This window comes from Phyllobates terribilis, unplaced genomic scaffold (genome assembly GCF_046119375.1).
Source record: "Phyllobates terribilis strain yellow unplaced genomic scaffold, ASM4611937v1 Scaffold_13__5_contigs__length_258822181, whole genome shotgun sequence".
In the NCBI taxonomy this organism is placed as follows: Eukaryota; Metazoa; Chordata; class Amphibia; order Anura; family Dendrobatidae; genus Phyllobates; species Phyllobates terribilis.
The window spans coordinates 130,765,342-130,837,157 of record NW_027362773.1 but is presented as its reverse complement, the minus strand read 5'-3'; the positions used below and the strand labels follow the sequence as shown (position 1 = coordinate 130,837,157).

Sequence of the window (71,816 nt, the reverse complement as noted above, 5' to 3'; positions counted from 1 at the left end):
ATTTTTCATACTCCGAATTATTGCATGGTCAAGGTGATGCCAATAAAGTCTTGTGCACACGGCAATATTTGGCAGTCCTATCAGCTTTGGGACAATCCTGCAGGGAGGAGATGTAATATAACCAATTTTAGGGTTTATCTTTATATGAAGACACAGAGTATGCTTAATAGGTCAAACTACAGCACCCAAACACCAATGATGGACGAAATCCAACATATTCTGTCCATGTCTCAACCATACTTTATTTGTACATGGAGGTTAAAAGATACAGATTTAGTTGCCTCCATCTATATAAAAAACTCCCCAACCACATTTTACAGAAGAAATACAATACTCACCTTTCCCTGCCCAGCACAGCATGGCGCGATGAAGTGATGTCATCACGTCTGCTGGCAGAGAAGTCAGACCGAGGGAGCGGACGGCTTCCCTCCTCCATCATTGCTTTGGGGTGTGCCCGGAGACTGCGCTACCACTGGCCCACCCCCCTTTCCGAATCACAGGCCCCATAGCGTCCCTGTGGTTTGCTGCCAATAGCGACACGCCACTGGGGGCCCCTGGAAAGTAGGGGGGGGGGGGGGGGGGCGACTTGGGCAACTACCCAGTTTGCCTCCCCATAAAGCAAGCCCTGAGTACGTAGGAGAATGGATGCTTTGAATGTGAAAGGCGGTCACACAAATATTGATCTGATTTAAATTTCTCACTTTTGTTCATTCACTTTACATTTTGTTAATTTATAAACTATTAAAACTTCTATTTCTGGAAACATCCTTACTTGGCAGCATTGCACCCCCCTGTAACCCTATACACCAGTCTAAAACTTTTGCACTGTGCATTAAACTTTTTTGTTGTAATTGCACACTATCAGTATCGGTCACATAAGGCAGACATTCCGCAGGAGGAAAAAATAATAATCCATACACATCTATATCTATCTATCTTTTGCCCAATGCAGATGACTAGGATGAGAAGTAATCCTATATGGAGCAGACTATTCTGCACAATGCATGCTGCAGTCAGTCGGCAGCAGGGCTCAGTTGTTATATACGGTAGCTCCCAGCCTAAGCGCTTTAGGGAGGTAATGCAGGGAGGTGAAGAGAGTTCAATAACTTGTAGTGACTTTCCATATAGATAAGACAGCAGGGCCCCAGTCTATGCACACAAACACCACATTGACCTCACACAGCCTGAAAAACAAGCCAGCATTGCTCGCTCAGAGCAGCCAGGTAGAAGAACATTAACATTCAAGTGTCAGATGCTATATAGGGGTTAACAAACGTATTTGCATTTACAGGAATCCAGGTGGGAAGTTTTTAGGCAGTGGTTTTTCCATGAAGCAGGTTTTTTTTGTTAAATACTTCCTCTATAGTCTTTTCATATGGATAAAGAAAAAAGAAAAAAATCCTTATATGAGCAGATCTACTCCAAATATCTGTCTGAACATAGCCTAATAATTCAGGGCCTTATCATGCAAATTCTAAAACTAGTCATCTGTAGCAATGGGCACATGCCCATCCTGTCCGGAATCGGCACAGACTGATGAGAGGTCGGTAATGAGAGTAGACTATCTTTATGCTAAATTAGTTATGAAGGAAAAACAAAACAAAAAATCCACACCTCAAAAGGTGGCAACTCCAGTAAGGCCTCTTTCACATGTCAGTGTTTAGAGGACGTGTGGTGTACGTTTCCACACGTACTGGAGACACTGACAGACCCATTCAAATGAAGTGTGTTTGCACGGACCGTGTGTAAAACAGGATGACATGTCAGCTGTCTCCCCCCCACCTGCAGCACGGGCTGCAAAACGTCCCGCATATTGATGACATCTGTGTATCAGTGTGACACATACTGGTGCAATACACACTGTTCCCAAGTGCTGAAGGCATCTCATTGTCACCTGCTAGAGCTGCGGTCAGCGTAATCAAGGGACAATGTTGAGAGTAGTATTCTGCCCACACCGTGTCCAGCAAGTGTAAAACAAAAATAAAATATATTATACTCCCTTAATTCCCTGAAGCAGTTGTCCCCTGTAAAAACACACACACACACACACACCTCACCTGTCCGACAATTCTGCATCAGCGTCTGCAGTGTCGAGGCAACCGCACACGCTGAAAAGCAGAGGAGAATAACTCACTGCATTGAGCGGGCCCCTGAACTACACTGAAGACGTTTCAGCCCATCCCAAGCTTTTATCAATTGATAAAAGCTCGGAATGGGCTGAAACGTCTTCTGTGGTTGTTCATTAAAAGAAGAATTGAAAACCTATGTGAGCGCCAGGATTTTACTCTATTGATGCAAATTCTGAATTTCTACGTGTACCGCCTTTCCCAGAACAGAGTGCAGACCATTTCTACTGGTTTTGTCCTCAACTACGCTGAGCTCACTGAGTGACAGGACACTGCTCAGCGCAGGTCAGGGGCCTGCTCGCTGGAGCAAGTCAATCTCCTCAGCATGTGTGGTCAGATGAATTACAACGAGGGACACTTATTTCATCTTCGGATAGGTGAGGGAGTAAGACTTTTTGTAATCTTATTTTTACACTTGGACACAGCAGGAGCAGACTACTACTCTCAACATTGTCCCCTGCTGGTGCTGATCGCAGAGCCGGCAGGGAACAATGATGAGGGCAGCGTTCAGCATCCAACGCTTGGGAACAGCGCCAACTGTCAAGCTGATTCCCGATGCAGATACATGCGATACTGATGAGGCACACCGTTATACACAAGGACACCAATATAGTCGGTACTGGTTTCCAGTACTGGAAATATCCAGCCATGTGAGCCCTAAAGCAGCGAGAGTTTGAGCTCAATAATATCACACACACAAGGTTTAGTTCTATGGTTCCATAGACCTGACACATCTGGGATGTTACAGTTCTGACACCCAGATTGGGACCCCTGTCAGTCCTGAAATTACAGGACAGTTGGCAACCATGTAGTTCTATGGTATACTTTAAAAAGGCATGCGATACTGATGAACCATCAATATCAGATTGTGAGGGTCCAGCACCCGGCGGCACCACCACCGATCAGTGGAATGGATAAAACGCAGGCACTGTAGTAGCTGCTGCCATGTACTGCAGATCAGCCATTTAGAAGGGATCTGCAGGACCCAGGAGAGGCCACTACACACTGCACCTGCATTCATTCTGGCCTCCAGAGATAATCAAAGCTTCTTGGACCCCACAAGACCATAAAACCCTTTTAAAAGGTAATATCTTTACCCTTCGTGTATTGCAATAGGTAACAAAAGCCCCAGATTTGTATCTTGCAGATTATATGGATTTAATCATTCAAAGCCAATCCGTTACATGTGGACACGGCCTAATGGATCCGCAGCTCGCTCTGCTTCCATGCCAAGATTTGAAGAGTCAGATGATTGTGGCAGGGAAGTGGTAAAGAAGAACATGTTGTGCTCTGTGTACGGTACTTTTCCTTCCGCTTTCTGAAACCGACAAAGAACAAAACCCCAAACGATGGGAAATACTTGCAACTTCACAAATCTTGCAAGGAGTTGAAATGGGCAAGAGGGACTGCAAGTCAGTCCACCAATGGAACTAAAAAAAAAAAAAAAAAAAAAAAAAAAAACACTATCAAAGTGCAAGAATCGGTGCAATTTTCACACTGATTGTTAATGGCCGCACGATTTCTCAGCCTTACACTTCACCCCCTTTTCTGGATGCCTGGGGGTAAGGAGCTATGCAAACACCTCCTGGTAGAGGACGGCTTTGTGTGTTTTGCAGCAATTAATCCACCAGTCAAGGCCCCGTAATGCAAATCTGAGGTCACGTTGTTGTCAGAAGACGTTTTTTTCCGCACTTGTCACCTGGTTCCTAGGAAGAGGCAGGTGTAGGGTTACAGGCAGGTGACAGCCAAGATTACAGAGGTGTCTGGTCACCACCTGTCCCTCCTCTTGTCGACCATCAAAGCCTGCAGGTTACTGGTGCACAACACAGATCCCCGGCAGTAATGGATGCTGCATTAACCCATCTGGTGCCGGGTGGTTATGTGCCACACTTCATAGATATAGGAGACTTATTCCTGTACTTTGTACCAGGTCCTAGTCCATTCCTGCGTTGTAAAGTCTGCAGGTGCATGTCCTCGCCTACCATGGTGAATCAGCAGATAATATACAGTGGCTAGGGAGCTATAAAAAGATAAAGGCCGAACACTACAGATTATAGTCACCCTGTATCTGCGTCACGCTCCGGATGTTTCAATACTCGGAGCGTCTTCTGCACGGGTCCTGCAGGGGACTTTAATGTGAAGCAGATTTTATGCAACTTGAAAATAGCCCCATACTCTGCACCTAAAGTTATGTGCACATGACGTCTTTTAAAGGGACAATTCAGCAAGACTGCGGTTTTCTGCACCAGTGTTGATGCACTGCTGAGAGCGAGTACTGCCCCCTCTGGGGCACATTATTGTAAAGTTACACTTCTTTCCCTCCTGGTACGCCACACTCTGCTCTCTTCTTCATGGCAACCATAATGTTCTGGCTTCTTCTGAACTCTGAGATCATACACGTCACCCAGCCACAATGTCCCATTAGTCATAATGAAGCGCAATTACCTTGCAGCATACCTCAGCTCCCTGCGCCCTAAGAGGTACCGACTCATTTTATGATCATTGTACCATATTTAAAGGACTCAAGATACATTTTATTACCCATCACATGGTCAACGGCAAGGACACCAACAAGAGGACAATCAGCTCCATGCAGAAAGAGCCAGAACCTTGCAAACCTCCTCCTCCCTGCTGGGCATTGCTGGCACCTCTTCTGCTTAGCAAGCCCGGTAGAAGGAGTTACGGCAGCCATGGACCACCACCTATCAGGGTCCCGCAAAACTTCTTACTCAACTATTGGCTGTAGCTGAATAATACTGCAGAGTATGTGACTGCTAACTACACTGCTCAAAAAAATAAAGGGAACACTAAAAGACCAGATCCTAGATATCACTAAATTAAATATTCCAGATGCAAATCTTTATTGATTACATAGTGGAATGCGTTGAGAACAATAAAACATAAAAATGATCAAATGTAAATCAAAATGAATATCCCATGGAGGTCTGGATTTGGAATGATACTCAAAATCAAAGTGATACGTTGGATCAGTCTGTAATTTGATTTAAGTGGAAATGCACCAAGACAATGAAATGATGTTCAGTATTGTGTGTGGCCCCCACATGCCTGTATGACCTCCCTACAACGCCTGGGCATGCTCCTGATGAGGTTGCGGATGGTCTCCTGTGGGATCTCTTCCCAGACCTGGACTAAAGCATCCGCCAACTCCTGGACAGTCTGGTTGTGTTGGTGGATGAGATGAGACATGATGTCCCAGATGTTACCGATTTGATTCAGGTCTGGGGAACGGGCAGGAAAGTCCAAAGCTTCAATGCCTTCATCATGCAGGAACTGCTGACACTTCTGCCACATGGGGGGCCTAGCATTGTCATGCATCAGAAGGATCTCCGGGCCCACTGCACCTGCATATGGTCTCACAATGGGTTTGATGATCTCAAGGTACCTCTGGCTAGCACATTGAGGGCTATGCAGCCCCTCAGAGAAATGCCTCCCCACACCATTACTGACCCATTGCCAAACCGGTTGGGACTCTGCCTCATGCTACTGTACCTCTAGGGATGAGAGCAATGACAGAATGCAAAAGTGACCAAAACAGCCAAAAAGGATCAGAATAGAGAAGTGGTCTGTGGTCACCACCTGCAGAACCACTCCTTTATAGGGGGTGTCTTGCTAATTGCCTATCATTTCTACCTGTTGTCTGTTCCATTTGCACAACAGCAGGAGACATTGATTCACAATCAGCATTGCCTCATAGCTGCACAGGTTGATTTCACAGAAGTGTCATTGATTTGGAGTTACATTGTGTTTAAGTGTTCCCTTTATTGTTTTTTTAGCAGTGTATAATATGACAATTCTGGCTTGAATTCAGACCCACTCCTGGAGAACGTGCAATGTGACACATTTATTAAAGTTATAGGTCCTTCCTATGACCGTGAGCACATTCCCCCATTTACTTTAATTCTGTTTCCAACACGATGTGGATCCTTTTACTGGACGGCAAGCTGCACTATTTAGTTCGTCCTTTTACAGAGAAAAAAAAAACAAAAAAAACAAAAGCTAAAAACCAGCAAGTGTATCTAATGAATGGAGATGCTGGGTAGCCTCGACTCACTCTGGGTACATGTTAGAAGACCCCACAAAATTACTATACTAAATGCAGATTTACAAGGCCGATTCTCTAGCAGCATATTTGCACAGCAACTAGGATAAGATTTAACAAACTCAATATACAAGTTGCAGATATGCTCCAAACATCCATTACCACACGATTAGCATAATATATATATATATATATATATATATATATATATATATATATATATATATATATATATATATATATATATATATATATATATATATATATATATATATATATATACACACACACACATATATACACTCTTTAAAAGGGTTCACTATATGTCAGTTGATTTTTTTGCTCAATGTATAGGGTAATTTCTGTGGCTGTAAATAAAAAAAGAAGAAGAACTGCTGCACGTTGCAGTTGACGAATGACAAAAGCAATTCCCAACAAACCCGTCAAATTTTATTGAACTTGATAGACGTCTCGTTCTGACTCCCACCTAGGACTGTAATAAAGCCCTGACTCAGCCCTTGCCATGTATGAGCACAATACTGGGGTGATGCACATTGTGACACTGGCGGGGGGGGCTCGAGGAGTATGACATGTAAAAGGACGGTATGTGCGGCCAGTATATAGATAGCTCTGCTTAGGCAGCAGGATGGACGGTCACATGCTTAATAGGGATCAATGCAAACACAGAGCAGGCAGCGTAAACAGACGGCTCCTATATATACACTGCACAGGAAAACTAAGGCTGTGTGCCCACGATGAGTTTTTTTAAGCGTTTCCGCAGCGGCAAAAACGCTGCAGAAATGCTTAAAAAACGCATGGTAGAAGGCCCGCCATGTTCCCCAATGATAATCTGCACCTCCTGACAAACGGTGGACACTGTGTCCGGCTACCACATACCTACAGCTAACAGAACCTAACAGGCTACTGCCTTAATATACCCACTTCCGCATACTGTACACCGATGAAGGTCTAATGTGACCGAAACGTCTGTTTATTTGCTGCACTACCTTATGACTAAATGACGTCACCGCCGGTCCTTTCAGACCACCGCGACCGATGCAACAGACCGGACGCATCGCTATGGAGACTGAGGACCATAAGAAGGTAAGTATAATCTTTATTTTAAATTCTTTTTTTTTTTTTTTTTTTTTTTACAGGTTCTATGGTACCCGGGTCTGGAAGAGAGTCTCCTCTTCTACCATCCGCACATTGAACCGTCTGATATCCGAATGGGCACATGTGTTCACACGGATAATATGCAATTCAATGGCGGAAATTACGCTGCATGTCCGCAAAATTAATGGACATACTGTGTATTTTTCTGCAATGATAATCTGCACAGCACATGCGGATTATCATTGGGGACCATGGGGCACGGATTACCAAGCGTTTTCAATGCGGAAATTCTGCGGCAAAAACGCTTGAAAAACGCATAGTGGGCACACAGCCTTAGTGTTTGGTCAGTATTTTTACATCAGTATTTGTAAGCCAAAACCGGGAGAGGAACAATCAGAGGAAAAGTATAATAGAAACACGTCACCACTTCTGTATTTATCACCCACTCCTGGTTTTAGCTTACAAATACTTGTGGTAAAATACTGACCAAATACTGAACACAGCCTTAGCTCTAGAATAACACAGGGCATCCTTTTGCTATAATCTATAGAAAAACCTGCAGAAAATGTATCAGTCCCACTGTATTGTCACTACACAATTATCATTGAAGCCAATAGGTTGCCTATTGAGGTGCCCAAGAGACTGGGAGACCCTGTGCAAGTCAATACCGAGGTTCTCTACAAAATATAGATTTATTTATTTTAACAATCTTCAGCTCAAATCATGGCACCAGGATGGATGATCGCTACTTACATTTATTAAATGAGGTGTAAGTAGCGCCGTTCAGTAGTGGGCACCATATTCCCTAACAGGGTCCGGTATATATGTGGTGCGTAACCACCCAGAAAATCCCAACTGGTGCCCCCCACATGCCCCATTGGCTTCAGTTATATTTTCCACTGATGAACGGCATTTAAAAAAAAAAAAAAAAAAAAGGAAAAAGAAAAAAATCCCCCATTCCAGGTCTAAACATGGTGTTTTTTTGCACGTAGTCGTGCAGCTGAGGACAACGTCTGAACTCGGCTCACCGCTGAGACGACCTTTGATTTTGCTAAAGTTGCAAAAACTTGTTATAAGAACTCAACAATAAGGGAACAAAAAAAAAAAAAAAGTGCAGAAAGATCAAAGTTACATTTTCATCATGCCCATAGGTTGCTGAAGATCTTCATCCAGCCAGGGACATTAATAATACATTTCTTCTGAGAACTGTATAATAAATTATTCATTTATATATTATATAGTAGATTTATTAAAATATTAAAAAAATAATCTCAGAAAAAAAACAAATATTTTTTTAAATGGAGCACTGCATAATTTGAGACTTTGGAGCGTTCCCCACTCATGTCATTGTCTGATAAGTGGGTAGAGTTTAGCAGTCAGCAGAGGGCCGGACCATTGACTATATGGTGCCTTATCACCTGCACCTATAGGATGGATTTTCTGCTGCAAACAAAAATAAATATCAAAACTACATAATCGAAAGCCTGCCCTTAAGGCCCACAGCAGCCAATCAGAGAGCAGCTTTTATTCTTTTAAATAGCTCTGGAGAAATAAAAGCTGCTCTGTGATTGGTTGCTTTCCTGCAGACAGTGTGGCCGGGCACTGAGCGGCCGGTGCCGGCAGACATCACGGAGGACGGTGCCGGACTTTGTCTTCCTCCCGCGGTGCAGTGATGCCTGCACCGTACACACCGCCGCGCACTCACCCAGGCAGGCTCCGCTCACCAGCGCGGTGGCGGTCAGGGCACCGGCGGACGCTCCATAGATGTTCTTGGCGTTCTCCACCAGGAATGGTGCGTGCTCCTTCAGACAACTGGCGACTCCGATGTGGTAAATCCCCAGGAACCCGCAGCCCGCAAAGGAGATGTTCCAGGGGGAGTCCAGGGGGAACATGTCCGACCGTCAGCTATCCGCTATACTGCACAGGAAGACAAGCCACAGATCAGGCACCGTCCGCTGCGCCCTTCCGCCAGCTCTGCGCCATTTACCTCTGTCAGTCTCCGTCCTGTCCGTCCCAGACACTTTATCTTCCGTCCTATTCCTGCTATTATATTATTATAGGCGGCAGCTCTGACGTCACATCGCTCAGCGACCAATCACCGCTCACTCCTGGTGGAAATGTCACGGCACCTAGAGCGCGGCCTGACCAATAAGCGGCGGAGATAGAGCTACACCCTCTTGTGTGGGTGGAGCCTCCTGATCTGCCGCTTGGGGCCGCACTGTCCTCCCTCTGCTGTCACTGAGCGGACAGTTCTGCACGGCGGGCGCCAGGGGGCGCGCACTATTCTCCAGTGCAGCTGACTGTATGGTGATGCGGCTAGCAATGAGCACGATCGTACGACGGATCCAGACGATATCCAAACAATTAATCTCACTGGTTCCTGGACGTATCCGTTTGAATCAGAAATAAACTTATAGAAACAGCTATAAATTGTTTACATAGAATATAATGGGTGCGACCTATGGCAGATGGGTCTGTCTCCGGGTTTGTTCCTGCATTATTCCAGTTAGATCTCAGATTAGTGTAATCCGCTGCACATTTTTTTTCTTTTATATTTTATTGTAATTTTTTTGCATTGGTACATGCATCTACTGACCAATAAGCAGAGGCAGAGAGAGAACATTATTACTGAAAGGTGCTCAGGAAGGGGCCAGGACAAGGGACATTATTACAAATGTCTTTTTTAGGATCTACAATGCTACAAGGTCCCATACATGCGGCCAACATGGAGGTGGGGGCTCAGGTCCAAATTTTGCACTGGGGCAACTGGACTCTAGACACAGCACTGGGTGCACTGTTTATTTTACTCGCTTATATAGCTCCATTCTATGGAGGCAAAGTATTACCCTGCACATCACAGAACTGCTAAAGTGGCCCCAATATAATCTAAAAACATTACACTCATCTTCCAGGCCGCTGCTGTTCCAGCGTTGATGACAGTTTATCCCGGCAGTTATACGATTGAAGGGAAAATAAAAAAATGTATTTGCAATGTGTGAACGCAGCGTTACAGGTGTGTCCCAATACTTTTGTCCATATGGTATATGAGCAAGTGGCTGTGCTGGGTGCATTGTCCCTGAGGGTAGAAGCAGATAACAGAGGTACCGGACACCGCAGAAGACTGGGAAGCAGGTAGCAGAGGTACTGGAGGCCGCAGAAGACTGAAGAAGGTAGCAGAGGTACTGGAGGCCGCAGGAGACTGGGAAGCAGGTAGCAGAGGTACTGGAGGCCGCAGAAGACTGAAGAAGGTAGCAGAGGTACTGGAGGCCGCAGGAGACTGGGAAGCAGGTAGCAGAGATACTGGAGGCCGCAGGCAGACAGAAGGCTAAGAAGCAGGTAGCAGAGGTACTGGAGGCCGCAGGTAGACAGGAGGCTAGGAAGCAGGTAGCAGAGGTACTGGAGGCCGCAGGTAGACAGGAGGCTAGGAAGCAGGTAGCAGAGGTGCTGGGGGCTGCAGGCAGGCAGGAGGCTAGAAAGCAGGTAGCAGAGGTGCTGGGGGCAGCAGGCAGGCAGGAGGCTAGAAAGCAGAGGTACTGGAGGCCACAGGCAGACAGGAGACTAGGAAGAAGGTATCAGAGTTACTGGAGGCCGCAGGTAGACAGGAGGCTAGGAAGCAGATAGCAGAGGTTCTGTAGGCCACAGGTAGACAGGAGGCTAGGAAGCAGATAGCAGAGGTACTGGAGGCCGCAGGCAGACAGAAGGCTAGGAAGCAGAGGTACTGGAGGCCACAGGTAGACAGGAGATTAGGAAGCAGGTAGCAGAGGTGCTGGGTGCTGCAGGCAGACAGGAGGCTAGGAAGCAGGTAGCAGAGGTACTGGAGGCCACAGGCAGACAGGAGACTAGGAAGCAGGTAGCAGAGGTACTGGAGGCCGCAGACATACAGGAGACTAGGAAGTATGTAGCAGAGGTACTGGAGGCCACAGACTAGGAAGCAGGTAGCAGAGGTACTGGAGGCCGCAGGTGGACAGGAGACTGGGAAGTAGGTACTGGAGGCCACAGGTAGACAGGAGACTAGGAAGTATGTAGCAGAGGTACTGGAGGCCACAGACTAGGAAGCAGGTAGCAGAGGTACTGGAGGCCGCAGGTGGACAGGAGACTGGGAAGTAGGTAGCAGAGGTACTGGAGGCCACAGGTAGACAGGAGACTAGGAAGTAGGTAGCAGAGGTACTGGAGGCCACAGGTAGACAGGAGACTAGGAAGCAGGTAGCAGAGGTACTGGAGGCCACAGGTAGAGATGACTCAAGAACACTAAAAGTCTTAATATCAAGACACAGGTGTGTGTCTTGGTAGGCCTCATACAAGACCGGGCAGATGATCATATGGAAGCATGCCGGGCCACCTGCAAAGCCTAACGTCGAGCACAATAGAGTTAAATGGGTAAAATTGCAAAAACAAAGCAACATTGCAATTTACCACTTATTAAAACTCCTCTCCTTTATCAAGAACTAGTTCTATAGTTTACTGCTCATTGCCCGGGTTACCGAGCACCTCAGAGCTGGAAAGGAGCATGCGCTCTGAAGCTGGCCAGATTACTGATCCTTCAGTGTCCTTGCGCTTCCCTCATGCTGCCTTGCAGCATCATGGAGCAGGCAGTTGTCAATCTTCACCACCCTGCGGCAAGCAGGAGTTCCAGGGAACGCTGTGCTCCTGATGATAGCGACTTCAGAACCTGAGACAACCTCTTTAATTGTTGCCCTCGATCAGCCCCCATTCACACTAAGTTGAAGTCCGAGATATCAGCACATTCTGCCCCTACAGGTGATGTCAGAGGAGCTAAGTCGGGCTGCTAGAATCCAAACGGGCGATGCTCTTATTGTCCAAGCAGACAGGTTCCAGATAGATGAGAAGAAATGCACACTAAGCCAAGCAGTGAGGGAGTTAGGAGACATAATGGAAAGAGGGTAGTGATCTTCCATAGGGCAAAATTCAGCAGCGTGATGAGATATATTTAGCTCATCCACGAGGCTGGTAATCAGCAGACTCTCACCCTATGTGGGAGTCTCCTGGTTGCCTGCAGCCTCCAGTACCTCTACTACCTGCGTCCCAGTCTCCTGCAGCATTCCGTACCTCTGATACCTCCTTCCCAGTCTCCTGCAGCATTCCGTACCTCTGATACCTCCTTCCCAGTCTCCTGCAGCATTCCGTACCTCTGATACCTCCTTCCCAGTCTCCTGCAGCATTCCGTACCTCTGCTTCCCAGTCTCCTGCAGCCTCCAGTACCTCTGCTACCTGCTTCCCAGTCTCCTGCAGCCTCCAGTACCTCTGCTACCTGCTTCCCAGTCTCCTGCTGCCTCCAGTACCTCTGCTACCTGCTTCCCAGTCTCCTGCAGCCTCCAGTACCTCTGCTACCTGCTTCCCAGTCTCCTGCAGCCTCCAGTACCTCTGCTACCTGCTTCCCAGTCTCCTGCAGCCTCCAGTACCTCTGCTACCTGCTTCCCAGTCTCCTGCAGCCTCCAGTACCTCTGCTACCTGCTTCCCAGTCTTCTGAGGCTTCCAGTACCTCTGCTACCTGCTTCCCAGTCTTCTGAGGCTTCCAGTACTTCAGCTCCCTGCGGTCTCTAGTGTTTCTAGTACCAGCGGTCTCTTGCTGCACCGACGCTTGTGGCCTGTGTGCCTGCCTGGATCTTGGAGGATCCACCTCATCAGGTGATCCAAAACAGAAATATTACAGTGTTGGGATTTGGTAAGATGCAGTGTTTGCTGAAAATTTGCACTGGGCAGAACTACCCCTTTAAATATCAGTTAACACTAAATTTCTTAATATAGCCAATTAATAATTTTGTTTTTTTTTTCCAGCTCCATGAACATGCTGACCATGCAGTCTTAGCCCATTTGCTTACAGAATTGAATGGCCCACACTGACAATGTACGACAGACGGGCGGTGGATGCAGTGCACAGAACATGTTTGTCAGCGTGACGCTGTTTACTTGGTCATGGGGTTTGTGTCAACCAAGTGGCCTGAAGTGTGTAATAGATAATAGTTATTCTGAATTATATTCGATCACTCTTGTACAGCAGGCATTAATGTAACCAAGATGACCAGATTGTACCTGGACAGGTGTGTGCTGATAATCGCCCCATAAACCTGCTAGGAGCCATCTGCTGATAGTTTATACCTAGTTTTATGCTTGATCAGCCGCTGCTGAGATACAGAACGCAGTCTCATATCCCAGGACTTGGAAAAGCCGACCATGATGTTAAATTTCACTTTGGAATAATGACTGCACGGCGGATTACTGGAATCAGCTAGGAAAGTAATAAACAGTCAGCAATGTAATGGATAAGCTGATAATTATATGGTTATAGTTATTGTTTCCCTATGCATTACCACAACCATGACCTCAATGTTAACCTGTGACAGTGTGTACTTGGCCTTACTTTGTCCGCTCCTTTATTGCTAACATTTTAAGCTCTGACCCTTTTTTGTACCAGTGATGATCAGCAGTGACCTTGATGCTATGAAGGATCCATTAAATCACTAAAAAATGTTTGCTGAAAAAAGATCCTAGTTACTTACCGGTAATGGGATTTTACAGAGCCCATGACAGCACCACCTGAGAGAGGGTATCCGCCCACCAAGGACAGGAACCTACTGAATAAAAAGGCGGTACCTCTCCTCCGCATCAGTTTTTTGTTTCAGAGCATGAGAGGGCCTCCGAAGACAGGTTAATACATAACCACCACCTCAACATATGTACTAAACACCTTAAAAAAAGTGCACACCACAGTGATAAAGGGGAGGGAATTAATAGGGTGCTGTCATGGGCTCTGTAAAATCCCGTTACCGGTAAGTAACTAGGATCTTTTCCCCTTCTCCCATGACAGCACCACCTGAGAGATTTATAGAGATTAAATACCAGAGGGAGGGATCACCGCTTGCAACACCCTTCTACCAAAGGACAGATCAGTAGAAGAGGAAAGGTCAAGACAGTAATGTTTGTAAAATGTAGCAGGGGATGACCAAGTTGCCGCCTTACATATAATGTCGATGGGCACATCCGCCTTCTCAGCCCAGGAAGCAGCTACCGCTCTGGTGGAATGGGCCTTCAGGTTCTCAGGAACCGGCAGATTGCTAGAAGAGTAGGCTAAGGTAATAGTATCCCTGACCCATCTAGCTATGGTCCCCCTTGTAACCTTAAGTCCTTTCCTAGCCCCCTGAAAGGATATAAATAAAGCGTCACTCTTTCTCCAGGCTTTTGTCACTTCCAAATACTGGACTAACACCCTCCTAACATCTAAGGTGTGAAGCTTATGTTCCTCAGAATCCCTAGGATTAGGATAGAAGGAAGGGAGAGTGATTACTTGCGTCCTATGGAACTTGGAGGCTACCTTTGGAAGATAGGCCGGGTCTGGTCTTAAGATTACTCTATCCATACATACTTGAGTGAATGGATGGTTAACGGATAGTGCGTGTAAGTCACTGACTCTACGAGCTGATGTCAGGGCCACCAATAGCGCAGTCTTTAAAGTTAAGATTTTTTCTGAAACCTTCTCTAAGGGCTCGAAGGGAGGTTTGGTTAATGCTTCCAGAACTAAATTAAGGTCCCAAGGAGGCATTCTTGGAACAGGAATAGGTCTGGATCTATGACAGGCTTTAATAAATCTAATGATCCATCTATTTGCTGCCAAGTCATAATTATACAGTGCCCCCAGAGCAGATACCTGTACCTTAAGAGTACTGGTGGCTAGTCCCATGTTTAACCCCTTCTGGAGGAATTCTAGTATGGCCTCAATAGGAACCCTCCCTTTGGCAGACTGACCCGAGGTAGACAAGAACTTAGCCCAGGTTCTACCATAGATTCTAGTTGTTATGGGCTTTCTACTTGCTAGAAGGGTAGTAACAAGATCTGGAGAAAACCCCCTTTGCGTCAATAGCGACCTCTCAAAATCCAAGCCGTCAAATGCAGGCTCGCTCTTTGGGGATGACAGACTGGGCCCTGCCTGAGGAGATCCGGGATGTCCGGAAGAACCCATGGATCTGCTTGGGACATTCTCTTCATCCAAGTGAACCATGGTCTCTTGGGCCAGAACGGGGCGATCAATATAACCCTCGCCCGTTCCTCTCGGATCTTCCTCAGGATAGTAGGGATCAGTACTAAAGGGGGAAAGGCATAAGCTAGAGTGAAATCCCACTGAATCTGCAGCGCGTCCACCGCAAACGCCCCCTCTTTTGGATTCAGGGAGCAAAAGGTTTCGGTCTTCCGATTGTGTCTGTTTGCAAACAGATCTATCTGGGGCTGTCCCCACCGATCCACAATCTGCTGAAAAACGGCTGGATTCAACTCCCAGTCTCCTTGTTTCAAGATGTGACGACTCAAGAAATCGGCCTTTATGTTCTCTTCCCCTTTTATATGCAGTGCCGAGAGCGTAACCAGCCGACTCTCGGCAAAACTGAAGATCTGATCCGCTATTAACATCAGAGGGAGAGACCTGGTACCCCCCTGATGCCTACATCAACCGACTGTTGATCTGTTGTCTGACATTATCCTGACGTGAGGACCCTGAAGAACAGAACTGAATTCTTTTAGCGCGTTTCTGGCTGCCAACAGCTCTTTCATGTTGGAAGAGAGGCTTGTCTCGCTGTCCGACCAGAAGCCTTGTACAGAACGATCCCTTAGGTGAGCTCCCCAACCTTCCGCACTTGCGTCTGTTGTAATTGTATCCGACACCTGGAAGGTCCAAGGAACCCCCAAAGATAGGTTGACCGGAGATGTCCACCAGTCCAGGGAGTTGATCACAACATCTGGAAGAGATATTTTCCCATTCAGGCGACCTTTGAGCCACCTGTCCGCTGCCAGAATCTCCTGTTGAAGACACCTGGAATGGTGCTGGGCCCACTGAACCGCCGGAATGCAAGACGTCATTGTACCCAACAGAGACATTGCACTCCTCAGGGTGATGGTCGGATTGCTGACAATCTGAGATGTTAGGGATCTGATCTTCAGTTTCTTTTCCTCTGGCAGAAGACAGGTTTGGTTTTCCGAGTCCAGAATGAGACCCAGGAAAGACTGAACCCTCTTTGGTTCCAGCCTTGACTTCTCCAGATTTAACAGCCAACCTAGGCGTCTTAGACTGGCCATGACGTCCGCCAGGGCTAGAGCACAGAGTTGACTTGATCTGCCCACTACTAAGAAGTCGTCCAGATAAGGGATGACTAAAATATCTCTTTCCCTCAAGTGCGCTGTGACCTCCAGAATGATTTTTGTGAAGACTCTCGGCGCCATGGAAATGCCAAAGGGAAGAGCTGCGAACTGAAAATGCCTTACGTGCCTGCCGAATTGTACAGCTACTCTTAGAAACTGTTGATGATCTGGCAAAATCGGGACGTGGTAGTAGGCGTCCTTCAGATCGAGGACGCACATAAAACAGTCCGGAAATAACATCTTTATGGCTGATTTTATTGTTTCCATCTTGAAAGGCCTGTAGATTAAATGGTCGTTCAGTCTTTTTAAGTTCGCAATGGTCCTGAAGGAGCCGTCCGGCTTCTTTATTAGGAAGAGGGTCGAATAGAATCCTCTTCCTTGCTCGGGTACATGTGTTTCCACCAGAACTCCTTTCCTGAGCAGAGAGAGAACTTCCTGCTGTAAGGCTATCTGTTCCACTAAACCTCTGGGGGCTGATATTTTGACAGTGTTCTTGGGCCTGCTCTTGAACTCTAGTGTGAGCCCCCTCCTGATTATCCCTAAGATCCAAGAATTGGATGAAATTTCCTTCCAGGCAGGCAGGAAGTGGGACAATCTTCCTCCCACCTGGGGGGAACTGTCACTTAGGGGCTTTCTTATTCTCGGAGGAGGGACCCCCAAACATGAAGCCTCTGCTATACGGCTTTCGGTCTTTCCAGCTACCTTGGTCTCTGGGAGCTTTACTGCGGCTGTATTTTCTCTTCCGAAAGGAACTGTTAAATCGGGAACCAGACACCGTGGGAAATCCATGTTTTTTGTCTGCGGCTTTATCTAGGATGTCATCTAGACCTTTGCCGAACAAGAAGTCCCCTTCACAAGGGATTGAGCACAGTTTAGACTTTGACTGCACATCTCCTGGCCAGCTCTTGAGCCATAGCGCCCTACGGGCTGCATTAGAGAGGTTTGCAGACCGGGCAGCCAGCCTAACTGAATCTGCCGATGCATCTGCCAGGAATGCAGCCGCTCCCTGCACAAGAGGAAGGTCTGATAGAATTTTCTCCCTGGACACATTCCCCCTGATCTGGTCTTCCAATTGTTGAAGCCAGATCATCATAGATCTAGCAGTGCAGGTCGCTGCTACTGCCGGTTTAAGGGCCCCTGCTGACGACTCCCAGGTTTGCTTAAGGAAGGACTCCGCTTTTTTATCCAGCGGGTCTTTTAAGGCTCCTAAATCCTCAAAGGGCAGAGTGGATTTTTTTGAAGATTTTGAAATGGCCACGTCAATCTTAGGGGTTTTGTCCCATTTAGCCGCATCCTCATCCTCAAAGGGGTACCTCCGCTTGGAGGATGACGGCAGCTGACCCTTCCTCTCCGGTTTCTTCCATTCCCTTTCTATCAGAGATTTAATCCTGTCATTGACCGGGAATGAGCGTCTCCTCCTTTGGTCTAAGCCCCCGAACATAACATCCTGGACTGTTCTGGGCACTTTGGTATCGGTAATACCCATAGTCCCTCTGACGGCTTTAACTAGTCTCTCAGTATTATCAACCGAAAAACAAGGTCTGCCCCCCCCCATTATCATCCGAAGACTCCGATGACGATGAGGAGTGATTAGAGGAGGAAGGCAGTTCTCTCGTAAAACGGGACTCCACTGATTCCTCTGATTCTGAAGAAACTAGTTTCCGCTTCTTCTTTTTGAGTGAGGTTAAGCCTCTTAAAGACTCTCTGACCTCTGTCTGGATTAGATCCTTTAATTCTAAAGAAAACCTGGGGGACTCCTCTGCAATGGTTTTCTGAATACAGTCTGAGCATAGGTTTTTGGCATAGGAGGTGGGAAGACCGATTTTGCATAAAGCACACTCCCTGTTTTTATTTTTAGCACTACACTTCTTCGCCTCCTGCCCCAAGAATTAAAAGGAGAAGAAGGAGGAAAAGAGAGAGAGAGAGAGAGAAGAGCACATTATTCAAGGTGAGACTTTCACGAAGATCACTCACCACACTGCCGTTCAGACTAGGGTACCGGAGGCGGTGGTTGCCGTTCACATGAGGGCTCCCATCTGGCGGAGGTGGACTGACGAAGTCTTTTCTGACCAGTCTTGCCGGAACTCGTACGCCCCTCACTGCTGTGACTTTGTCGATGGGAAGATTCCCGTTCCATTTGTTTGAGCTGCTTGCGCTGCTTTGATGGCTGTGGCTGCTGCTGTACTTCCTGTGGCGGTGACAGCTGCTGCCCAGGTGACTGCGGTTCCTCATTCATCATGGCGGGGATGCAGACACCACCATCCTGATTGCTCCCCATCCTTAAAAGCAGTAGGGCTCCACCTCCTTTAGGCTCCTCCCCTTCCGGCAGCGTGCTCATCTCTCTTTTTCCTTTCTTTTTTTTTTTTTTTTTTTTTAAATTTTAGCCAGCTGGCGCGCTACCCGCAGATCCACCTGCCTCTGCGCGTGCGCAGCCCAGCGGCACCCGGCGCGCTTGCAGCGGGATGACAGCTTCCCACCCGCGCATGCGCAGACCCGGTTTCCGGCGCACTCCGTGATAGGGCGCGTCAGCACCCCGCGCGTGCGCAGTCCGGACTTCCGGCGCGCTCCGTCACAGGGTGCGACGCGACCCCCACGTGCGCAGCCCGGAAGACCTGCCGGCGCGCTCAGTTCATCTTTGCGAGGCGCAGACCCGGCCGCAGGCCCCGGCGCACGCGGGGAGGCATCCGAAGGAAAACAGCACCTCCTCCCCACACGCAGACCCGGGCAGCAGCCAGACGGGCTGGGAACAGGGACCATCTGCTGCTTCCACGGCCTCCAGGCCGCACCGTCCATAATCCAGGTACGTGAGGTACCACCTGGTGAGGCTCCCATCAGGGACAGGAACCAAAAACTGATGCGGAGGAGAGGTACCGCCTTTTTATTCAGTAGGTTCCTGTCCTTGGTGGGCGGATACCCTCTCTCAGGTGGTGCTGTCATGGGAGAAGGGGAAAATCTGCCACAACGCTTTTGTTATGTAATATGAAAGCAGCATGATGTAGGGGCCAAGAGCTTGCCTCCAGTGATATCACTTACTGAGCTGCTTGCTGCAGTTTTGATAAAATCTGTTTTCTCTGCTGCAGATCTAGCAGTGCTCTGAATGCTGTGCCGTGTATAAGCCTGCCCACATCACTGATTCTGCCTATGCACAGTAAGTTGTCAATCGGTGAAGGCAGTGCTACACAGAGCAGGACTCGATGGCATGAGACAACTAGTCTTCTACTGATCATCTGCTTATAAAACACAAAATATTCACACAGTAACAGCTGCTATTGGAATTTAACTCCATTTATACAAAGGTGAATGTTCCTACGGCATGTGCATGGATTGCTACAAGCTCCATTCACATGAATGTCAACATTTCTAGGTATTAATAGATCTCAGCATTCACCTTTGATTGACCTAATCACTAAGAATAAATCTCAGTCCAGTGTCTTCAATTACACAAACTTCTAGAACATTAGATCAGATGATATTTGTTTCTGTAGACCCTTCTACAAGCCGAAGTCTTCCGTGGGTGCTACAGTGGCTCAGTGGGTAACCGTGTTGCTCTGCATACCCCACCATAACATCTGCATGATGTTTGCACATATTTCCTCCCACACCCCAAAGACATATTGAAAGGGAATATCATAATGGGGACAGTGATAACTATGTAGATATGTAAAGTGAGGTGGAATATTTTGGTGCTGTATTAGCAAAGCATAAATAGAGGTAAAGGACCTTCAGTAAATTGTACTAGAAATTAGTATGAAAAAGCAAATTGAGGACATTAGACCTGAATAGTTGTCTAGTATTACTGTGTAATGCAAAGGTATGTTTAGCACCAATCGAGTCACAAGACTTGGTCCATCAGCCACAACAGTGGTCTGTAGCCGCTAGATGGGAGCCCTGAATGACGCCTCCTGCCTGATGGTATCTGCAGCTCTTCTTTTGATTAGCCGGACTGACGTAAAGTCACATGTGCGTTACGCTTCAACAATGATGTCACGTCAGGCCTGTTAATCAAAAGATGAGCCACAAACCGCTCCTGGCCCATGGCCACAGAGTACTCACGTGCCCGACGGACCAAGTCCTGCAAATCCATTCAGACCAGCTCTAGTCTCTACCTATACTATAATAGGAAATATAGTATGATTCACCAACCAAACTGGTCAAGGCCGAGTACAACCAAGTAAAAGAAGAATGTATTTACTATCTGGGCACAAGATTGTTTCTTACCCAGATCACATATTAAAAGACCCATCACTTTCTTCGGCCATGTCAAAACCAGATTCCAGAAAACCAGCACAGCTTAAATAAAGATATTTTTATTTAATCTGCCATGAATTCTAATCAAAGAGGCCGAATCCCATGTCCTCGTCAGACTCCTCGGACTCTTCCTTCTTTTCTTCCTTCTTCTCTTCAGCTGAAAAACAGTGGTCACATTAAGACATTGGGTAATCACATGTGTAACTCATCTCTCCAGTCTCCTCCGGCCCATAATGACTTGACAGATGTACGACAACTGTTACCATTTATGCAATCGAAAACAAGGTCAAGAGTGCCAGTCACTGCCATGGAAGCCCTCGTATAATACTGATGAAAGAGGGAGCAAGCTATATACAAGTTTGGCACAAGACAAAGCTGGTTTACGCCCGAGCCCCTTTATCACCTCTGCACAGGATAGCTGTGCCCTTATAGACTAAAGCTCCAGGAGAACAGAAAGTAAAAGCCATCCAAATCACATTAGATATCTGCCCACTTAGAATTACAGGAAAATGAAGCTACGCAGAATGACAATTTTGAGCATAAAAGTGCTACTTTCCATGGTGGTGGCTTCCAGCAGTTTTATTTCTACCCACTGGTAACTTATTTCTCAGTACAAGATGACGCTGGTCCATACTGCATATTTCTCAAATAAGTCACAAAATTAATTTTCTTTTCCATCATCTAGAACTTTGCTTCCAAGTTCCCATTGTTTGGTGACCTGTCATGTTCAATCTATATTCAGCGAGCACTTTTCATAGGGTGTCAAGACACTGCGAGTCTTGGTTCACCATTTTTCCAATGGGGACCTTCATTAAAAATTTGGCAAATCTCTATAGACTTGGTGAAAAAAAACACGAGCAGCACCATTTCTCTACTGAGGTGTGGACGAGTAGATACATGCATTTGTTAACTGTATTTCTGGATCAGAACCTTTTTAGGTCCACAAGCAGATTTTGCTGTGGATAAGTCATGGATTGCACAAAAATACATTCTGGCTTGGCTGTTATCCTAAGTCATGTGACAAGACTCGTTAGAGGGTCGATATTGACCATTAGGATTGCTACTTCCAATAGGTGGCAGTAGAGTTCTAGTCCTCCACTGAACAGGCAATTTGCATATTTAATTTCCTAGAACATGCATGGCCTATGAGTCTCCTTACTCTGACATGCCAGGCCTGGCTTGTATCTCTCCACAAGGAGAAACATTAATCCTTTGACCAAAATACACTGAAAGTGGTAAAATTATGCATCAGAAACTAACAAGCTTCAGATGTTAAAATACGCTCTTCATGGCCATTTCCACAGTGCGTGGATTAGACTTATAAAACTGATCACTTGCCCACCACTGTAGATTTTACCTGTACAAACTTGCAGGCAAAACCTTCAGCAATGTTTTTTTACCCCGTGTTCGCATTCAGACATCTGTTTTTTCACAGATATCCCACAATAAGTATGTTTTTTGGAAAGGTTCACATGTCTGTTTTTATTAGCAGACTGCAAAAATATCAGTCATGACTATTTTTGATCCGAGTCGCACATCAAAATTATGGTTCTGAAAAAATCACTGACAGGACACGCAGGGCATCCGTGTGCAATCCGTATACTGGTTTTAAGATCGCAAAAAAAAATTTTTATTATTATTTCTGTCTACGAGAAAAGTCACTGATGGTAAAAACTGACATCAGCAGACTGAAAAAAAATAAAAATCGGTTTAATTTATTTTCTTAAGCAGAAGAAAAAATAAATGGACGACTGAATGAGGCCTAAGGCTGAGTTCACACACTGACTTTTTCTGTTGCTGATCTTGTCACAACTCTGCAAATTCACAGCAAACCACCACTGCTACAATAAAAGTTGTGAAATTCACAGAATTTCCTTAACAGTTTTAAATTCTGCGGAACGCGCTTTTTATTCCGCACAATAAGAAAACATTTTTTACAATATTTTCCTTTTTTGGTGTTATATTTGGCTATGAATTTTTCCCACTTGGTAATAGTTACCTGGTGCAGCAGATCCTCCGGCAGCAGGGGCGGCTGATCCAGAGGCAGCAACAGCAACAGCTCCTCCGGTGGGCATACTTGCCAATTTGGTGTTCCCTACAAGAAAGAAAAAAACAAAAACCATGAACACTGAATATCATAATGACATGTCCTATCGATAAGAACAAATCTTTTTTTTTTTTACTGAACAGTACATAAAGACTGGCATCTAAAGCTCCGAGAACAGAGATCCCCAGAGAGCCTTCTCAGAAAACTCCGTTCCTTAGGAACATTATCAAGGCGTGAGCTGAAAAGCTTTGTATCCTTGACCTAGAAATGATGTGAAAGGTTAAATCAGTAACTGTAAAAGCAGCTATATCCAGTGAGGGCTTACAGCAGGCATTATGTAAGCAAGGTAAACTTTACTCAATACGGAAAAATGATGAGCTGCAAAAAAAATAAGATTTTCCTTATCAATTCTATTCTTGGAAAGTCACTAAAATGTTGATACTACAACATGAACCCAGGTAAGTCCTGAGATCGATGCGCTCTCTAACCTAGCACCTGCAGAAAATAGATGGGAACAATTAGAAAAAAATATATATATATTATTAATAATAGATAATACACACACCAAATTGTGATCCATTTTGCTCACTTTTAATAGTATTAGCTGTAGACTTGCATAACACTAGCAGTTTAGAAGTGACATTAGAGAAAATAAACCATGACAGGCTAATAATTCAGCACTCATGAGGGCCCCCTGATGCCAGATTAAGTATGTGTAATATATATCCATTAGCCCTTAAATCAGAACTGTTACCAGATTTCACAATACAGAACGTACACATTATGCAGGTGTAAAACCTGATGATGCTGGAGTGGTGTACTTGCTTTGAAATTACACATGAGAATAGCTGTATAATCCTTGATCAAAGTGTAGCTCAATCTCAGTTCACCTAGCTCGATCTACAGCTGATCAGTGTCCCTCCTCCCAGCAGAGATCTCACACTGCTCAGTACAAGCTGTAGCTGTCAGTCAGGTGGCATACACTTGGTCTCATGAGCCACTTCATTTTATAGCTGGACTCTTCTAAAGAATGTATCATTTTAATTAGGACAAGCTTTTTGACATTGATTTTTAAAGTAAATACATTAGCAATATTACCAAGAGACCTATGTAATAAATATGCAGCTCGTATTGTGAGACCTGGTGACAGATCCACCCTAACCCTTTAGCCTGGACAATTTTTCATTTTGTGCACTTTGGCATTTTCTTTCAATGGTATAACATTAATTCTCTGTTGACAGCGCCGTATGAGGGCTTGTTTTTTGTGTTGGTGGACGGGTTGTAGTTTTCAAAAAAAAAAAAAAAAAAAAAAGAGAAAAAGAATCTAAAAAAAATAGGAGAATATATATATATATATATATATATATATATATATATATATATATATATATATATATATATATATATATATATATATATATATATATATATATATATATATATATATATATATATATATATATATATATAATTCTGCCAGTTTTGTTTTAACGGTGTAGATTATGCAGTATATTATTGTGGTACCAAAAAGGGGTTGTTGATTACACTGGGGGGAGTCATGTAATGAACACATTCAGGAGCCATTCCAGTAATGTCGGCACTGCAGCTCCTGGTGGTGACATAACATTTATGTTGCGCGCCAGCTGAAGCCTTTACTATTTCGTCAGATCAGACGTTTACCAATGGGCAACAACACCATGTCTCCACCAGGAACGGTGCCGCTGCAGGAAGGGAATACGCATGGTTTTAATTTGGCTCCTGAATTAAGTTGAGGTTGTCCAAAAGTGGACACCCCCTTTAAGAATAAATAATAAAAAAAAAAAAATGGTTGTTGCCATTTTCCAAAACCAGTGTTTCTTTTTCCATTGATGGAACAGCGGTGGCGTTATTTTTTTCAGTGTTTGATGTAAGGGTTAATTCTATAGTTTGATAGATCGCACTTTTGTGGACACGGTGATAACATGTTAATTTTGTACATTTCTATTTTTAAATGGTGGAAAAGGAAATAAAAAAAAAAAAAAATTATATATATATATTTTTTTAAAATACGTCCTCTCAGGGGTCTTGAACCTGCGATAGTCTAATCACTTAACACCGGATTGTAGTATAACATGCAAGTCAAGCTCTCATATCACAAAAATCCCAGATGGTAGCAATGGGGGCCTTCAGTAGGTTCCCCACGATCGCACTGTGGGGAGCTGATGGAAGCCAATGTGCAAGAGCACTGGCAAACGCGCCATATAAATGCCACTGTCAGACTGACATCAGCAGTGAGCGGAGCTCGGCTCAGTCCTCAGCCGACATCTGTGTCTTATTAAATCTACCTGGTATGTATCACGCATGGAGCGAGTTCAGCTCCTGAGCCCGCTCCACGACAGATATATCAGTTAAGGGGTTAAACACAATGCACAAATACAATGCACACAGCAAGTGTCCCCTTTCCCCAAGTGTAAGTGATATGGACATGATCCCCTTGCCCTTGTGTCCTGAAACTTTCTTGCACAGTTAAAAGACGCACGTACTGTTCATTTCCACAGAAAAATGACGACACTTCTGTCTTTTTTTTTTTTTAAGTGCTCAATGCCCAAGGGGGGTGCTCTGGTAACAGGACATTTCTCAGGACAGCAAAACAAGACATTCCCCTTGTGTATCTTTATTCTTATAACACCACAACTGAATCAATGTGGGACGACCACAGATTGCAGCAGAACTGCGGCACCATCCTGACATACTTGGAAGGATCTTTAGGATATCCCAGAGTTCTTACCTGTGCGTTTGTGCCTGGTACATGCATCAATTCCTTACGGCTCATCCTTTATATACAGTACTCTATAACTAGCTTTTTTCTAGAGGGCTGAATTTTTAAGGTGTTCTAGAGTCAGCTGAGATTTTCTGAACTTTTGGAGTTAAACAAACAAAAAAAAAAGTACAATATAAAAGGCTGAAGCTTTGGCCCTCCTTGTTGCAGAGACATTAACTAGGGCATGTCACAGAGCAAAATAACCAGCATCTAATTGATGCGGTGGGGGAGTGAATATTGTGTTTTGGTCTTAATTTTCACTTCATTAGAAATATTAGTTTGGAAACCATCATTGCATGATTAAGGACCTGGAGGTCTGAAACACGTCTGATTATCATCACCCCCCCAAGGGGTTGTGACTTTATTTAACCACTTCGCGCCAGAGCCTGTTTTTGCCTTCGTGACCGGGCCAATTTTTTCAATTCTGACCACTGTCACTTTATGAAGTAATTACCCTGGAACGCTTCAACGGATCCCCCTGATTCTGAGATTGTTTTTTCGTGACGTATTGTACTTCATGATAGTGGTAAAATTTCTTCGATATAACTTGCGTTTATTTGTGAAAAAAAATCGGAAATTTGGCAAAAATTTTGAAAATTTTGCAATTTTCAAACTTTGAATTTTCATGCCCTTAAATCAGAGAGATATGTCACACAAAATAGTTAATAAATAACATTTCCCACATGTCTACTTTACATCAGCACAATTTTGGAACCAAAATTTTTTTTTGTTATGGAGCTATAAGGGTTAAAAGTTGACCAGCGATTTCCATTTTTCCAACAAGTTTACAAAAACATTTTTTTAGGGACCACATCACATTTGAAGTCACTTTGAGAGGTCTTTATGACAGAAAATACCCAAAAGTGACACCATTCTAAAAACTGCACCCCTCAAGGTGCTCAAAACCACATTCAAGAACTTTATTAACCCTTCAGGTGCTTCACAGGAATATTTGGAATGTGGAAGAAAAAAATGAACATTTAACTTTTTTCACAAAAATGTTACTTTAGACCCAATTTTTTTCTATTTTCACAGGGGTAACAGGAAAAAATGGACCCCAAAATTTTTTGTGCAATTTCTCTTGAGTGTGCTGATACCCCATATGTGAGGGAAAACCACTGTTTGGGCGCACGGCAGGGTTTGAAAGGGAAGGAGCGCCATTTGACTTTTTGAATGTAAAATTTGTCTGAATAATTAGCGGACGCCATGTTGCGTTTGGAGAGCCCCTGATGTTCATAAACAGTGGAAACCCCCACAAGTGACACCATTTTGGAAACTAGACCCCTTAGGGAACTTATCTAGATGTGTGGTGAGCACCTTGAACCCCCACAGCTGCTTCACAGAAGTTTATAATATTGAGCTGTAAAAATAAAATTTTCACATTTTTCCCACAAAAACGTTTTTCATCCCTTAATTTTGCATTATCATAAGGGTAACAGGATAAATTGCACCATGAAATTTGTTGTACATTTTCTCCTGAGTACGCTGATACCCCATATGTGGGGGAAAACCACTGCTTTGGTGTACGGCAGGGTTCGGAAGAGAAAGGAGCGCTATGTTGGCTGGGATAGGCAGCAGACACCATGTCACATTTGAAGAGTCGCTGATATGCCGAAACAGCAGAAACCCCCACAAGTGACCCCATTTTGTAAACTACACCTCTCAAGGAATTCATCTAGGGAAGTAGTGAGTATTTTTTAATTTATACCATTGGGCAGTGAAAAAAGCATAATTATATTACCACAAAAAAATGTTTTACCCTCAGATTTTACATTTTCACACAGGGCAATGGGTAAAAATGGTGCCGAAATGTGTCACACAATTTCTTCTAAAAGTGGCAATACCCCATATGTGGCTGTATCGTACCGCTTAGCCATACGGCGAGATCTGGGGGGGACGGAGCGCTATTTGACAATTGGAGAACAAATTATTGTAGAATAGGCATTTGGATTTGGGAGCACAAAATTTTCTGAATTTCTTTTGGGGGGCAAGGGCCATTTCGCTTTTCCAGAGCCTTTCTGCTACCAGTAACTTGGAAGTCCCTTAGATTTTTAACAGATGATGGACCTGAGTGGGGACTAGCTTTTTTTGAGGACCGAGTTGAAGCTTTTATTTGGAACATTTTACGTAACATTTATCCGGCGCTCTAGGCTGAGCACTTACATCGGGGTTTCCATCTAAATTTCCAAGTGATGTAATTCAGATGAAACCCCTGCGGGATCCATTCACTGTAATGAGGCAGCAGATTTACTCTGGACTCCGTCTGGCCTCTGTTTAGTGGTGTCCTTTTTTTCAGAAGTGCACAAAACTGTGGCCAACCGCACTTTTATGCACGCCTAAAACAAATGACACCGTGGGATCCCAGGCTAGACGGCGTCCACAGTAGCCTATATCTGCCTCATTACAGGGAATCTTCCGTCATGGGTTCTGGCTGAATCACGTATTTCAGAGATTTACACGGAAACTCTGGTGTAAGTGCACAGCGCAGAGCACAGGATAAATGTAAGGCTCTGCGCCTTACTGCGATCTTTGGGAGACATAATAAACTAATCAGTAGCAGGTGAAGAATTGGTTTTATTTATTTTTTACGCCGTTCCTAGTGTGATATAACTGATTAGATTACTTTATTCTTCAGGTCGGTGCGATTACAGAGATACCAGATTTATATCGGGTTTTTATGACTGACAGCTGTCACACACTAAAAGACGCTTTTTTTTTTGCAAAATCTAGTTTTTGCATCGCCTTATTTTGAGAGCTATAATTTTTCCATATTTCGGCCGACAGTCATGTGATGGCTTGTTTTTTGCGGGACGAGTTGACATTTTTATTAGTAGCATTTTTGGGTAAATAACATTTTTTGATCGCTTTCTATCCCGTTTTTTGGGATGTAAAATTAATAAAAACCAACAATTCAGGAATTGTTTGAGGTTTTTTTTATGCCGTTCTGCGTGTGGTAAAAGTGATCAGGCAGCGTTATTCTTCGGGTCAGTACGTTTACAGCGATACTACACTTACTGTATATTTTTTTAGGTTTTGGCGCTTTTACACAATAAAACCATTTTATAGAAAAAATATTTTTTTTGCATCTCTTTATTCTGAGAGGTATAACTTTTATTTTTCGGCTGATGGAGCGGTATGGCGGCTTGTTTTTTGCGGAACAAGATAACGTTTTCAGCGGTACCATTTTTATTTCCATTTTGCTTTTTGATCGCATTTTTTTCCACTTTTTTGTTTGGCGATATGAGGAAAAAGCATAGTTTTTTGCTCCGTTTTTTATTTATTTTTATTACGGTGTGCACAGAAGGCGTTAATTAGTGTGACAGTTTTATAACTCGGGTTGTTTCGGACGCAGTGATACCAAATATATGTACTGTTTTTATTTTTGCATAAATATACGGATTTATCGGTTTAATATTTTATTTATTTAGTAATTTTTTTTTAACAGTTTAAAAACATTTTTTTTTACATTTTTACTTAGTCCCTGTATGGGACATTAATTTTTATTTTTTTGATCACTGATCTCATGTAATGTAATAGACATGTATTACATTACATGAGATCTTCGCTGACTGTTTCAGTCAGTCTTCTGCCTGGCTTCAGCTGCAGGCTGAACCAGGCAGGACACCATATATGGCAGATCTGGAGGCGGTCATGTGACCTCCAGCTGCCATAGCAACGTCAGGTCCTGGAAGGTATAAGGGGGCCGTCGGAGAGGTAAGTGGACGACCCCCTCTCCTCCTGCTGTCTTCTATATGCCGCGATCACTATAGATCGCGGCATATAGAAGACAGCAAAGGGTTAACATCACTGGGACCTGATCCAATCAGGTCTCGATGATGTTCCCTGTCAGAGCTATCGCTCTGCACCGCTCCCGCAGCGCTTGCAAGACCCTGGGGGTCCTGAGCGCTGCGTGACCACCCACCGTTTTTAAACGTCCGCGCTGCACAGAGCCCAGGCAGCGCGGATGTTTATCTACAGTGGGCGGTCGGGAAGCGGTTTAAAAAAAAAAAAAAGTATATATAATAAATATATATTTTAAAATATACAGATAAAGGACTTACAGATTTTAAGAAGATTTCTACATGCTGGATTACTTTTCCAATTGTTTGATTGGGATTAAGTGTCTCGTTCCTGAATGGGGCGGATGTGCGCATGTTTGACCTCCGCTCCATTCATTGTCTATGGGACTGCGGAGTATAAAGCTTGGCGGCTATTTCCAGCAGTCCCATAGACAATGAATGGAGAGACTGTCGAGCATGCACAGCTTCGCTCCATCCAAGACGGCTGCAAAGAGCAGCTCTTGGGTTTCTATAACCGCGACATCGAGATTGCTGGGGTGCCAATGGTCAGACTCAGAGCGATCAGCCAGTTACCCCTGTCCCATCATTTTCAGGAACATTCCCTTAAACGGGAAATTACCTGTCTGGGACAAGAGAACTAAACCGCAAACACCAGAAACAGAAAATGCCAAACAGGTTTTTTTTTTTTTATCAGATTATAATCCTCCACCATGAAGATACAAGAAGAAAAATACATGTCAGCGCTCAGGTCTCCTCGTACTACAGTATAAGAGGCGTCAGACAAGAACATGTCCAGAGAAGCTCAAATAATGAGAGTGGAAGCAAAACTCATTTATTGAAAAAGCTTCTCTAAGTTTATCTGGTCCACAAGCGAAACCCAGCAGGTACAGAAGCAACCTCCGGGTATTAGGATGGACCGCTCATCACATATCACTGCAAGGTGCCAGGAGAAGGATCCCAAAAGCACAAGCTCTCCCTGCCCTCCTCACACAGACATTACACCTCTATAAATCACACACTGCGGATCAATGATGGGCCTGAGAGCATCATGGTGATACGAGACTCCATTTATAAGAAGCACTTACCCTGGGCGATCACATCATCGATTTTCTTGCCCTTCAGTTCACTGATGACCTATCAAGAGAAAGAAAACATTACAGCAAATGCTGATCCTGTCTAATAACACAGACTGCAGCCAAAAGTGGTAGCCCTGAAAATACTGCAGTCAACAGTGGTGCACCCCAGCAAGCCGAAAGTGGCAGCACTGAAAATACTGCAGCCAAAAATGGTGCACCCCTGCAGGCCGAAAGTGGCAGCACTGGTCAGATATGGTCCGTTTGTACGGACATGAAGAATGCAAACACTTAACAGTCTATATAGAAATATCCAACAGGGATAGAAGAAGATGCTCTGCTATACTCACCTCTGGTGTCGGCACCATTCCTGCGAATGCAGCACTGGTTCTCGGGGAGTTTGCAATCCCTGCAGCCCATCAGTGTCCGCTTCATTCTCACCATCAAATAAATGACACCAGGGGAAGTGAGAGCAGCTGTGACTCCCTCCTGGGGTCAGTTTTGTCCGATGGAGGGGAGAATAAAGGGATGGCGTGACATAGTATCACGCAATCTCTGAGAGAGCAAGTGCCGACTCCACAAGAACGGTGCCACCACAAAAGGTAAGTAAGTATTGCGGTTATTTTACTTGGGGGGGGGGGGGGGGGATTGTGATTGAGAAGGGGTTGTTCTATTAAAGGAAACCACTAACATCTGCTATAGGTGGCCAAGACATATGATGTATGCGCCTCAAATTTTGTGCAAATCAGTTAGAGACTGGCATTTGTAGATCTTCCCCACTGACCTGTACTTACGAAGGTGAAAATACGTCTTTGTTCACACTGCGTTTTATGCTGTGAGCCTAAAGTTTCTGTTGGAAACCTTTCCCTGACATATTGTAACACTCCCATAGGTCCCCATTCATCAGACAGGAGGTCAAAAGTGTGTTCCTTACACCTGTCTGGCAGGTACATGGTTTGTATTACTGTATAGGAAAACGGAGCAGACTGCACTTTCCTACACAGAGGGACTCTGAAATAAGTGTATATTGCATGGCATAAGTATTTTTTCCCTCCCACAGAGTCCCGTAGGGTGGACGGATCAACACATCCACCCTAACTATGGGCACTCTCAGGTGTTTACCTTTTGTATGCACTCAGACCTATATGCATGGGCCAGGAAAATCTACATATATTCCCAATGTGTCCATCGACCACATGTATGTGAAAGGGTGTCTTTTAGACATACCGCCCACTAAGAGAACTTTAGAGGAACTGACTGAGCTTTGCAATGTAGGAATAAGCAGCAAATAACATTTGGAGCTTGTTAATGTGACCAATGAGTGATGCATCTCCAGTATACAGCTGCTGTACAAAAGGTGGGGTGTTACACATTTCCTGCAAAAGGCATTCCCTTTATTAGGCTTCTACATAGCAGATTTTGCTTTGCGCAGCACAGTAGGTGTTAATACCTTATCAGCACGCTCCTTGTCCAATTCAATGCCCACACTTTCCAGGATCTTCTTTATGTCACCGATGGAAGGGTTGTCATTGCCGCCGAGCAAGGCCAAAAGATATGATGCTACGTAACGCATACTGTTTAACAGAAGATGGAAAACTATAAAAAAAAAAGAAGTTACAGCCTGTCCCTAATCTATATCTAGGCGTTTATTAAGGATTATCCTTCGTATAACTCAAATAGGTAATCAGACCCACAAGACCACCATAATCAGCTAATTGAAGGGGCTGCAGCAGCTTCGGCACGTGGTGGTCTCGTACACAGTTCCATACGCAGTATAGTGGTTGTGCCTTGTCCTCCTGCTATTGGGCAATGACTTGCCTGCTCAGAACGGAAATCCTCTCTAACATACCTGTATACAGGCTGAGAATGGGGACACCTAGTGACGGCACCTAGGAGTGCAGCGGAAGGAGATACACACCTTTCAGCACTTAAGAGTCACCACCCATAAGAATTGAGTCACTGCCTTTTCCCACATTTTTAAAAGGAGGCATTTAGATGTAATCTTTTTTTACTCACTTATATTGCGCCATCCATTCCACAGCGTTTTACAGACATTATCACTCTCCCCATTGGTGCTCACAATTTAGATTCCCCATTAGTATGAACCCAGAGGAAACCCACGCAAACACGGGGAGATGTTGCAGATGTTGTCCGTGGTGGGATTTGAACCCAGGACCCCAGCGCTGCAAAGTAACAGTGCTAACCACTGAGTCACCCTGCTGCCCCTTCCCGCTGAGGTCAATTATCGTCTTAACACTTTCTTTTTTTTTTTCTCCTTTCGTCTTAGGAGCCACATCTATTTTATATTTCCGTCGACAACTTGCATTTTGCAGGACAACATTCACTTTACACTATAACCTACCAGAAAAAAAATTCCAAGAGCGGTGACATAGTGAAAAAAAATGCAATTCAATAATTGTTTTTTTTTTTTGGATTTTACTCTTATGGGGTGCTGTAAAAATGACTAGTAACATGTTTAGTCCTATCAGCAGGACTACAACAAAAACAAAACTTGCAGGTTTTTTACCTTTCTTATGTACAGCACCGCTACAGTGCTGCAAGTAAAAAAAAAACAAAACGCTGGAGTGGTGTGTTACATAAAAAGGGTGAAAAAAAAACCTGCAACTCAGAGGTAACAGTCACAAGCTCTCAATGCAAGTCCAGAGAGCGGGGAGGAGGCTCTCAGATTGCAGTGAAAAGTGCCCTCCAGCAAACACTGCAGTGATCCGGCAGGTGACAAGGTGCTGGAGAACGACCGGAGTGGCGCATACAACAGCAGAAGACGGCGGCTGGTTAGTATAAGGCTATGGGCCCACGATGCAGAAATGCTCCGGATTTTTCCTGAGCGTTTCTGCATCTCCCTGGCAGAAAAAACGCATGCGGATTGTACATGCGTTATTCCTGCCAGGGACAAGCGGATGTGAAGAGTTCTTCACATGCACTTCCGCATGCGGGTTGTCAAGCGCTTTCAGCATCACTTGGAAAGTGCTTGACAACTTGGTCACACTATATAAATCCATGCAAACGGCATGGATTTATATAGTGTGACCAAGTTATAGTAAAAGAAAGGTAAAAAAATAAAAATTATACTCACTTTCTGATGGCCCCCGGTCTCCTCCAGTGCGTTGGGAGGCTCGCGGTGACCTGTCAAATGACGTCATGGAAGGTCCTATTAGACCATCACAAGACGCCCAACACACCGGGGGCCATCAGAAGGAGAGTATAAGGTTTTTTTTTTTGTTTTTTTTTACAGGTCCAGAGGAGTCTCCTCTTCTTCAGACCCGGGTACCATCCGCACATTGAATCGCTTTAATATCCCCATGTGCACATGTAGTCATGCGGATATTAAGCGATTCAATGTAAGTCAATGGCTGCGAAAACGCTGCGATTACGCAAAATAAATGGTAGTGCTGCGGATTTTTCCGCAATGATAATAGGGGAACATGGCAGACTTTCTACCAAGCGGTTTTTAAGCGTTTCTGCAGTGGAATTGCCACTGCGGAAACGCTTAAAAAACGCATAGTGGGCACACAGCCTTAGACTAAGTGCAGGGGCCTTACATTAGTGGCACCATTCCAGCTTGGAATAAAAAGAAAATAAAAATGCTTGAATGGAGCTTTAAGAGGAAAATTAAATTCAGAAATTCACATATTAAAAAATAAACACATTTATGTTGGCATTTTCTCAGACCTGTAACTTTCTTATTTCTGTAAATGGAGTGGTATGAGGGATTTTTTTTTGCACACCAAACTGACATTTTTAATAACTTTGATTGTATTTTTTGGTGATATGCAGCAACCAAATAAGTTATAGCATTTTTTATTTTACCATAGGAGTTTAATTATTTTCATAGATCGGACTTGGGGCATGGCTGAATACACTTACATTTATTTAGCTGGGGAAATGTTCGTGGGCTAAGAGGTGATTTGAGAATTTTTTTTCCTATTTATACATTTTTCAAAACTTTATTTTTTTCACTCCAGTAGCGGACTTGAACCTGTGGTTGTATGATTGCTTATAGTGAAGGATGCAAATCACTGCCGCACACGAAGCTGACCCTGTGGCTGGACTTACCAGGAGGGAGGCGACTGGTAGCTTTCAGTGGGCCACCGGCTGCCATGGTAACTCAGCACCCTGCAATCGCATCGCAGAGGACTGATGGGTGTCCAAATGAATGGCGCTATGAGATTGCCAATGGCATTTAAAGGGGTTGTTCGGCCTTAGACCACAAGTCTGCAGTCACCATGTGACTGCAGACTTGTGAACCATTACATCACACCAACTGCACGGATTCTCTGTCAGTAGGTCATGTGAGCACACCTATGCGATATACATACTCCCAGCCACAATCCAACTAGAAGTGTCTGACCTTGCTTACCAGGCTTGAATTGTGCAAGTCTAGTCTGAATGTGGTCAGGAGTATGCAAATCACATACTTGCGGTCACGTGCCCCGCTAATGGCACCAAAGAATCCTGACAGTGTGCATGTAGTAAAGATTCACAAATCAGCAGACTTGTAGCCCAAGGTTGGACTCCCCCTTTAAGTTATTAAAAAGTGATTGGAGCTCCTCTAATCCCTGCTGTTAGATTCAGGTGCCGACTGTGTAACAGCAGATATTTTGCAGCAGTCCCATCATCTAGCAGAGGATGTGTGTGGGGATATCCTCTGGGGGTCATACTCTTGCATTCAGTTGAGCTTCGCAATCTTACTAGGGTGGGCAGCCACTGTCCTCGCTCCATACAAGAGAGGGGGGCACTTGGGGAGCATTAGTCATCCTCTCCTCAGGACGGGACCCCCACAGAATACACAAGCACTGCCATAGTACCGGATGGGTCACCTCAGACTGAAAATGACCCATACTGCAAGGCGGTTAATAAGTGCCCCCCTCCTGCATTGATCGGTGCTCCCACACTGCTGTGCACATGCAGCAGAGAGGAGTGTGCTGTCCGGGTCTCTGCTGCTGCTACACCCATGTGTCAGTCACATGGAGGGAGAAGTAGGGTCAGTACCGAGCTCCTCCCCCTCTCTAACACCTGTGCCCGCCATTACCAACCGGCACTTACTTCACAGTTCACCGTTCAGCACTCGGGCAGGAGAGGAGAGAGCTCCGCGCGTGCTTCCTCTGTGGAGGCCGGGAGGGAAAAGGCCGCTGACGGGGCGGGGCTATACACAGGAACATCCGGCCGCGGCTGGGGAGAAATGCATTATGGGACACGGCGCCATCTTGCTACACTCAAAGTGAGGCGCAGGCGCAGTGCAGGGTAGGAGTGCAGCGCTCCTCAGGCTAGTGTCTGTCCACGCTATGATATTCATTGCCTTCCCCATAAGACTATACCACGAGTAGCAGAGCAGTTGGCTGCTATTCCTTTCTATAACTTTGTGGGGTCACCTGAGGAGGTGGGAGGGATTCTCACAAAATTTGTAAAAGCAGAACTTTTTTTTGGTGTTCAGTCTAAACTTAAAATGGCCCCATGCTCTTGTTTGGTCGGTTCTGTATCTTCCATTGACTTCCAGGGAGAGACGCTCTCATCCTTCCGTTTGCATTGAAAGTCTGCAAAAAAATATGTTGAAAGTGCACAAAGTGTAGTTCACCTGCTTGCGACTACTTTGCCTTTAAGAAGGGGAGAATTGGGGTCAGAGGTGACCGTCGCAGCAGTGGAGATGTTGGCAATAGCTGGAGGTATTTCCACTTTAAGAAGGTCTTTGGGCTTCTTCCGTTTCCATTTTTCGATCCTTGTAAAACGCCCCTTTTTTCTCTCATTCTCATCCGTTTTGCGCCCAGGTTGCATCTGTTTTTAAAAACTGAAGCAGGTAGACTGAACCTTTACTTACCCATTAGTTAAGACATGTCCACAAAAAAAAAGATCAGTTTTTGATCAGAGTCATGGATCAAAATCACCTATACAAGCAGGGGTGTAATAATAGGTGTAGGGGTTGCAGTCACTCCCAATCCCTGAAACAAAGGGGCCCAGAAGGTGCCTTTGGCCCATATGAAAAGACCATTACGATTAAAGACTTGTAATAATTACGGGCCACATTGGAGCTTTTGCATTCAGACCCACAAGCTTCAAGTTCGCCATTGCATATAGGTCCGGGAAATCACTTATACAGATGGCATCAGTGCACAAGCCGTGTGCTGTCTGTGATTAATATTATAATGGATAGAAAAGGATTTGTATTCACACGTTCAGTATTTTACATCAGTATTTGTAAGACAAAACCAGGAGTGGAGTAATCAGAGGAAAAGTATAATAGAAACACGTCACCACTTCTGTATTTATCACCCACTCCTGATTTTGGCTTATAATTACTGATGTAAAATACTGACCACATAGTGAACGTGTGAACGTGGTGTTATGAGAAAAATACTGATGGTAAAAACTGACACACGGATCAAACAGTGATGAAAATATAATCTAAAACACTGATGAAACTTGGACCTTTTTTATTTTTGCATGTCTGTATGAGGCCTTAACATGTTTTTGTCTTTTAGTGACAAAATCACACTATGTCACATACATATTTACAGGTAAGGACTGCACTGATGGCTTAGTTTGACTAAATATGTAGGTAGATTTACTATCCATGCCTAATTTCAACACAGAATTACGGCTTCCATACAAATTAGGTACAAGTCAATCAATCCGGCCAAAGTTGGTTCAATGGTTAAAGAAATCTCCTGACTAGCCCCTGAAGATAATGTCAGAAGGAATAAATAGGATATTTAGAATTTAAAGGGAAGCTGTCAGTTGTATCAATCCATCTATATGGGCATGTAGGTCATAGGAAGATGAATAAAATGATACCTTTATATCTGTGATCTGATGTTTTATTCCAGAGAAATCCACATTTTTCTTAATATGTAAATGAGCTGTTAAGATCTCTGGGCCGGACAAAGATCTCCATGATAATCTGCCTCCAGGGCTCATTATAAATGAAAGGAGGTGTTACCAGTGTGAGACATGTAATGACTGACAGTCTGCTCTCCTGATCTACATGTCTCACACTGGTAACTCCCCTGTTCATTTATTATAAGCACTGGAGGTAGAAAAACTAAACTAAAATTCATTTTAAACTAAAATGAATGCTCTCTGATATATTCTCCACAATTATGTCTCCTCTAGCTTACGACATTTGCTCCTTTATGTCTTATAATAGGAATCTGCTGTTCTAGTAAGATCCAGGTGTGTCACAATACTGAGGGTGAATAATTAAGCATTCATTTGCCTTCCTCTTTCTTTTTTTATTTCTTCATTTAATCACCAGTCGGCAGAAAAGTAATGTATTTCCAATTATTTCCGGTATAAGAAACATTGACTTCCCTCTCAGAGTGATGATTTGTAAATGTTTACATAATGAATAATATACTGGGGTCCATGTTTAGTGCTAAAGAATGGGAAAGGCAGACATACATGCTTAGACTGTCACACACGTAATTAATGTAATGTCCTGGGATCTGTGTAATTTACTTGTTACCATGATTGCAATCTATAGGGATTTTATCTGCCTCTGATTTAATAATACCAAAGCTAAGTAAAAGTGTTAGAGAATCACTCTGTTAAATCCCCCGGTCAGGAGGACCCAGGCTAGTGACCAATCAATCTAGAGCCAAAGGTGGCAATTCATTTTAGTGAAGAGCTATATATCCTGACCCCCATATCTCCATACCTCCTTGGTTTGTCTCCAGTGAGAAATAAAGAATTGGGCATTCTGAAAGTCATCTTGCCTATCCTACTTTTTCCTGACATTATCTGTCTGAGGAGAGTCAGGACACCTTCCTCAGCGGGTTCGACCACCCTTTCTATACTCACATAGGAAGAGACCTGTCAATCAAGCAGAGCTGGGCACCTGACAAATTCCCTTTAAAAGGATTAACCTGCAATGAGCAACTAGGGCTCGTGCAGAGGACCGTAAAACTGGATGAGTGCTATTCGTCGTTTTGATGAATCACACTCATCCCCATGTTATTCTATGGGGCCACGCACATGTCTGATTTTTTTCCTTGGACCGAGTCAGTCCGAAGAACGAATTACATCCGATTAGCGGATCGCACTCGGCCATTCATGTCTATGGAAAAAATGTTGGTTCGATTTTCACGGATGAACAGAATGGAGAAGATAGAGATTTTTTTAGGCCACGGCCCCACTATCAGTATTTGGTCAGTATTCGGTCAGTATTTTTTCTCATGAGTGGGAGCCAAAACTAGGTGAGGAACAATCAGAGAAAAGGTATAATAGAAACAAGTCACCAATTCTGCATTTATCACCCACTCCTGGTTTTGGCTCCCACTCCTGAGAAAAAATACTGACCGAATACTGATAGTGGGGCCGTGGCCTTGCTCTTCTCACCCGAGAAAATCTGATCAGACTGATCAAACTGATCAAACTCTGATCAGAGTGTCATTAGCATAATCGGCCAGATTCTCTCGGTCGTGTGACCCTAGCTTAATAGTAATTTGGGACTTTGAGTGTTTGACTTTAATGTCTCCATTTTCTTTATGCAGACTATTGGTCAGCCAAAAAATATGAAATCAAGGCGGACACAAACAGAATAGGGTCGCTGTCCAAGAAAAGAATATGGGCCGCTTGCTGCTCTGGATGTAGTGTCCCCCTCACCTCTTGGGCCCCTGTGCTGCTGCACACATTGAACCTATGTCTGACCCTTTGTGCCAAGCCCCATAGAATATAATGTGTCAGTGTGCCGTCTGTGAAATAACTAGCCACACAGGGATGATAATCACTGACGTGGGAATGAAGCCGTACTTCTTATGTCTACAAACAATATTTTAAAGCGGCTATGCATAAATTCACAAAGAGTCCACAAAACAGGCGAGCTCAGGTATCTAATACAAAATAGATGAATCCGTGATATTTCTGAAGCGGGGATGTGTGTGCAGGTTATTGGTAATTATCATGTTACAGATTACAGAAAATACTGATGATTTTTTCATATTAGTGTCTGACTTATAGACATTCGTCATCTTTATCATTCAGTCATGATTATTCTGCCTACACCTTTTGACATACAGTATATCTGCCACATAGAAGACTATTGATACTGTGCATTATGTATCTGGATACATTTATTTATTTACAGACGTATGCTACAAACTGTATGGCTATGCTTGGCATGCTTAAAGGGAATGTGTCAGCAGGCTTTTGCTCCCCAATTATTTATATGCACATGTAGCTCTTTCAAAGATCAGTCCAGCAATACCTTTACATGGTCAACCCGTTCCTCCGTTACTGAGAAATCAGTGTTTTAATCAATATGCAAATGAGGGTGAAGGACTATGGTAGATCTGAGGCCTCCGTCACTCCAGCTCTATTCCCCACCCAGCGCCGCCTCCTCCTGCTTGTTTGATAGCTCCTTTTGTGTTACTTCAAGCTTTTAGTTAAGCATCCAGTTTTTGGACAAAAAAAGTGATCTGCACATTTTTTTCTGTCTATGAATGGATAACACAAAAACACTTTTGGCTTGATTTATTACAGTGTCTATGTACAAATTTTTTCTTACAACACCTGTAAAATTTGCAAAACATTTGCACAAAAATTTGTTGACATTTGATGTTTTCACGCCACTCCAGGCCAGCTTTGGAAAAAGTGGAGGAGCATAGGAAGGAGGAGTGTGGCTAAGGCCACGGCCCCGCTGTCAGTATTTGGTCAGTATTCGGTCAGTATTTTTTCTCAGGAGTGGGAGCCAAAACCAGGTGAGGAACAATCAGAGAAAAGGTATAATAGAAACAAGTCACCAATTCTGCATTTATCACCCACTCCTGGTTTTGTCTCCCACTCCTGAGAAAAAATACTGACCGAATACTGACCTGTCTAATTCATGAAAATTTATGTCAGTTTAGTGGTGTAAAATTTGCCAGAAATGTGCTCTAGTCTCTGGCTGGAGAACATCTCTGACGGAGGATCACAGCACTTTATTATGTGTATATATAAGTCATTAAGTGGCATGCGATTCATTGGGGCGCATCTTATTCCTTCATGCTTCCTCATTAAGACTGCCGTGTACAACGCTGGTCTTAATAAATCTTTTTTTTTGTGGGTTTTCAAAATAGGAAACGGATTATAAAAGATGGGTATCAGTTATATTTTCTGGTTAATGGATCAGTTTTTAAGCCCAGAAAACTAGAACAAAAAAAATTATATAAAAAAGGATCCAAACGGATAACAATGGGATAACAAAGTTTGTGTATTTAAATGGGTATTTCCAATGGAGACATTTAAAAGCGGAAACTCTCTTTTTTTTCCCTTTCCTATATTTGGATTTGTTACACACAGATCCCAAACGGACATGTGAACAAAGCCTGAGTGTGTCAGCCTGATCACATGTGGTCCTGGGATCTGAATAGGGAAGAGAAGGAGGGTGAGCAGAGGCAGCCCTTGTGCTCCTGCCCATATTTCGTCACCCAACCCTCATGTAACCAGGAAGTTTAAAAAAAGTGACTCCACTGAATCACACAGATCACCAAATGTGTGCAACATGGTTCATTTAACCCTTAACCGTTGCAGAAGAATATGTGAACCCTGCTACTCTGCATGCTGCATGTGAGGCGGCTTCAATGAAGAACAAAGGACGCCTTCAGTGAGTCACAGCTTCACTTTGTGAGTACTGGAGCTATTGCTGCACTTCACTCTGTTTCCATCTGTATTAGCACCTCCAGTCATGTATCTTCATATATTGCAATGATATGTAGAAGGGGTTTTGTCGTCAGCTATAAGTAGTGCAAATCGCAAGAACATGTACGGTCATGCTCACTCCTTACCGTGTATTGTGGGAAAATCTGCACCCCAAAGGCTGAGCATGGTGGAAGAAGGGTTGTTTATTAAGATGGCTCCATATTGTGGTCTTTATAGACAGGATAAGAGGATTATATCCATAGAAAACTATTGTGCTGCCTGATCAACATCTACAAGTAAATGGCCTTTCCCCTCCGCAGTTTTAGTCCCTGAAATTGTCACTCATGAAACCTATTTTCTCACCTTACATCCTAGCACATATTTGCACTATTATTTAGTTCTAGTTTTTATGATATTGAATACGCCATTACCCATTAATGTAACCAAAGACCGTTTGTATCAGTAAATTGGCTGCACAAGCGCTCAATCCCAATCATGAGCTAGTGTAAGATTGCAGCAATCAGTCAGCGATCGAGCAATAGCCTCTTTTATGCACCCTAAAAAATAATTGTCTGCAGCATTTCTTCATGTAAACAGGGAATGTGCTGCCGATAATTTCCAACCTCTGTCATATTAATAATCTTTTTTTATTATACAGTTTGCATTACTGTACGTAAACAGGCCTTAAAACGTGCTAAGATCCGCTTACTATATCGCCAGTCTCCCCTCGTTATGTCAGTATGCCTTTATGAGCGACTTTACATATATAAAAGCCATAGCAAGATCAGGTTTGGATAATTGGACCATGAACAGTTTTTGCATTTTATGATTTATAAGAATCAGAACTGTCTGGAAAAATAAGGCTGTGTTCACACTGTCATTAATGACATTTCCGTTTGCACAATCTGTTGGCTGTGTTTTAGGACTCACTCACACTTGCGTATAAAAAATTGGATTGTACTCGGACCTATGTTATAATGAGGCGGTGCAGATCTGTGTATTTTTTCTCAGCGGTATTCGGCATTCTGCGATTTCACTCTGAAATTGGATAGTGCGAGAAAAAAAAACGCATGCCGTGTGGACCATCAGTACAGCATCGGATTTTTACGGATCCTTTACAGTTCTGTCTCGTAGGAACCTGTAAAGGGTCCTGTAAAAGATTTATAGCTGCTAGGTAAAAAAACGGATCGCACATAGACAGCACACGGATAACAAGTGAGAAAAAATCACCCCACTCTCCTGGATGAGAATGGGACCCATTTTTTATAAGCAAGTGTGAGCGTACCCATAGGGAACAGACATACAGAAAACATGTACAGAACGGATCTGTTGCTTTACTGATGGAAACAGAAGCAGAAGGACTCTATTGATCATTGTGTTGTCCGTCTGGGTTCTGTTACTTGATGGGCTTTTTATTTCGTTCCAAAAACTGACACATAAAGAGACCCAGACGGACACATAATAATCAATGTGGCCCCTAGGCTTCCATTTCCACATGAATTCCATTTGTCTGTTCCTCTACATGAGACACAATAATGGTATTTGCAAATGGGATTGTGAACTTTATGGCTTCTTCATACATCAGTGATTTTTCTTGCATGCAAAAAATTGTCCGAGTTTCATCAGTGTTTTTGATCAGACCGTCATCAGAGCTTGATCGGTGCGTCAGATTTTACCATCAGAGTTTGGTCAACTTTTGTCTTATACAAAAAACTGATTGAGGTTTCTTAAGCTTCTCCTATCAACAGACAGCAGTCGGATGGCATCAGAGTGCTGTCCGATTATTTTTACGGATCCATAGAGTTACATTGGTGAGTTTGATCCAACACTTGTGCTTTCGTGCAGACCAATCGGTGAAAGCATAAAATCGGACATATGATCAACCCAATAGACTATATCATAGGTACGAGTGCTATCCGTGAAAAACTGAAGTCTGAATAACCTCTTAGTCAATGGGGTCCATCACCTGTCAGGATAGATACAGAGTCTCCAATCACACACCTAACGACAACTCTGTGCCAAAATACCGTATATCACAAGTATAGGACTTTGAAAGTAACATCTTGGACAATTTTATACATAATATATATAGTGTTATATCTAAAACATACTTATATACAGTACAGACCAAAAGTTTGGACACACCTTCTCATTTAAAGATTTTTCTGTATTTTCTTGACTATGAAAATTGTACATTCACACTGAAGGCATCAAAACTATGAATTAACACATGTGGAATTATATACTTAACAAAAAAGTGTGAAACAACTGAAGATATGTCTTATATTCTAGGTTCTTCAAAGTAGCCACCTTTTGCTTTGAGGACTGCTTTGCACACTCTTGACATTCTCTTGATGAGCTTCAAGAGGTAGTCACCGGAAATGGTTTTCACTTCACAGGTGTGCCCTGTCAGGTTTAATAAGTGGGATTTCTTGCCTTATAAATGGGGTTGGGACCATCAGTTGTGTTGTGCAGAAGTCTGATGGATACACAGCTGATAGTCCTACTGAATAAACTGTTAGAATTTGTATTATGGCAAGAAAAAAGCAGCTAAGTAAAGAAAAACGAGTGGCCATCATTACTTTAAGAAATGAAGGTCAGTCAGTCCGAAAAATTGGGCAAACTTTGAAAGTGTCCCCAAGTGTAGTTGCTAAAACCATCAAGCGCTACAAAGAAACTGGCTCACATGAGGACCGCCCCAGGAAAGGAAGACCAAGAGTCACCTCTGCTTCTTAGGATAAGTTTATCCGAGTCACCAGCCTCAGAAATCGCAGGTTAGCAGCAGCTCAGATTAGAGACCAGGTCAATGCCTCACAGAGTTCTAGCAGCAGACACATCTCTACAACAACTGTTAAGAGGAGACTTTGTGCAGCAGGCCTTCATGGTAAAACAGCTGCTAGGAAACCACTGCTAAGGACAGGCTACAAGCAGAAGAGACTTGTTTGGGCTAAAGAACACAAGGAATGGACATTAGACCAGTGGAAATCTGTGCTTTGGTCTGATGAGTCCAAATTTGAGATCTTTGGTTCCAACCACCGTGTCTTTGTGCGACGCAGAAAAGGTGAACGGATGGACTCTACATGCCTGGTTCCCACCGTGAAGCAAGGAGGAAAAGGTGTGATGGTGTGGGGGTGCTTTGCTGGTGACACTGTTGGGGATTTATTCAAAATTGAAGGCATACTGAACCAGCATGGCTACCACAGCATCTTGCAGCGGCATGCTATTCCATCCGGTTTGCGTTTAGTTGGACCATCATTTATTTTTCAACAGGACAATGACCCCAAACACACCTCCAGGCTGTGTAAGGGCTATTTGACCAAGAAGGAGAGTGATGGGGTGCTACACCAGATGACCTGGCCTCCACAGTCACCAGACCTAAACCCAATCGAGATGGTTTGGGGTGAGCTGGACCGCAGAGTGAAGGCAAAAAGGCCAACAAGTGCTAAGCATCTCTGGGAACTCCTTCAAGATTGTTGGAAGACCATTTCCGGTGACTACCTCTTGAAGCTCATCAAGAGAATGCCAAGAGTGTGCAAATCAGTCATCAAAGCAAAAGGTGGCTACTTTGAAGAACCTAGAATATAAGACATATTTTCAGTTGTTTCACACTTTTTTGTTGAGTATATAATTCCACATGTGTTAATTCATAGTTTTGATGCCTTCAGTGTGAATGTAAAATTTTCATAGTCATGAAAATACAGAAAAATCTTTAAATGAGAAGGTGTGTCCAAACTTTTGGTCTGTACTGTATATGTAAGTATATATTATACACACTTCTCAGCATTGAAATTGCAAGGAAAAGTCATGGAATTGTGTGAATCACAGGATGGACAGACATGTCATTGATCTGCAAATGATGAAAAATATGGAAGCAAAATTTTCAAAACATCTCGATGTATTCAGTATGGAGTATGAGCGCCACGTGCAGACATCCCCACACTTACAGCATTGGCTGCTATCAATGAGGTTATTAATGGTCATCTGAGGAATATTCTGCCGTGCTGAATCCACTGGGGAAAATTATCAAAATCCCCTGCTGGCAGCTGCCTTTGTAATTGCAATTCCAATAACATTCCATGTGCTCTATTAAAGACAAGTCCGATGATGAAGGCCATGGTAGCACAATTAGGCCACGCAGCAGCATGATTAACAAACTGTTCTTTACCTCACCCTCCCCGGGTCCAGCGCTGAGTCTCCGCTGCTGCTCCCGGGTCTGTAATTGTCTGCAGCACTGCGTTCACGTCGATAGCTCTGCTGCCAATCAGTGGCTCGTCTCGTCAACTTGGATATAATCGCTAAGCTCAGTGGTTGACTGCAGCGCTGTCGATGTGACGTCAGTGCTGCAGACAATAGCAGACACTGGAGACTCAGCGCTGGACCCGGGGAGGGTGAGTAAAGATATTTATGTTTTTATGAAACAAACAAGGGGTTTCTGAAACCGGATAACCCTCTTAACCTTGGAGAGTAAGCATACTCTATGTAATGGGAAGTAGATATATAAAACACCCAAAACGAAATGCATTTTTTTTAAAATAATGATGTTCTACCTCAAATCTCCTTTAAATCTGGTTGTGATGCTTTGTTTTTATTTTGCTCCTAAATGAATGTTATGATATGTTGATATGTACAATTATTTTTTGACATTTTCAGTCGATCATCACGCTTCGTTCTTCTTCTTAACAGCTTGGTATAGCCGACGTCTCCTCCGCGCTGGGCGAGCTGTGACATGCCGGTGTTGCCACACTTAGACAATGAGAGATGGAGCATCTTCTGGACCCCCAGGGGGAGGGAACCAGCACCGAGGAACCAGCCTCTCCTACGCCACATATCGCAGGCAACAGACTCATCCTCGATGTGTACCTGGACGGATGTGAGAGGTTCCTGCAGGTGACAGAGAATTTGACAAGTCACCTGGTGGAGGTGGAATTTCTCCGACTTAGCAGCAATGATGCAATGATAACATCAGTGGTGGCTGATCTGCCAAGGTTCAGCCGTCTCAGATCTCTCATCCTGAAAGGTAAAATATTCCCATAAAATTATTACTTTTACCCATCACATTGCATGTACATCATAAATTTTTGCTTCTAGTAGACCCCAGGTTCCCAACAGTGCATGTCATCTTGCATTGTCCTTAAATTGTGCTTTAAATTTGCCGCACAGCGTGTGATCTGAGCCGTGAGTATGTTGATCCAATCTAGATGTAAATTCATTTGCATTGGATAAAAAAATGATTCCGTCCATATAACGTCCATATGGGTAAATCAGGTAGAAGTCAGATGCTCCTTCCACAATAAGGGTGAATGTCCTGAGCAGATCAGAGACAACGATGACCTTGTGCAGAATGTCTCGGGTGTCTAGAATGTGGGCAGCCATACCGGCCAGGTCTGGGAAGGACACATACTGTCGGGAATAATGATAAGCGAGTAGAGGACAGGCCGTGGTGGGATCTCCGATATTGTCAACCCTCAGAAGTTGAGTTTAGGCAACGTTGCTTTTGGAGGAACATTGTTCTTGGCAGACGAGAGGTTTCCATATTGAGCTGTCCAGCCAAGAGTGTAGGTCTTTTTACTTTTCCTCTTTGCACAATGAACTCGACCTCAATATTAGGATCACATTTTATGTAAAAAAAAAAAAAAAAAGTTTAGTAAAACATACACTGCAGCCTTAGGTTTTGCGCGCACAACTTATTTTAAAAGCAGAAGACACTTAAAGAGGGTGTCCACTACTTTATCATTGATGACCCATCCTTGGTCTTATCGGCCGGGGACCACCCCGGGATCATCAATCAGCTTTTATCGGTGTTGGTGACCACCAACCAGAAATACTCACTCTCCGAGCTGCTCCGTCTTCTGATAGTAGCCACTGCAGGGTACTCCGCATCCGCCTCCAATTGATTTGAAGTAGTACCAAGCCTCGGCCACTATCAGAAGACGGCCAGCTATCCTAAGGATAGGTCATCAATGCTAAAGTAGTGGACAACCTCTTTAAGGAAAATGCTGGCAGTGTTATTCCTGAAGCATCATCTCTGACATCTTCTGCAGTTTTTTTGTTATTTTTTATTTAATTTAAAAAAAGAAAGAAAATGGAAGCCTGCAGCGGTTAAAAGAAGTGAAAAGGACAGAATATATGCACAAAAAGTCCTATTTTTTATTTTTTTTTTTTGTTTTTTTTACATCTTTTAGCGCTTTCTCAGTCATAATCCGCCTGAAAAAGACATCGTGTGCACATACTCCTATGCCCACATTATCTCGGTCAGATTTCAGCAGGCTAAACTCCATTTTCATTGCTGTTATACAAGAATATCAAGTCTTTTTTTTTAAATCTTGTTTTTTTTATATTAAAGTGCCAATTATAGAGGCGGAAATATTTAGTATTGGAGCCTACAATGATCGTGTGCACCTATATGTGGTTTTATAGGATGAGCACCCTTGTATCATCGATACTGTTATATCACACTCAGGTGGACATTTCCGGGATGATTACGGACGCCGTCAGAACGGTTTGCTGACGACCCTACCACCAGATATCGGTCAGCTTTCCCGGCTGCAACACCTGGATCTCAGCTTCAATAGCTTTTCGGAGCTGCCGCCTTGTATCAGCGCCCTTTCCTCACTTACCACTCTCCATCTTGGCTACAACCAGCTCCGAACTCTTCCAGATGAAATTGGTGACCTGAAATTCTTGACAGATCTCTCTCTCATGTCGAACCAACTGGCGGAGCTCCCCGCAGGCATTGGGCAGCTTAAAAAGCTGGAGAAGATGGACCTGTCTGAGAACCGGCTGGTGGTCCTGCCAGGGGAGCTTGGAACCTTGCACCAATGCATCCATCTAGATCTGTCTGGGAATAACCTTGCCAATATTCCTGAAACACTGTGTAAGTATCAGCCTCAATTTTCCACATTTGTTTTTTTTGTAATTTCAATGCTAAGAATACATTAATTAGTATATTAAAGAGGTTGTCCAGTTTTGGGGTATTTTTTTTTTACTTAAATGCATTTATTTGGGGCTAAATATCATTTTTGCAATTGGGTTTTATTAAAAATTTTGCACCATTTCCCTTTTACAGGCTTTTTATTTTCCTGAGCATTCATCTTTGAGGTGATTATAAATCAGTTCAGAAGAGCTCAGAAAAAGACAGATAAAAGAATTACCTGTCAAGCTGTCGAAGTGGGGTGACTGAAGGATTCTCAGTTTACTCATTCTGCAGCCTGCAGTAATGCAACACAAACGCTATAAAAGGCATATGGTGCAAAATTTTATGTGAAACTCAATTGCAAAAATAATTTTCATCCCTAACTGCATGCATCTAAGCAAGAAATAAATACCCCAAAGGTGGACAAACCCTTTAATTAGACTCAACTTTTTTTTTTTTCTTAAAGGGTTTTTTTTTTTTTTTGGAACCTATTCTTAGGATAATCCTGAAATATTAGACTGATGGGGGTCCGACTCATTGCTAATAGTCCCATATATACCACCAGACGCCACATTTGCTGGTGGCAGTGCTGGGTGTTGCTGCTTTGTCTCTTAAATGGGAGTGAACGGCAGAGTGCAGCACATCCACTACAAAATGTTTGTCATGGTGGTGTACGGAGCCTTTCTAAGAATTAATCGGCCGGGGTGCAAAGAGTTGACCCCAACTGATCTGATCTAATATCCTAATGAAAGTAGAAAACCCATTTAACACTGCCTATTTGATCAGCAAATGTGATGTCTATCATCTTTGTATAATATATCTTCACTGTCTTACTTGCTTCCACATGGAAACTATCAACAAGCTGCTCTTGATGGATCTCCTATTATTGTGTGCCTCTCTTTTCTCTCAGGGGACCTCACAGCAGAACGTCTGTGTCTGCTTCTCTCTCTCCTCTTCTCCTTCCCATCCATTACATAGACTTTTATGGGCAGCAACTGTAACCTGATCCCTCAGTGAGTCAATAAACTGTCTTCACTGAAGTCAGATTTTACAAGCAAATTGAGTGTGAATGATCCTTCTAGGAGAAATAGGCATTTTCTCTTAACTTGTGCTTTTTAAAGGAATTTTACACTTTCAGACTTGTGGGTTCCAAATGTTATAAAATAATAAGTAGGGTAGGTACTCCCCTCTCCCCAGGTCCAGCACCGCTCCCTGCTGTTGCTCGGGTCTTAGTGTTTTGGATGCAGCAGTGACATCCCATTCACAGTGCGCATCACCGCTGTAGCCAATCACTGAGCCCAGTTCTTGTGCTGTCTACCTCAGTACAAAGGCTGGGCTCAGTGATTGGCTACAGCAGTGATGCACACTGTGAATGGGATGTCACTGCTGCATCCAAAACACCGAGACCCTAGGAGCAGCAGGGAGCCAGTGCTGGACCTGGGGAGGGTGAGTACCTGCCTGCTTGTGTTTTAGGTATTGTAAAGAGTTAGGGGTCCACTTTCCTGATATAAATAATCTTATGGATTTATAAAATAATTACCCGATGAGTGAAGCTAATGTTTCATGATCCCAAATAAAATATATATATAATAAATATATTTTTTATTCTATAGGCAACATGATGTCTCTCCATGATCTTTGCCTTCACAGTAATGTCCTTGTGGCAGTACCAGCAGGCCTGGCCCGTCTGCCTCACCTCTGTCGTCTGGACTTACGGAACAACAGGTTACGCGTTGTTCCTATAGAAATCCTACAGTGCTCTTGCGCGCGTCTCCAAGAGAACCCTATAGGTGAACCAGAGTCATCACCTCTGTCTACAGGTAAAATACTATTTTTATAGCCTCCCTGCGCTTTGAGGAAACTTTTGAGAGACAGGTCAGAAGTTTTAAAAAGTGATAAAAGTGTTTTCAAATGAACATTAGCAGCAATATCTTGTATTGAAGCATCTAATGAGCATGTGCATAGGTGAATGTGAATGGAGCGGGAACTGTGACATCGCCTGTTGTGATTGGCGGATCCTGTGTTATCAGCTGTATATTGAGGTGTTATCTGTCTGTAATGATAGTGAGACTTCTGAAAACTCTTCTGTAAAGAACACAAAGGTCCCAGTGTGAAAATTGCAAATTTTTTTGTTGTTGTAATAGATTTCGATATAAAGATAAAAAAACATTGACAAAAATATCCGTGCTGGGCCAGGTTAATAAAAGACAATTCGATGCAGATTTTTATACATTTTTTTAGCCATTTTGGATTTCAGGCCTCATTCAGATGTAGATGATTTATCATTTTTCAAGGATAGACCTCGCACCCATTATAATCTATGATGCTGTTCACATATCTGTGTTTTTTTGCAGATCGTGTTTCAAAATTGCCCACACAAGTCTATGGGTCGGCACACGGATACTATTTGTAGGAAATCCGTGATCTGACCGTTTTTTAACATTGTGATGGATACAAGAAACTTTACATTTTTTTCAGCATTTGAGAAAATCACTGATAAAACAGTGAAGGTGAAAACTAACAAACAGACCATACACTAATGAAAATCTGATCCAAAAACACTGATGAAAATCTGATCCAAAAACACTGATGAAAATCTGATCCAAAAACACTGATGAAAATCTGATCCAAAAAATCTGATGAAAATCTGATCCAAAAACGCTGATGAAAATCTGATCCAAAAACAATGATGAAAATCAGTCCGTTTATCACATATGCAAAAAAACTGACATATCAATGAGACCAATGGCCTCATTCAAACCTCCATTTTTCACGTACATGTTCTATCTGTGTTTTTCACACTTAGAGCCCAGTCATGTGCCCATTATAATATATGGGTCTGTTCACATGTGCATGTTTATTTGCTGACGTTATGTCTGTGAAAAATTGGATAAAAATTACTCATACAAGTCTATGGGTTTGTAAAAATCACAGACAGCACAAGGACGCGATCCCTGTGTTATCCTTTTGTAAAATTCCGGTTGGTAGGAAAAGCTTAGAATTTTTTTTTCCATATGAAAAATCACTGATGGAAAAAACTGACACACAGACCAAACACCGATCTGATCCAAAACACTGGTGGAAATCAGTCTTTTTTTTTGTGTATGAGAAAAATCAAAGACTTCTATTTAAATACTGTAGATTAACTTTTGGTTTAGGCTGAAGAGAAAAATGCAGAAACTGCACCATGTGGACAAGGCTTTATCCTGGTGAGAGGGACAATATGTGTATTGTGGGATTATGTACTTATATAACTTTGTTTTTTCTACAGATGAAAGTCAAAGCTTAGACATGAAGGAGCTGCACGTGAAACCAGAAGAGAAGAGGTAAGTAATGTCAGTCTCTGCAGTTCTCCAAAGACACAAGCTGATGATCGGGCCGAATGCACATTCATAGGAACAATCCGTCCCGATCAGTGTCCTATCATGTAAAATACCCAGCTCTCATTGCCTCTTTTATGGGGGCAGAAAATTTATTGTTTATTAGGAGCACATATTCATGATCAGGGGATGTGCTGCCGACATTAATGCAAACTGCATGGGGACAAAGAGGCGTCCAGCAGATATATAGAGTTCGGGGTTCTTACTGGACAATTAATATCCGGTGCTAAACGCCAAGCACGGACTTGTGCCGGAAGTGTTTGGTGTTTTGCATCGGTCACATAGAGAGATTCAGGTCCTCATTGTTTTCAATAAGGTTCGGGTTCTGGTTCAATCTCGGGTAAAGTTCTGGTACCCGAACTGAACTTTGGAAAAAGTTCAGGTAGGGTACCAGAACCCAAACTTCCATGGGTCCACTCATCCCTATCCAAGATCTGTGCATGGCTAGAGCCATGGAAATATTGTTTTCTTTAGACCGTGTTCAGACGTTCAGTATTTGGTCAGTATTTACATCAGTATTTGTAAGCCAAAATCAGGAGAGGAACAATCAGAGGAAAAGTATAATAGAAACACGTCACCACTTCTGTATTTATCACCCACTCCTGGTTTTGGCTTACTAATACTGATAGTGTGAACGTGGCTTTAACGTGGAAGAATCAACCATAACCCTAACATATAAAGAGGTGTTACAAGTTTGTAAAACCTCTATTCCCTGGCTGCAATTTGCTTTAAAAAACACAAACTGGGCTTTACCCCCCTTCTCGGGTCCAGCACTGTGCCTTTGCTGTTGCTCCCGGTGTCTCTTACTGTCTGCAGCACTGATGTCACATCGGCAGCACAACTTAGACAGAACCGATTGTCTAACTGATTGGCTGCAGAGCTGTCCACATGACGTCAGCACTGCAGACAGTAACAGACACTGGGAGCCACATCAAAGAATCCGCTGTGGAAACTATTTTTTTTTTTTTTTTTTAAATAAACTCCTACTAGGGGACAGGGGCTTTCTGAAACAGTAATCCCCCTTTAAAAAAACAGTTTTATATTCTTGATTACCTATATCAGATAAAAAGTGGTTCTTTTATGGTCTAACGCGACCATGACATGACATTACAATGCTGGTTGAATATATATAGTTTATAGAGGCCAGAAATTATGCTGCCTGTAATAACCTTTTTTTTTTCCAAATGTTCTCAGTTTTTGTGTCACACCAGATGGATGCTGGATATTCCTCCCACATGGTTTTCATCTTTATTTTCCTCCTGGAGCTGTATCTTGCACAACAAGAATCCATTACCAAGTATTGCTACCAGACCTGCAACATGTGCGGCTTGGGCACCATGATGTGCTGCTCAGTAGCACCTTGGAGCTACAGCCTCATGGCATCCAGTTCCATCAGGTAAGGTACGCATTCCATACAGCATGTATGTTCTTTCACGAAAGACCTCCTGACGTCCACTTTATTTCAGAACTTATTGGCCATGGCCATGTTTCTAATTTATACGCACCAATGAAGAAGCCTCCAGGTCCTACTAAGCTTCGTTGGGCATCCATATGGCATTACACTGTTGGCACCACAATTACTGAATGTATCCACCAAGCTACATTGGCTGAATTGTCCATCATGGGACCTATCTGGTTCCCACTAGGGTCCATCACTGTTACCCAGTGTCGTCACCCTCTGCTTTCTTGGGCGCCCAGATTATGGCACTGCCTTACACTTTTAGTAGTTGTCTTCTAAGGTTTCAGCTTTCTGGTCTCAAATTTAACTGCTCCATTTCTGATGTCCCCTACTCTTCTCTTACTTGTCATTGACACTACAGTGAACGCTGTAAAAAAATCCTACAAAATAAAGCCTTAACTGCTGTTTTTTTTCCTCCTAGAAATTATAAAAGCTATTCTGTATAATACACCCAAAATGATGCAATCAAAATACAACTTATCTTGCAAAAAACAAGTACTTATATAATTAACCTGAGATAAAAATAAAAAAGCTATGGTTTTTGGAATGTGGAGATAAAAAAATCAAAAAATGACTAACACAAGAGGTTAAAGAGTAACTAAACTTTTGTCTCCTTTTTTTATATTTTTATTTCATCATTTTAATTGCAAGCAGATCAGTGGGGGTCCGGCTCCTGGATCGTCCACCGAGTGATCGAAAATTCCCCTGAGCATGCACTCAGAAGGGAGTACGATTCAATGGAAAAGCATAGGCTTGCTGTTGTAGGCTTTCTGTTGTGTCTGTACTCTGTTATGTATGCGCTCTTAGACAGGAGCTGTATTTTTTTTTGATGATTGGTGGGGGTCTTTGAAACCGGACCTCCACTGATTTCCTTGCAATTAGAATGATACAAAAATATAAAAAAGAGTGGCAGGGGTTTAGTTACTCTTGATGCCAGCCCCTATAAATGAAACTTCCTAGTGGACAATTAAAGTTTGTATGTCATTTATTTCCATTGGTATTAAGGTGTGGCTCACCTAGTTTTATACAGTTATTTGGAGGATGTGCTGATCTTAATAAGTTTACATATTGTACATTTATAGAAGCTTTCTTCATTTTATCTTAGGATGTAGAAATCAGCATCCCATTTGCCTTCCTGAAGCCTGTGCCAAAGCGTGAGGTGGTCATCAGGACTTTTAGTGACTGTTCTGGATCATGGATGGACCTGAGCACCACAACAAAGGAGAAGTCAGTGCATGAGGTGGGAATTATAATGTCAGCACCAGCAATATTAGAACAGAAATGAAAGGGAATCTGTCATGTAAAAAAACAATCTTACCCTGCAGATATGGGGTTAATCTGCAGGTTATTAGCGTTCTAAAGCCATGCGGTTGCCGCACCAGTAGCGCCTCTATAACTGAAAGCTGGCAGCTCCGGCTTTCAGTCATAGAGGTGTGGCCAGTGTGGCTTCAGTCCCTGCTCACTACATAGTCAGCGGCGACTGTAACTGTGCCCCGCCACTGACTGACATCACGCTCTGCAGCATATCAGCGCTGAGCCAGCTGTCAGTCAGTGTGACTTTGGGCTGGTACAGACGAATGTATTAAACATCCGTATGCTATCCGTAGTGTATAAAATCGCAGCATGCTCTTCTTTGATCTGTATATCAGATGAGATTTGCCTATTAGTCAATGGGTGCAGAAAAAAAACACATCCCATACTGGGTAGCATCCATACGTCATGCATTTTTCATGGATCCGTTGCAATTATAAAGATAGGAAACTGGATTTGACCCTTATTATTTATCAAATTGTTCATGTAAAAAACGGCACACGGATAGCATGTGGATGACAATGCGGATGAAAAATCATCAGTTTTTTCTGGATGACAAATGGACGTTTTTTGCATACCCTCGTCTGAACCTGACTTTAATGGGACAACACTGACTTGTTCCTTTCTTTACTAACATAGACGCTGGCCTCTTGTAAGACCACTCACTTCTCCTGGTTCCTTGTGGTGTCACGTTTAGTTGAAGATTGCCGTAAGGTTCCAAAAGAGGGGGAGCTCCTGTTCTCTAGTGTGGACCAAAACATCCGGGTTGAGTTTCCTCCTGGTGCAACTGCAGAGACTCGAACAGTGCGCATGCAGGTCAGTAACTACAATTTGTTTTCCACATAAATCATTAGTACAGTGTGAAATTAAGAAACTTTGTTGTATATCTTATTAGAGACAAATGCCTCTACCTTTCTTATTAAAGGGAATCTGTCAGCAGGTTTTTGCTCTGTAATATGAAAGCAGCATAATATAGGGCAATAGAGCCTGATTCCAGGGACGTGTCACTTACTAGGCTGTGTGCTATAATTTCGGTTCAATCTGTGTTTTATCAGCAGGAGAAAACTCTACAGGACTAGGTCTCACGTGCAGGCCAGTCCAGCTAATCTGTGTAACCCCGCCCCCACCACTGATTGGCAGCTTGCTGACAGTGTACACAGAAAGCTGCCAATCAGTGATGTCGGCGGGGTTATACAGAACTCAGCATTCCAAGCACTGCTAGATTTGCAGCTGAAAAAAATAGTGATTGTATCAAATCTGTAGCAAGCAGCCCAGTAAGTGAAACATCACTGGAATCAGGTTTTCTGCCCCTACATTATGCTGCTCTTAGATTACATAGCAAACACTTTGTGATAGATTCCCTTTAAATCTTTTTTTTCTCCCTGCACTGAAAAACAGCTCTAATCTGTCTGCAGATCTGTCTTCAGTACCGATCAGATTACACTTGCTGCTATAAAAGCTGATGGAGATGGTGCTGGGGCTTTGTGTGCAGTGAGAAAGACTGCTAAAAATGCAGGATACAAGTCATATAATGGCTAGAAGTAGTGTTACTCCTCAGACAAACACATGACGGCTTATTCTGAAAAGTAGTTATCTGAAAGGGCAGTTAGAATTTAATGTGAAGTGACTACAGCCGAACCTGATGATGTAATTAAACCTGGTTCTCTAATTTCCATTCCTTTTTTTTTTTTCTAACTTACTCACTTTTTTTAGGTTTTACCAATCTCCAAACGAATGGTGGAGAAGATAACTGGAGACTCAGAGTCCTCCACTAGTCCTCTCTTATGTCTTTCACAAAGTTCAGCAGCCAACTTTCTGAGTCCTGTCAAGATCCAGTTGCCGCTCCCTCCTGGTGTGACAGGTCAGATACTATACTAGTCCTGCTCTGGCCGTCATCTTTGGGTCCATGTTTGGGTCCAATATCAGCACTTTTTTTTTTTTTGTTCTTCGCAGGTGACACATTGGATCGTTCCCATCTGTTTCTTCTGCATGGCGATCCGCGGGCACAGACCTGGACTGACATCACCAACCAGGTTGCGTTGCAAACCACTCATATTTATGCCCACTTCCAGGTGGATCACTTTTCATGGTGAGTCCTTATTATTAAAAGCCATGTTTTTGTTTAGTAGATCTTTTTCTTGACTATTTCCTATAATAGACAGACGCCTTTTACTTTTTTAGTGTGTATTCTACATGTTTTTATGTTCTGCTACATTGGGGCAGATTTACTATAGCTGTCTAACCTGAATTCTGCCACAGTAGTAATAGTAACTCTTGCCCAGTGTATTTTACACACTATTTTTGGCCTTATGCATAGGGCGCCCAGAGAATGATACGGTTTCTTACAGTACCTCTGACTTTAAAAAAAAAAAAAAATGGGTATCATGCTTCAGTACATAAAATTAGAAAACTAAAAGCAATGCTCTCGGGAACAATGATGCTTCGGAGAGACGTCATATGGCGGCACACTTTATGTTCTCATAATACCTTGTGCTATACATATCTGAAATGCCTGCCATGAAATCACTCCTTATAGATAAGGGCTGTTTTATATTACTTAAAGTATCTTTTTTTTTTAAAGGTACTGGCTATGGTATACCACAAAGTCATATGTGGGTGAGCTGGCCAAGAATGTATACAAGCGGCTACGTATGTACCAGGTCAATTTTGTTGCTTTGCAGAGGAAACGTGATCCAGAGCAGGTGCTACTGCAATGTGTCCCTAAGCACAAGGTACTCTATTAGGCCTCTTTCACACATCCTGATATTTCCGGTCCTGGAAGAAAAACAGTACCGGTGCTATCCGTGTCTGTGTGTCCATGTGTTCGTATGTCATTGTGTGCCATCCATGTGCACCATCCGTGTGACACATACTGGAATAGAATCTAGAATCTGCATTGTGCCATCCATGTGCACCATCCGTGTGACACATACTGGAATAGAATCTAGAATCTGCATTGTGCCATCCATGTGCACCATCCGTGTGACACATACTGGAATAGAATACAGAATAGACATGACAGATGTTTAGTTGTTAGGTGTGCAGAGATAGAGATAGATAGATATTCGTGAGTTGTATAACTTAACTTACTGTACATGTGTTTAGCTAATAAATAAATGAAAAAAAAAAGACTTGGGTTCCCCCCTATTTTTGATAACCAGCAAAGGTAAAGCAGACAGCTGTGAACTTATATTATCAGGCTGGGAAGGTCCCTGGTTATTGGACCCTTCCCAAACTAAAAATATCAGCCCACAGCTGCCGCAGAAGTGGTGCATCGCATATTAGATTCTCCAATTCTGGCTCTTATTTTTGACAAAATCACAGCCGTCATCAACCCCAAATACCATTATCCCGATTGCCACCACACCAAGGCAATCGGGATAATGCTATTTGGGGTTGATGACGGATGTGATTTGTAAACATTTAACAGCTGGCATCAAACCCTGTGGTTAGTAATGGAGAGGGGTCTATCAGACACCCCCATTACTAACCCAGTAATCAAAAATAAAAACACACACAGAAGAAAAAAACACTTTTATTTGAATAAAGACTCCCTCACACTGTCCCGCGCCTTCTGCTCTGAAGACACTCTATACTTTACAGTACAAGGCAATGGGAAGGCTCAAAAGACACCTGTAAGACACCCAGACATCGTTTTCCCAGCATTGTCGCTTCAGACATCAGTGGCGGTTTCTTCATTGTTGAATGGAGAAAAAAAGTGACCAGAAAAAGTAAGGAAAAATAGCTGGTGGTCAAAAATGATAGCAGTAGTATTTACCTGCTCAGTTCTTCAGACTTAATGCACTACCAGGATGCAGCAAGCCCATGTAACAAAGATGGCGGCTATACAGGTGCAAAATAATGATGAGACTATCACTCACAACCTACCATTTCATGGAGGGGGTGATTGCTTAGTTTTAGGATTGCGCACAAAAAGGCTTGTATAGGGCGCTGTTCACACATGGGTAGTGCACAGTATGCGGCTTACAGCCTATTAGTTACGCCCATACTATTAGATTAGCTGGGATGCCCGGTACTATCTGAGTGCACGCCATGAGAACAGACACCCTAGTTTACAATGCCAGCACTGGTGGGCTTGGCTGCACCCTGGAATAAAAAAGTGTAAAAATGCATATATATTTAATATACGAGGTATTAGTCAATATTTTGGCCAAAATACGCAAGCTCGTAACCCACGTCAAGGGTCCTCATGCTTATGAGTCCCTACGCTAAACACAAAAAGCCACAATAAGAAGAATTAAAATTCCCCCCCCAAATTCAAGAAAAAAACACAGCAAAAAAAGCAGTAGTATTTACCTGCTCGGGATACTGTGCACTACCCATGTGTGAACAGCGCCCTATACAAGCCACTTTGTGTGCAATTCTAATACTAAGCAGTCACCCCCTTCATGAACTGGTAGGTTGTGAGTGATTGTCTCATCAGTATTTTGCACCTATATAGCCGCCATCATTGTTATATGGGCTTGCTGCATCCTGGAAGTGCATTAGGTCTGAAGAACTGAGCAGGTAAATACTACTGCTTTTTTGCTGTATTTTTTTCTTGAATTTTGGAGGAATTTTAATTCTTATTGTGGATTTGCTTTTTGTGGTCAAGAAATGCTGAAGCAAGCGCTCAGGAAAGAACAGACGCTTCAGGACAAAAAAAAGCAATTGTGTCCTGGAGCATTTTAAATGATAAAATATAAGACAGTATAATGTAAATGTCGGCTGACTTATGCACATTGTACTTCAGACAGACGTTGAGAGCATCACAACAGCTCGGGTGAAAAATCCATCTTTTTCCAGCTAGGTAATAGCATGTGCGGTTATCTGCATGGTTTTTTTTCTGTATGGGATTTTTGTGTTACTTTGTACTAAATTCCTTTGTGTGGATAAATAAGAATATTCTACACTTCTGAGAATATATTTTGATGGTTAATCTATGAGCCATCATTGAATGATTATTGGTCACCCAACTTCCAAGACCCCTAGAGATCAGAACAACAAGGCGGTGGCGCTCCTGCGGGCACTGCGGCCTCTTCTGTGAGTATCCTGGCACCACTATGCGTCTGGCTTTTGCTGATGTTCTTGATACTGCATTCCCGCCCCATAAATGTGAGATTGGCCAGGCACATACAAACAGATTAAGCCCCCATTGCATCCCCTTAAGTTTGCTGATCAAGGTCTGACCCCCACAGTTTATTTATCAATAGACCATGATTGTAAACTCCCTCAAATTCTTTTAGGGCCCTAAGGAGCTTTGTGTTGCAAAATTTTACCTTGAATGATAAGTTTACTAGATGGTGTTTGTTTTAGTTTTATTACCAAAATTCAGTCTCATCATGGGACGCCTTAGGTAGCTGTCAGCCTAATGATGGTGTAGCCGATGGTTTGGCCAGGAGCGATCTCTCCCGTTTCCTCTATACACAGGAGTGCTCGTAGCTGAATGCTCTATGAAAGAGCCGCTGCCAGAAATCTCTGCCTAGCTCTTGGAGAACAAAAGAATTGGTAGTTTGAAATCGGACATATCGGATCCTTCTCTCCCCCGACGATTATCTGTCGGGGTCCCCATACACATTAGACAGTCAGACGAACACCTCTATATTGGTAAGTTCGGCCAACATGGTGTATGGGAGCCTTATATATATATGTGTCTTATAAGGCTACAGTATCACCATTGGGTAAAATATCCATATAACCATACAGGGACACTCCTGAGTGGCTCTGGGCATCATACCGATCCTCTGGCAGCCATAACTCTCTTTCTTTCCGCTTGCTACACAAGGTCTCCGTAGGTTTCCTCTTAATACAAAACTTTCAATATTTCCTCTTGCAATATCCTCCCTGTCTTGCTCGTTGCTTGAAAGTCTAAATACCCCCAAACACAGTAGATGAAAGTTGTCCAAACCTATTGACATCTTCAAAATCAGACGACCATCTGATGTGTATGGGAGCCTCCTGAATCTCCCCCAACAGATGATGTCGGAAAGATCAGGAAGCTGGACTTTCAACGCCCGATACTTTTGTTTTCAGGGGACATAAGTGTCTGATAGCTGCTTTCTCCTCTCTATTCGTCGTAAATATATGAACGGCCATGCTCTCATATCTATGCAGGAGTCAGGAGACATAGCTGTCAGCTGAGAATTTTTTCAGCAGACAGCTATCTGATGTGTATAGCCAGCTTAAAGGAGACCTGTCTCCAAATTAAAAGTGGCCAGTTTTTGCTTTTATTTTATTCCCACTGTTCCCCTGAGTATTCCGATTTTTGTTTTTTTGAAATCCACCATAGGGTTCCAGAGATGTGGGCCTTTTTATTTAGTACTACCTTTTATGGTCTTTCCCATGGAGGTGTGGCTCACAGGATTTTCTCTAAGCCACGCCCCCTTCGTAAAGACCATAAAAATTAGCACTAAGTAAAAAGGTCCATATCTCTGGAACCGTATGGCGGATTTCGAAAAAAACTAAATTGGAATACTCCGGGGAACAGTGGGGATAAAATAAAAGCAAAAACTGGCCACTTTTTTACCTGGTTACAGTTCCCCTTTAATACTGTGCAACACACAACATTTTACTAACACGTCAGTCCATATAGCTACATAGTTTACTAGTCATCCAGAACAGACGAGTGGAAGAGTGAGTGGCTACTGCACAATCAGACACAAATAACTGGTCGCTACAGGAAGATAAAAAAAAAAATCTTCATGAATGTTATTAATTCTACAGTGCATGCAGATTGTGAAATGGAGATTGGTTGCAACTTTAATTTTTTGGGAAAAGTTGGAATGGTAGATATTTCAGAGGAAATATAACTATCTTCTCTTGGCGCTTAAGAAGTTTTTCTTTGTCACTTAGGTGGACTCAACAGTTAAAAGACTGCAGGACAGATATAAGGGCCCGGAGCCGTCCGACCTGGTGGAACTTGTGGAAGGGGAACAGTTCTTTGCAACATTTGAGCAAGGCCTAAAGCTGTATTCAGGTATAGTGTGCATATATATATATTATATATATATATATATATATATATATATATATATATATATATATACACAGTACAGACCAAAAGTTTGGACACACCTTCTCATTTAAAGATATTTCTGTATTTTCATGACTATGAAAATTGTACATTCACACTGAAGGTATCAGAACTATGAATTAACACATGTGGAATTATATACTTAACAGAAAAGTGTGAAACAACTGAAAATATGTCTTATATTCTAGGTTATTCAAAGTAGCCACCTTTTGCTTTGATGACTGCTTTGCACACTCTTGGCATTCTCTTGATGAGCTTCAAGAGGTAGTCACCGGAAATGGTCTTCCAACAATCTTGAAGGAGTTCCCAGAGATGCTTAGCACTTGTTGGCCCTTTTGCCTTCACTCCGCGGTCCAGCTCACCCCAAACCATCTCGATTGAGTTCAGGTCTGGTGACTGTGGAGGCCAGGTCATCTGGCGTTGCACCCCATCACTCTCCTTCTTGGTCAAATAGCCCTTACACAGCCTGGAGGTGTGTTTGGGGTCATTGTCCTGTTGAAAAATAAATGATGGTCCAACTAAACGCAAACCGGATGGAATAGCATGCCGCTGCAAGATGCTGTGGTAGCCATGCTGGTTCAGTATGCCTTCAATTTAGAATAAATCCCCAACAGTGTCACCAGCAAAGCACCCCCACACCATCACACCTCCTCCTCCATGCTTCACGGTGGGAACCAGGCATGTAGAGTCCATCCGTTCAACTTTTCTGCGTCGCACAAAGACACGGTGGTTGGAACCAAAGATCTCATATTTGGACTCATCAGACCAAAGCACAAATTTCCACTGGTCTAATGTCCATTCCTTGTTTTCTTTAGCCCAAACAAGCCTCTTCTGCTTGTTGCCTGTCCTTAGCAGTGGTTTCCTAGCAGCTATTTTACCATGAAGGCCTGCTGCACAAAGTCTCCTCTTAACAGTTGTTGTAGAGATGTGTCTGCTGCTAGAACTCTGTGTAGCATTGACCTGGTCTCTAATCTGAGCTGCTGTTAACCTGCTATTTCTGAGGCTGGTTACTCAGATAAACGTATCCTCAGAAGCAGAGGTGACTCTTGGTCTTCCTTTCCTGGGGCGGTCCTCATGTGGGCCAGTTTCTTTGTAGTTCTTGATGGTTTTTGCAACTGCACTGGGGACACTTTCAAAGTTTGCCCAATTTTTCAGACTGACTGACCATCATTTCTTAAAGTAACGATGGCCACTCGTTTTTCTTTACTTAGCTGCTTTTTTCTTGCCATAATACAAATTCTAACAGTCTATTCAGTAGGACTACCAGCTGTATATCCACCTGACTTCTGCACAACACAACTGATGGTCCCAACCCCATTTATAAGGCAAGAAATCCCACTTATTAAACCTGACAGGGCACACCTGTGAAGTGAAAACCATTTCCGGTGACTACCTCTTGAAGCTCATCAAGAGAATGCCAAGAGTGTGCAAAGCAGTCATCAAAGCAAAAGGTGGCTACTTTGAAGAACCTAGAATATAAGACATATTTTCAGTTGTTTCACACTTTTTTGTTAACTATATAATTCCACATGTGTTAATTCATAGTTTTGATTCCTTCAGTGTCAATGTACAATTTTCAAAGTCATGAAAATACAGAAAAATCCTTAAATGAGAAGGTGTGTCCAAACTTTTGGTCTGTACTGTATGTGTGTGTATATATATATATTTTATTTTGTTTGATTTATTCTTTTTTTTTTCTTTCAAAAATCATATAACCCCAGTCAAGTATCTGGTGCTCATTCAATGCATATGTTGGAAGCTTTTCCTGCACATATGCCAATAATAGGATGCATGCATGGTGTGAACATAGCCTGAATTTGACAACCATGTAATCACCTAATATTGACATTTGTACATGGTGGAGCAGATTTTTAGTCATTGTTTGTGTTTTGCTTTTTTCCTTCCTTCAGAGCGTCCTGATTGCGTAAATGGCCGTATATGTTTTGTGTTTTACTCACGTATGAAAAACATGAAGGAGGTCTATGTTACGTCTTCTGCTGACAGGATAGAGAAGGCTGTCAAGGGTCAGGTGAGAACATCCATATAATCTGGATTAAGCTTGTATTGAATGTGGCTGATATTCTCGATATGTTCAGCCGATCATTTTATGTTCCTTGGGTTTTCATACATATTTCATGGTGGTCATACCTATCTCCACAACCTCCCTATAAACATGTACAATCGCTGCATGATTATTTCAATAGGAAGAGGGAAATAATAGACAAATCTACCAGTGGAAATAAAGGTCGGACATATTTCACTCCAACATGTCTGATCTTTCTACCACACATTAGATTCTCTGTGTATGGCCAGTTTTGCGTGGAAAATTTGGGTGCAGGAGCCATTATCTGTTATTCTTTTCTCTCCCCCGCTCTCATGGGTGCAGTGTACGGACACATAGATTTACTAGTATGGAGCCTATATACTTCAGAACGATGTTTTCAGCAATCAGTGGGGTGGCCAAGACCCAGACCCCCACTGATCAGCAGCATTTTGCATCCATTATTTATATAAAAACATTTTTTAAATGATAATCACTCTAATCTGTGCTTTATTTTGTGCTGATCTTTTTCTTTGACAGGTTTCCTTTTACCGGGGGTCAGTCCCGGAGGGTCTTCCTGAAGAAGTCCCTAAACACAGGAAGGGCTCCCGATCTGATTGGATGGCGACATTACCTATCAAACTGCCTGTAAGATATTTTACAAAAAAAACATAAAAAATGTCTCTACTGAATCTTTTACATGAACCTGTCATTCATGCAGCCCCAACCACGGGCAGCATAAATCAGGGGCAGGCTCTGTAATTGCAGAAATCTACTGTATGTTTTACAGAGAAAATGTACTTTATACAAGAGCCGGGAGAGAGGAGACTAGTCACTGGGGCAGGATCCCAACAGCTTGTCCCCACCCAGCTCTGCTTGATTGACAGGTCTCTCTCTGTATAAAGAAGACCTGTCAATCTAGCTGAGCGGGAAGTGGGAATGCAGCTAGGACCCACCCCGATAAATAGTCTCTTCCTTCCTAGTTCCTGTTTACAATTTTTTTGCAATGAGAGAACCTGACCCTGATATATGTTGTCCATGATCGTGCCAGCAGGAATCATATGAAAGGTTCCCTTTATTCAACCTTGCTGGCTCCTTTTTTGACTGAGTAGTGCATCTTTCACTGCAGATGATGGCTGATTTAATCAGCCATCATGTGCCTTTAACAGGCGCAGGTAGACCAGAGCTCCGCCCTCGACTGTTAACCTATTAAATGCTGCTGTAAGTCTTTGACCACGGCATTTAACACCTGTCAGCACAGGGGTTAGTCATTCCACTGGCCCATCGGCCCGCTTGTGACGTGGTCATGGTGTGCTGATGGCTTGTCATGACAGCTGAGGGTCTGCTGAAGACCCCCTTGCTTGTTATGACGATTCTCCTGGGAAACCCAGCGTTTAGCTGGTATTCATAGGAGATAGTGATTTATGCTATACACAGCAGTGATGAAGCACCGCTATGTAAAGTACAAGTGATCAGACAATCACAGCTTCAAGTCCCCTAAAGGGACTATTAAATACAGTAAAAAATTTATAAATAAAAAAGTTCAAATCACCCCATCGTAGTGGACCCGTTGAAGAGCAGGACTCGCGCGAAACGGCCATTGTCCTCTTACCCCCGCACCCCAAAACCTGCACCACCACTCCGCATGTGTAATCCCAAATAAACAGGACTATTATCAAGCAACACTGTTGGTGAGTGCATTATCTGTTCCATTTCTATAGCTTTGCCGATTCAAATCACCCCCCTTATAAAAATAAAACAGTTAAAAAGATAATAAAAAAAAACTTATTTGATATCACTGCATTCGTAAAAGTCCTATCTATTAAAATCTAAAGTAAATTAATCTGACCGGTAAACGGCGAAAGGAGAAAAAAAATTGAAACACCAGAATAAATTTTTTTGGCCTCCACAGCATTGCAATAAGAGGCGATCGAAAATCGTATCAATAAAAATGTCAGCTCAGGGCGCAATAAATAAGCCCTCACATGGCAAATAAAAAAAAACAAAAGAATTGTGGAATTGCATCTTTTTTCTTGCAATTTCAATACACTTGGAATTTTTTTTCCGCTTTTCAGTGCATCACTTGATAAGATGAACGGGGTCATTCAAAAGTACAAGTCGTCTTGCAATGTGGACAGACAAAAAAAAAGTTACTTTACTTTACAAGAACAATGTGCACATAATATTTCTAACATTTTTCCTCCTATTTTCCCTACCAGAAAATGAAAGACCCAACTGGAGAAAATGACAGGCAAAGAAGCAACCATTCACTGCCCCCCTTGAATATAGGCAATCCTGAGATGGGTTATCTGACCGAAACCAACCTACTCAGCATCGCCAATCAGATAGGAACAGATTGGATGAACATTGGTATTCAATTGGGAATTACGCATCAGGAGCTAGTACGTATTCGCTTTAACAGGTGAGAGACAGCACATAACACAACCAGATCTGTCGCTGCCATTACGTCGGTGTTCACACTAATCGCAACATCATTTGCATCACTAACATTGTATTATTGATGTTATGAATCCTATGGAGGCAGAAAGAGATATCAGCTTCGAGAACAACAGATGTCCAGGTGTGTCTGCCTGCCCCATAAATATAAGATGGTTTTGTAATCAGGATTTTAAGGTTGGGTTCTGCCAACCACATTCTGTTTTCAACAGTTTTTCAGTGAAAAATCTGACCAATCGCAGCTTGTAATCATCAGTTCACAGTTATAATTCAGGACCTTCTCAAACTTTTCCTTCAATGACCTTACATGCCAAACATTAGGGATGTTCGGGTTTATCATGCGGAAAAGAGGGTCATGTAGATGTTGTGTGTTGCTGCAAATGTGCTACACCGTTCTGCAGTGCCCCCATAACAGTGCCACTGGCAATGCTAGTCATAGTACCTACTGATGCTGTAATGTGGGATAGATGTGTCTAAAGGGACAGAAGCATTGTGTCCTGAGACAACTGGACTTTTTTTTTCTAAATTTGGAGCATTTAATCTGTGGCTACATGATGTCTTTGGTTGTGACACCTGTTGCGCAACCAAAGTTTGCTAAGTGTCACTGTTACATAGTGGTACAATACAAGTTAATGGGGTCGCTGTCATGCAAGGTGAGGGAAGGAACAAGTGTACACCGATGGGAAGGGAGTCCAACAACTAGGGAAAGGAGGAGTGGAGACCCCCTATTGTCCCTAAATAGGTTCCACACCTATCGCCGAGCAGGAAACCTAATCCCTGAATGTCCCTAGAGCTATGCCCTAGGTAGGGAGGGGACGGGGTGAATACTAGTTAGACCCCACTGTAACTAAAGACAACAAGGTAAACAAACAAAGGGGATACACTTAGTTTGAGAAGACACCAGAGAGATCACGGGGACGGGATCTCCAAGAAGACACTAGCCGACTACTAGTACTCCAGGCATGGACAGAGGAACATAGAACTATCACCGGCGACTCTCTGGAGACAGTGAGAGTTTTTAACTACCAAGCAAGGGTGTGTCAATTAGCAGCAGAAGGTGGAGATCACTGCTGGGTCTTAAAGGGAGAAGGATATCACTACACTACAGAGATGAGAGGATCAAGAAGACGTCTACAATGGCAAGCACAGTGATCTTCTACAGTTGGATCCAGGATCTCACTAGATACACCCGTGACACCGTGACAGTCGCTTTGTGATCCTGAGGGTACTGCGACTGCAACAAGCAAGTTTCTGAAAATCCGACGCGGCTGGACTTTTTGCGGCTATCATTGCCAATTACACTGTTAGGGGGATGTTGCTGAACGGTGTAGCAAATTTGCAGCGAACCACAACATCTACATGTCCCTTTTTTGGCATGGTAAGCTCGAGCATCCCTAATGTTTGGCTGGTGAGGTTAAAGAAAAAGTAGCCGTGTAGCCCCAGCTTTAGTAGGCATGCCACACTTGATGAGAATTGTTAACTATATCCATGAGAATCCATCTATTTGACACCAGCTTATTTACATGGTATTGCCCATGGAGGCTTAGGGTGCAATTACACTGAAAAATAATCCCGAATGAGCGTTTTCATAATACTTGTTTCACAATTATTTTTCAAGGTAAACAGGCTGCCGTTTTCCGTGGTCTGCCTGTGTAAAGATTTTCCGATCGGCACTCATTTTTTGGCCATGTAAACCGATCTTAAGACTATGTTCCCATGATGAGCTTTTGGTGAATTTTTGATGTTGCACATTTTCTGCACCCATTAAGTAAAATAGGTTACTTGCATTTTTTTCAAAACTACACAGCATAAAAAAACTCACCAAAATCCATTGTGGGAATATGGTCTTAGGCTATGTTCATACGTTGCGTTTTTGCTGCGTTTATTTTTCATTTTTTGCTGCTTTACTTAGGCAAATTAAAAGCTGCGTTTTACAGTACCAGCAAAAGCTATGAGATTTAAGAAATCTCATGCGCACACATTAGGTATTTTCCTCACTGAATTGGAAAACTGCTGCGTTTTTGAAAACTGCAGCATGTCACTTCTTTCAGCATTTTTTCAGAGTTTTTTACACCCATAGAAAGCAATGAATAACTGCAAAAACGCAGCAAAAATGCCGGTATAAGGTTTTGCTGCGTTTTTAGTGAAAAAAGCATGTACAGCAGTATGTGAAGCACATTTAATTTTGTGATTTTTCCCAAGTTTAAACCATAATGTCTTGGTCTCCTCTCACCTGAGATGACAGTTAGAATTAGTACAGTTTAATTAAATTAGTGATGTGTAAAAAGTAAACATTGGCCGACCAAGGTGTGAAATTGAACAATACCTGATTAACTCAAGGGCTGACCAATGTGTCCTACAATCTCAATTCTCAGCCAATGCCTTAGGTAAACTATTCCCGACCAATTCACCTCCCCCTGCTGTTAAATTTGTAATTGTGTATTTTTTTATGAACTCATATGAACTTTTTTGTTCAGAATAGTCACTATTTTTTCAGACATAAAAATCTTTTTCCACTAAATAATTTGATCAAATTGCCTTTTTTCCAAAATGGTTTTACATATGTCTTGCATTGGTGAACTGTGTTCATGCTTCTGTGATGGAAGCAAAGCTCGACTTTGGGATTCTGAAAAACACAGCAAAAAGAAGCAGTAAAACCTGTTTTTTGTAAGCAGCTTCTTCACTGCCAAGAGAATAGGTTTTGCCTGCAGAAAAAAACCACAAAAATACAACGTGTGAACATAGCCTTACCGTCTAGTTTGGTGAATTTGATTGTTAAACCAGGAGACATGGAGCAGTTGCAAATCTTCCCATCATGGTTTTCTCTGTACACGTTTCATCTCTGATTTGGACTTACTAACAATCAATGTCCGGTTCGTTTGTCACATATGTAAAAAAAAATAAAATAAAATTTTCATCAGTGGTTTTTATCATCAGTGTTTCTCATGCCCCCGAAAAAGAAAACTGATAGAGCTCTCTCAAGCTTCTCCTAGCTGTCAGTGAAAACAGGACATCACACGGAGGAAACTAGGATGATATCAGTGAGCGATCCAAGTTTTTCACTGACTCATAGATTCGATTAAACAACTAGGATCAAAAACAGACATTCCTTTTTTTCTTATGGACACTCAGTCTGCCAAAAAAAACATGGAAATGTAGACAGACCTATAGGCTATAATGGGTGGAAGAAAGGGTCTTGGTGTGTAAGGATGGGGGCATGATGCCACAGCTCGTCTAATTTATGATGATAAATGAGATTCTTTATGTTAGAAATCATAATCTGGCATTACCTTTCTCCTTCATGGCACACTTTCACTTTTTTATTGGTATACGGCGCAGAAGAGGTTCCTGCTTAGAGTTAGTGCCATAAGTGTTCCCTACATCAGACATGTCAGGAGAACAGAGAGGCCCTCCTCAAAGCTAAATAGAAGCTTGAATCCCTCAATAGTCCAAAGGTATTTTAACAGGGTGTAGAATTCTCAATATGTGATGAAGATAATGCTTCCAACATTCTTACGTTGTGTCTCCCCAGCAATGACATGAACCAGGTAATCTTGGATATGATATTTCTCTGGGCCCGGAATAACTCTACGCAGCCGGACTGCGTACAGAAGTTGGTGCAGGCCATGAGGGATAGTAAAAGGAACGACATCGCTGACGAAATAGAAGATGTGATCAAACTGGGGAAGGAAAAATACACACAGTCCATCCGGAGAGTCGGCTTGGACCAAGGCAACAGCAGCGAAGACTCTGCCATCGCCATGAGCCAGTCGTGAGGTCAGAATGGACATAAGCTGGAGACTCGCTGACACTTACATAGACCATACTGGGCCACGGACATCCCATAGTATGGTCTTTCTGCCATGTTCACTGGCACATTTAATAACTGGAGTTAGTGTCGGACTGGATAAGCAAAGGCCCACTAGTAACATTGATTCTTGGCGCTCACTGTTCAGCTGCCTTCAAAAATAGCCTGACCCTAATACACAAATTTACTTTTGCTTCTATGTAATATTAACTTGGCTAGCTTGTTTAATGAATGATTCGATTATACCTTTTTCTGCAAATTGTGAATCAGGTTTAATAGCACTGCTCATTAGGACTCACAGGCGGCCTACCGGATGATTCTCCTGTTCTCCCGACGGCCAGTCCGAGCCTGACTGTAGTTACCTTTACTGTTGTTCTTCTGCCTCTTTTTTTTCAGTATGTATTGTAAGAGATTGAGAATTTTCCTCTCTGCTTTAACAGATATGGTAAAGGGATTGGATTTGTAGATGCTAAAGACAATAAGGAGGTAGACAAAAATGTGTACTTGCCATAATTAATTTATTAGTATTTATATACAGATATAGAAAAATACTTATATAAATTGAATTTACATTAATGAGATTGCCCATGATTAATTCCAATAGAAAATATAGCTGCACTCTGAAATGCTAAGAATAATAAATTTAAAAAATTGGAACTGCATTACTGCGGTAGAAAATAGGTAAACGCTACATTATGTACATATGGAATATTGGAAAAATGGAACTGCAATATTGTTATAGAAAAATTACAGTAAAAAGAAGGTACTTAGTGCATAAAATGGCCAATGTATGTGAGCCCAGTAGCCATCATCAAGGCGTACCTTATTGTTGGGTCCCTGAACCTGATAGGACATCTCTCCTTGGCTATGATTAATTCCAGTCTTGCTGTTGTATAATATATCAACATCAGCTCTTCTCATCCTCCCCAGGTCCATTGCTATATCTCTCAGCCGCCGCCCCTGTCTGTGTTGATGTAATGCCCACAGCCAATCACTGGGCTGCAGTAGTCACCTGCTCTGTAGTCATAATGTCCGTCAATGGATTTGGGGATGATGCGCAGAGCTGTATTTATTATTTTCTATGTCTGAATTAAAAATGAATCCCTAACAACCACTTCAGAGAGGATCTCTCACCAGATTTTGCGAAATACAAGCAGCATAAACCTGATGAGGCTGGGCTACTTACTTTGGAAATTCATGCTAGAATGGCTGCATAATCCTCAACTTAAAATTAGTATTTTATGAGTCCTGCAAGTGATGGAGTCCAAAAATGCTCTTTTTAATTTTAAGCAGGGGAAACTTTCAATAATGATTAGGATTTTCAAAGTAAGTACAGCAGCCACTTCAAATCTAAGAAATTTATTTAATAAAGTATGCAGTTTGTTTTGTGAAATCTGGTAATACATCCACTTTAGTATTTGCAGACTAGCAGAATCCAGAATGAGAACATCGATATGACATGTGATTTTGCTGCACATCTTGGAACGGAAGTGTTGTCATAGGGGCGCTGGAATCTAATTGCTGCCAAATGTATCATTGCACCGAAAAAAAAAATATCTTAACACATAAATAATATAATGAAAATTAAAGCATTTTCATTATTAAAGGGATGGTTTTGTAGAATTCTGTTTCCATTTTAAGGTGAAACATTTTCTTTGGAGTCATTTTACAAAATGCTTTAGAAATTGGATCCAAACCTTATTATAGAATGACATTTGCAATAATTAATTTTAGCCAGATAAGAAATCAAATATTAGTCTATGTAGGACGGATTTCCCACTATTTTATTGTATGTTTAGCTGTATAGTTTTGTATCATTTTCTGTATATTTGTGTAAATATATTTATAGAAAAGATTTATAAATATGTCTGAGCTGCTGCTTTTGGAGGAGCGTTCCCGAAAGACGCAGGGTCTCAGATGATGATATGTTCTCTCTTCATTTACTGCACGGTCATTAAACAATGTGATAGGTTTTCCTAAAATGTTTCTTTAAATATAAAAATGAAATCTTGTGTAAATAGATACTGTACATTATTCTAACAGAATAAAACTTTAATAAACAAAATTTAATACAGTTTCTTCTGTTTTTTGCTCGCTTCATACTATGTCTGATATATAATGTGGTTACCACAATAGTGGTTATACAGCTGGAAATCAAGTAGTGCCCAGATAGTGGAAATCAGGAATATTATGTTTTTATTCTGTAGAGCCATAATATCAGATTTGTGATGATGACAGGCAAGCCATGAGACAGGGTAGTCAGGAGGTCCAAGGTCAGATACCTGGAGGGCTCGTAGTACAGAAGAGTAAGACAAAGATGTGGTCAGGTATCAGTCCGGGGTCAAAACCAGGGAGTACAACAAACGGAGAG

The 71,816-nt window shown here is 42.8% G+C and overlaps 4 protein-coding genes across 9 annotated transcripts in view; 1 reads left to right on the top strand and 3 right to left on the bottom strand.

The window, feature by feature from the left end:
* PNPLA2 (patatin like domain 2, triacylglycerol lipase) overlaps positions 1–9,442 on the bottom strand; it is a 27,617-nt gene extending 18,175 nt beyond the window's left edge. Inside the window, exons 1-2 of one of the 2 annotated variants that reach the window (XM_073658680.1) lie at positions 9,290–9,442; positions 9,008–9,219 (exon numbers count right to left, since the gene is read on the bottom strand). In XM_073658680.1, the coding sequence (XP_073514781.1) occupies positions 9,008–9,194 (187 nt within the window). In that variant the 5' untranslated portion in view covers positions 9,195–9,219; positions 9,290–9,442. Of the gene's footprint in view, positions 1–9,007 lie in introns of both variants that reach the window. The other variant, XM_073658681.1, reaches the window with a different exon arrangement.
* Positions 1–35,615, bottom strand: part of RPLP2 (ribosomal protein lateral stalk subunit P2) — a 55,375-nt gene extending 19,760 nt beyond the window's left edge. The window contains exons 1-5 of one of the 3 annotated variants that reach the window (XM_073658693.1): positions 35,479–35,615; positions 31,865–31,988; positions 30,427–30,475; positions 22,694–22,789; positions 20,738–20,851 (exon numbers count right to left, since the gene is read on the bottom strand). In XM_073658693.1, the coding sequence (XP_073514794.1) occupies positions 20,775–20,851; positions 22,694–22,789; positions 30,427–30,475; positions 31,865–31,987 (345 nt within the window). In that variant the 5' untranslated portion in view covers position 31,988; positions 35,479–35,615 and the 3' untranslated portion in view covers positions 20,738–20,774. Of the gene's footprint in view, positions 1–20,737; positions 20,852–22,693; positions 22,790–30,426; positions 30,476–31,864; positions 32,011–35,478 lie in introns of those variants that run through there. The other 2 variants (XM_073658691.1, XM_073658692.1) reach the window with 2 other exon arrangements.
* Positions 16,856–18,720, bottom strand: LOC141174604 (lamina-associated polypeptide 2, isoforms alpha/zeta-like). Its single transcript, XM_073659546.1, has 2 exons — positions 18,446–18,720; positions 16,856–18,323 (listed from the first exon to the last, which is right to left on the bottom strand). The coding sequence occupies exon 2, from the start codon at positions 18,005–18,007 to the stop codon at positions 17,066–17,068; it is 942 nt and encodes a 313-aa protein (XP_073515647.1). The 5' UTR covers positions 18,008–18,323; positions 18,446–18,720; the 3' UTR covers positions 16,856–17,065.
* Positions 35,616–40,768: 5,153 nt separating the features above from the next.
* Positions 40,769–71,522, top strand: PIDD1 (p53-induced death domain protein 1). 3 transcript variants are annotated; one of them, XM_073658676.1, is made up of 16 exons: positions 40,769–41,008; positions 45,727–46,060; positions 47,504–47,917; positions 49,570–49,776; positions 51,228–51,282; positions 52,531–52,732; positions 53,901–54,035; positions 54,746–54,922; positions 55,820–55,967; positions 56,060–56,195; positions 56,688–56,838; positions 60,959–61,082; positions 63,050–63,168; positions 63,721–63,828; positions 65,400–65,602; positions 69,170–71,522. In XM_073658676.1, exons 2-16 carry the CDS (start codon positions 45,802–45,804, stop codon positions 69,411–69,413), a joined length of 2,682 nt encoding a protein of 893 aa, XP_073514777.1. In that variant the 5' UTR covers positions 40,769–41,008; positions 45,727–45,801; the 3' UTR covers positions 69,414–71,522. The 3 variants fall into 3 exon arrangements, with proteins under 3 accessions (XP_073514777.1, XP_073514776.1, XP_073514778.1); XM_073658675.1 differs by having other exon boundaries at positions 40,769–41,028; XM_073658677.1 differs by having other exon boundaries at positions 40,769–41,028; positions 65,400–65,582; positions 69,170–69,308.
* Positions 71,523–71,816: the final 294 nt, after the last annotated feature.

What these genes read in the sequence shown, in the direction of transcription:
- LOC141174604 (XM_073659546.1), bottom strand. Translation starts at nt 18,007, where the DNA reads ATGATAATGGGGGGGGGCAGACCTTGTTTTTCGGTTGATAATACTGAG.
- PIDD1 (XM_073658676.1), top strand. Translation starts at nt 45,802, where the DNA reads ATGGAGCATCTTCTGGACCCCCAGGGGGAGGGAACCAGCACCGAGGAA. An exon ending in AGGAGAAGTCAGTGCATGAG is followed by an intron (nt 54,036 to 54,745) that starts GTGGGAATTATA and finishes TTACTAACATAG; the next exon opens with ACGCTGGCCTCTTGTAAGAC. An exon ending in CAGGTGGATCACTTTTCATG is followed by an intron (nt 56,196 to 56,687) that starts GTGAGTCCTTAT and finishes TTTTTTTTAAAG; the next exon opens with GTACTGGCTATGGTATACCA.